At 37.5% G+C, this 64117-nt stretch overlaps 1 protein-coding gene across 1 annotated transcript; it reads right to left on the bottom strand.

Moving 5' to 3' along the window:
• Positions 1–4124: 4124 nt before the first annotated feature.
• On the bottom strand, positions 4125–56937 carry LOC114069800 (macrophage mannose receptor 1-like). The gene is made up of 30 exons (XM_027906839.1): positions 56475–56937; positions 52355–52756; positions 50810–50983; positions 46793–46954; positions 43508–43621; positions 42297–42443; positions 37687–37869; positions 33729–33886; positions 30224–30337; positions 28758–28873; positions 27282–27430; positions 26004–26203; positions 25409–25533; positions 24302–24389; positions 23231–23375; positions 22128–22169; positions 21839–22002; positions 20650–20717; positions 19264–19364; positions 18612–18754; positions 17779–17893; positions 16174–16343; positions 14213–14315; positions 13113–13342; positions 11926–12091; positions 11436–11588; positions 10456–10572; positions 8411–8578; positions 5086–5145; positions 4125–4703 (listed from the first exon to the last, which is right to left on the bottom strand). Exons 1-30 carry the CDS (start codon positions 56533–56535, stop codon positions 4453–4455), a joined length of 4389 nt encoding a protein of 1462 aa, XP_027762640.1. The 5' UTR covers positions 56536–56937; the 3' UTR covers positions 4125–4452.
• Between the last annotated feature and the right edge of the window lie 7180 nt (positions 56938–64117).

The following is a 64117-nucleotide window of genomic DNA, read 5'->3' as shown; positions in this document are numbered from 1 at the left end:
TCTCCATGATAGATAAAAGAGCTAGAAAAACAGAGTATAGGGAAGAGAAAAGGCAGTCCTGTGGGAGCTTTACATCCATTTTTGCTTATGGACTTCAAAGAATTTCATTTCCCCTATCTTTAGGAGAGGTTGATACCTTCCCCAGTATTGTATTTGCAGCAAAATTGCTGCTGTTGAAGGCAAGGGAAACCCTGGACACCCACATGAAGATGTGGGATCTTGCTTCTATTACTCAGATGCAGATGAATGACCCACTGGGTTTAAAAAGGTACACAGGGAATTGCAGCAGAACAAAACTATAATAGTGAGAGAGAATAGTGGGATCTGGAGGCCAGCAGGCACAGCTACACAAAAGGCATTCAAAGAATGGGAGCCTGAGAAGGATACTGAGACCTGAGGAAAGTGGGAGAAAAGAGAGGGCTGCTCCACAAAGCAGCAGATGGCCAGTTACTCAGTAAGATATGATGCATATGCAAGGATGGCTGCACTGAGTCTGAAGTCAAGTATTCTGGTACTTCCCAACGTAAGAACGCTCTACAACCTCAATATTCCAACTTTCCTTCTTCAGGAGCTCCAGATGTGCAGATGGAAAAAAATACTCAGATTTATTATTTAGATGGGAGAAATGTGTCTTATGGTTCTGCTGTATACAACATGTCAGGATCTCCAAAGCTGCTGGGTGGCAACAAGCACAATTGCAACAGGGAAAAAGAAACTATTTCTGTTCTGAAGAAAGATCAGTGTTCAGCGAAGGACTGGTATTGACAATCTATTGAGAGAAGCTGAGAAAGACTAAAACACACTACAGCTTTATCTCAGTATTTGCAGATTGCATCACAGTCCACAAAGTGGGAAAGAAAACCAGAGGACTGCAAAGATGCACTCCAGGATCTGTTCCTTGGCAGGGCACAACAGCCTGACGTTCTAGAAGTGGCAAGGAACAAAGATTGCTGGGGTTTGTGTTGAGTCAGCATTGTTCCTTTGGCAATCTCTGCTCAGGCAGGAAGTTACACTCACAGTGTGCAGATTCACCACCTTTCTTCTGAAGTCCTAACTTTTTGGGAGAAAAGGGGAAATGAGAATTAAACATAAGGGTATCAAGGAACGTAGAAATGTGCAAAGAGACAAAATTTTACATGCTATTGAATATTGCCATCAAGTCATTCCTCAGCTGCCCACAGAAATGCATGGCTGAGTCCACCCAAGTTCATAATTCATTTTCAAAAACACTTATATTAAAATCTAAAAGTAATTTTGCGATCAATTAGCCTTCTATAACCTGACATAAGATTTCAATCTGGAATCCTCACATGTAGCATAATCAGTTTCCAATATGATGTAAAGATCTTTTTTTAATATATATAAAAACATACTCTAAACTTCATTAGAAACATTTTAGCCTAAAAAAAACCCAGACAGTGAGCAACCTTTCCATTTCTTTAGACAGACTCAAAACATACTGAAAGAGAAGCATAAAGCACCTTGCACTTTCACACTATATTTTCATGCTACATAATGAATGGGGTTTTTTGCTTTCCTTTATCTAAACTACCTGATCAAACATAAGAAATACTGGCAGCATCAGATTGTGGATATGAATTATTAGTGATCAATCAAAAATTTCATTTGTTTTTTCTATCAATCACTTTATTTTGTTTATCAAGGAATTATTTTCTTTGTTTATACAGCAGGAACATTTCAGAAAAGCGAGAACTCATTTCCTCTGTCAATGTATATGGATGCACCATACAGCCTGAAATCTCCCCTCAGTAGTGGGAGACAAGAGATCACAAGAGCAAAAACTCAGTTCTAAGACAATGGATTCCCACTAGGAATAGCAGTCAGTAGTAAAAAATGGTTGAAAGATTTGGTGAAGAATCAGCATATATAAAGTATCAAACTGTATTGCATCCATGAATCATTTCCAGTAAGACATACTTCTTTTTTTCAGTCAAATAGAGCAACGTAATTTCCCCATCTCAGTTGCCAGGTAAAAGCCTTCCATTTAATCTTATATTAATTAAATATTGGTTAAAGTGTTCAAGGTTGTTTATTTCTCTACCTTCCACTCAAAAATTTCTGTTAGGGTTCATGTGTAAAGTACTCATCTTCTGCTTACTATATGGAACTATAATGATTTCCTATGCTGTAAATGACACTGCTTCCATGCTTTATCTTTTTAATGGGAAATTTGCTTCAATTCCATTGTATTGAAATAGGAAGGACAGTAAGCCATGCAGCTTAAATTTCCTCCTCTTCTGAAAATCTTTGTAGTCTTTTTCACTCACACTCTTTCTAAAGTGAGTGGGCTACATAGCTACATCTTCAGAGTAGAGCTTCTTATTTGCAATCTCCTCTATTTTTTCTGTACCTATTTGGATAGGAAAGCAGAAGTGACAAAGCATTTCACAGAAGCAGCTACACCAACTGCCAGCTGTTAACTAGCACGGCATTTTTAATTCTCTTCAACTCCAAGATCATGCCGGATTTTGGGCAGTATAAAGGGGTGGATGAGCTCAGGATTATCCAGGCTCCAGTAGCTGGATTCTCTCCCTGATACTTTTTTGCAATGTATCTGGTAAGTATGGCAAAGAACCAGAAATGAGACATCCCCTCAGTTTTTATCTTCTTTCCAACAATACCTTTGCATATATATGTGAGATGAAATGTTACCTGGAAGAATCACTTGGTGTGCAGTCCTTGAATAGGACTGAACTTCTTTTGGGTGGGGACTGCATTTCTTTGCTCAACAACTAGCAGAGTGAGGTTAGCATTACAGTCAGGGTCTCTCAGCCTTTCATTGTCCCTTTCACATACCATTCTACATGGCATCTCCATATAACTGAAACAACATTATCCTTAACATCATTAATCAGTCAGTCAGGAGCTTTCAGGCACACAAGCCACATCAGATAGCATAAAGAACCTTTAGAGGTTCTGCTCCTTGATTAAAGAACTGTGCATTGAAAATGGAAACAGCAATGGGAACAGAGCAAAGAAATAACTGTGAGAAAGGGAGCAGAGCCAGAGAAAAGGAGTTCCAGGACAAATTTTCCTGTCTTACCTACACACATATGTAACTTGAGATTTTTACTAAAGCACTCAACTCATATTTTGGTGATGTCTTTAGGCAGATAATCCTGGGAAAGATTCAGGAAAATATGGTTAAAATCATACTAGATCACAGGTTTTGATGGAATGTCTCCACAGTGGTATCTTCTTTTTCACTTTATCCCCTTACAGTGTTTTATACAGACAAAACTATAAAACAAAAAACTATTTAAAAATGGAAGCTAGTTACTGTTTATTTCACAGAACAAAACTTGAAACCACAAAATCAAACCTTGCAAACCTTTGTATGCAAGTGAGGAATCATGCATGATTAACATTTTACAGGATTTACAAAAATTAAGAATATAAACTCCACACTGGGGAATCTTAAGACTTCCATAAATAGAAGCTGATCTAGCCATTTTAGAGTAAATAAAATCAGTAGAAACTATTACATAAATAGTACATACATAAATTACATAAAGCTAAGTTGTTCTTGACTTGCTTACTCTTGCAGCACACACCTCAAAACCTACGCTGCTTTAGAAGCCCTAGGAGAGCAGTTCCAAATGCCATCACTACAAAAGCTATCCAGTGCTCCCAGAAACCTTCAGAATACATATAGGCAACATTCTTCCCCCTCCTCAGTAACTGTTGTGCTCATCAGAAGGAAGTTTTGCCACGACCTATATCACCTCTCACCAACAAATCCCACTTGTGGCCAGCCAAAACTCAGGCAGTTCACATCAACCACATTTTTCCATTCCAGAGGCCTGCCCCCAGATTTTACCTGATTAAATCCTAGAATCCATAAACTACAAGAACTACATACTTGGTTCTCTCTGTTGTGTGAAATTGTGGGAACTGAAATATCATAAAGGGGTTTTTTCGCACATAGTTCAAAGAGGATGTGCCCAAATAAGACTTGTCATCTAATAACTATACCTGTAGTTAAATCCCTAGGAACATCTGAAGGATGGTAGAATTAGAGAGATAGAGAGATGTTTGCTGAACAGTATTAAGCATCTGTTCTTTAGTGTGGTTTGAAATAAATCTGATGCAGAAATTTCAAATCTTGTCAACATTCCTCAAGTGGAAGTTTTACTTCCTTTATTGTATCCATTTCTATTGTTCCATTTAATTAGTCAACATTATCTCTTTTCTTAAGACCCACACTCACCAGTGTGATCATCAAATCCTGAGATATGAAATCTTACACTTTATACAATGTCTTACAAAAGAAAGTAATTCCATATATGACACCACATACACACTGAAACAGGCTACTACAGCAATTGCACATAAGAAATACCTTTGGCTTAATTCTAATTGCATAATTTTAGTAAAACAAGGCACATTTTATTTTATTACATTTTATATTACACATTACATTACATTACATTACAGTGTTGCATGTTCGTTTCGTTCTATGTTGGTCACAAGATCCTTTGTGTCACCAGTTCCAGGAAATCCATCACTATTAAAATACAAATTGTTCTCAAAGCTGTCATTTGTTGGCAAGCAATTCTTTCTTCTTTTGTAGAAGAGATAGCCTGCAAGGCCACTTCCAGCTAGGAGGAGGAGAACAGCAATAACTACAACTCCTGTTTTCCCGTGGTTCAGGGTAAGAGCCTTCTTATCCGTTGCCATAGCTGAAAACAAATACAAAAAAATCAAGAGGATGCTACATACTCTTTATCTGATTACTAGAAACAATTCCTTTATAATGCATGATATTTTAAGCAAAAGCATTTCATTTTTTCAAAATAGAAAGAGACAAAGATAGTAGCATAAAATAAATTGATTTTAAATTGCCAACATTGCATGCTATATCAAAAATTACTATTTTTTAAACCTTCATTTGCCATTGAATGGAGTATATTGTATAGTAGTGTATATACCACTAGGAAACAATATACTCCCAGGAATCAAGTATATCAGAAAATGTAAAAGACATAATACAGGATAGGATTTGTTCTGTTTATGATCTTATGTGGGACTAGTTTCTGTCTACTTGAATGATAATATTCTTACCCATTGTAGGCATTTCTGCTGGTGATATTTCAGTTGCTGGCAGCATTTCAGTTTCTGGCACTTGAAAATATTGAAAAAGCATTATCATTTTATATTATTATGTTATGTATTTCTACTCTTTTTTCTATATTTGGAACATACTAAAAATCATGTTGAGATAAACATATGGTAATACAAAGCACTAAATATTTAAAACACTTTGGTTTAGTTCATACAGAGTTATATAAACCTAAGACATAGAACAATGGTCTAGTGTATTCTGGTCTCACATGAAGTTTTTTACAGGAATTAGCAGAAAAGAAGAAACATCAAAAACTCCATGGAGACTGATCCAGACATCAGGGTAAAACCAAAAGAAAATGTATACAACATCTTCAGGATAGACATGGTCAAACATAATCCTCAATATACTTACAAATTCTTGCAGTACCTGTGCGACCTAAACACAGCAAGTGTAATAAATCTGGTTTGCCAAGAGACCTTAATGGCTTACCTACATAGACATTTGAAATCACTCATGAACTTCAAAGCGTCTTAGCAGATAACTAAACAACTAAATTAAAATGTTTGCAACTCATTTAAAATTTCATTTCTGGACCAAAAAATCTAGCTTGCTGGGAAAATTGAATGACTCTTTAAAATTAAGATATGTATTTTTCCATGTGGGCATAAAACCAATCTATAACTAAGTATTAAATGAATGCACCATGTTTCATTCTGAAAAAGGTGAGCTCAGGAATTCAAATAATTTTTACCACTTAAATCTTCTCTGTAGTGCTGCCCAATGACAGAAGAGAAGCACTGGGCACCAACTGAGACACAGGATGTTCCCTCTGAACATCAGGAAATGCCTTTTCATTATGAGAGTGACTGAACACTGGCACAGACTGCCCAGGGAGGTTGTGAATTTCTACATTTGGGTATATTCAAAACCCATTTGGACATAGTCCTAGGCCACTGGATATAGGTGTCCTGTTTGAGAAGGAGGTTGGACCAGATGACCTCCAGAAGTCCCTTCCAGCCTCAGCTGTTTTGTTGTTTTGGGATTTTGTGAAGATACCTTATGTCCGAAAGCACAGTGCAAAAAACAGTCTCAGAAATGCAAGAAGGAATAGGAGGAAAAAACTGACATTATGTAAACTTGGAAAATAATCCTTTGGCTGCATTGCTTCATTTAGTTGGATAATTTTTGGAATATAATAACATAGACACTTCTTCCTTGTTGTTCACCAAGAACTGTTGATTGACCAAGTTTTGTACAGCTTTGATAATGTATGTTCTGCACATTGCTCTTGGGTTTGATATGAGGCGACTGCATACTAAACCTACCTACGTGTTAAACAAGCAGTGTATTAAGGAATATGAATCTGCCATTCCCGAAAAATGAGAGTGAGATGCCGTGAACATAATAAAGAATCATGGAATGGTTTAGGTTGGAAACGACCTTGAAGATCTCCTAGTTCCAAACCCCCTACCATGGACAGGAACACCAGGGACATGCAAGGTTATTCAAAGCTCCATCCAAACAGGCTTTGAATGCTTCCAGGGATGCAGCATCCACAACCTATCTAGACAGCCTGATCCAGTGTCTCACCACCCTCAAAGTGAAGAATTCCTTCCTAATAGTTGATGTAAAGCTATTATCCCTTGTCCTGTCAATGCAGGCCGTTGTAAAAGTCCCTCTCCAGCTCTCTTGTGGGCCCCCTTTGGGTACTGGAAGGTGCTCTAAAGTCTCCCTAGAGCCTACTCTTCTCCAAGCTGAATAACTCCTCACTTACAAATAAAGATAGTTAGTTTATGGAATAAATCTCCTACAGAATTTCAAATTACTCTGTTAAAAATTATCTCAAGAAATGGAACAGAAAGTATCATCTATTCAATGGGAATACTTTATTCCTTATTTTGTGTTTTTCTCTTCAGAAAACAGCAAACATAACTAGCTATAGCAAGGGCAATTCAGTAAAACCATGCTTCTAACACCCCATAGTCTATAGCTATTTAATAATTTATTTAAATTCTGCAAATGTAACATTGTCACAGTTCTGCAAAACTGTGCCAAGAAAAGCTGCATATACGTGACAATGTAGGACTAGATTGTGGTTTGCTCTTGAGTGAATGGCTATGTAGTGCTTGCAGCGACACTGGCATTTGGCTGACTCCATGGCATTCCAGATCAGTAAGTTAGACTGGCTGAAGCTAATTCTAGAAAAAAATAATGAGTTTTCATCTGCTTCAGCATGAAATGGCTTAGCATCAAAACAGGTGAATGCCAGTACCAGCACAAACAGTTGAACTGAATGGTCAAAAAGGAGTGGTGGCCATTGACTTTAACACTTGTTACCTACATCTATGAATATTCTGAACAGAGAATGAAAATAAAGTGCCCAGATCTTGTCAATCACAGTGCAAAAAGACAGATAAGTAGGCTCTGAATGGGTGGTTATATTGGGTATTTTGCAGTATTTCCTGTAGAAGATACAGTCATCATTACAAGCATTTGAGTAAGTAAGAATAATTTTGCCTGAGAGCACATTTATAGAAAGGATAGCAGAATTTCTCTCATTTCCAGTACTGTAGAGGAAGTGGGTGTATTTCCTTGCATATTCACATGTATTTCACTCTTCTCAGTAAATATTAGTAAGAGATTTTGATATTTCAATATATGCTGAAAGAAATTATTATGATGCCTTTTAGGAATACATATGCACTAGCTGTCAAATTTGTATTCAGTTATATCAGGACATTTTCAGTTTAGCACATTCAAACTATGCTACTTGCTTTGTGTTATCCTGTTGTGAAAAGATGAATGAATGAAAAGCAGAAACAAAAGATCCCATGCTGTTTGTTAATTCACAGTTCATAATTATTCAGTTTGCAGAAACAGTGCTTCATACTCAGAAAATGCATGCATATGAGAGTGCATGCCAGAGGGAAATAAGCAAAATGTACTCGCTGGTTGGAGCAGAGGGAATACCCTGAGGAATGTGTTTTCATATGGATGAAACAAATTTGTGTATGCAAGGCACAATCCTTACACTGTGATTACTCAACCATTATCAATATAGAACATGCAAACTCATTAAGTGCGTACACTAGGTACAGTTAAAATACAAATGTGTTCTTTTAAAAGCAATTCTAAAGGGACTTGAGAACTGGGCAGAACTTCATCTTACTGACAAGGTTTACTCTTCTTGTTGGCATGCAAATGTGCATCCCTTGGCAAACCAGCCATCTAAAATGCATTGTGTGTAATGGACATGTATTAATACTAACATACAAGGAGCATACTCCATATATAAAACAAATTCATAAAGGCAGCACTTACTTTTTGGCTTTTTACAAACATAGCCTTTGTAGGAAGAGCAATAGATATTATTCCAGTACCCGGAGTCTGCGTACATTTCAACACAGTGTTCATTTTCTTGAGGAGAAGGTTCTCCTACATTCCAGTTGACAAAATTCACTGCAGTGCCATCTAGCCACAGCCATTCTCCTAATTAAAAAATATGGGGAAAAAATATTATTTTCCATATAGACATCTTCACATTCTCCACATTTATTGCCTTCCTAAAAAATTTACCTGTTGCCACTATTGGAGACAGGCCACTAGATCATTTACATTCTTGTTCTGACACATGTTGCCCCGAAGTTTTTATGCACATGATACAACATTAATTTTTTGAAAAGGCAGACCAATCTGGCTTATGATGTTACAAAACCAAGGCAGTTTAAAGAAGTATCTCCCACAATTTATTGAAACAGTGCGAGGTAAATTATTTATTCAGTTTATAGAAACAACTGATGTCAAAATACAACTTAGCTTCACCAGAATCTTCTTTATTTCAGTAATTTGTAGAGAAGATTTGCGTTACTCTTTTCAAAGCCTACACTGAAGTCTTTCTAAGTCCAATTTTATTCCATTTTCTTTTTAGTTTCTGCTCCTTTCCACAAGCTTTACACACACAATTTTCTTTTTTATAGATCTGCTTCAAAAATCTTGTGATCACTGTTGTTCAGCTATGTTGGGACTTTCTTCCTTCCTGTTCCTTTTTCTTTCTTTCTTTTAATAGGGATATTTATTTAGAATAAATGTGCCCCTTGTGACTCCAAATTGTACTCAAGCAAATTCTTAGACTCAGTATGAAAGCTGTATTCTGTTTTCTTACAAGATTCTACATATTTTGTGTTTGTTTGTTTGTTTTTAAATTCCTACCACTCTTTGTGTCATAATATGACATCTAGATACAATCTGGATACATACATGAAGATATGAAATTTAGTTATGCAGTTATGTTGAAATCACTATAATCATTATCTAGTGATATAATGAAGAGCTAAAGCAGCTCTTGTGTTTATGATTACTCTAAGAACTGTATTGCTCTGCACTGCTCTGGAAGCATTTTAAAAAACCTGTTTTGTGTCAATTAAACACATGAGTAAACCTCAGCTTTTCTTTGGGTGTCATGTATATAAATCACAACTTTCAAATTCTTTCTTCTACTGAAAACTTTCACTGGTTAAGATTCACTTAATGTACCTGAAGACTTGAATTTTCGCTAAGCAGTTTGTCATTGAAGTGCTAGAGTAGACAGTTGTTAAAATCCCCTCCAAAACTCAAGAAAACCCCACCTCAAGTCACCTGAAATATTCTGTAGCCCTGCCTCTGACAGTTATACTGGAAATTTTAGCCTGAACACTGCAGGACTGAAGTAGCTTTTACATCTACCATAAAGACAGAAATATCTATTTACTTGAATACTAATTGTATTAATGAAAATGCAATAATTGGCAAATTTAAGACTTAACTAAAGCAGCCTGTTTTCTATTCTGTCTTGCTTTACCCTCCTTAAAGTGAAGCAGAAAATAGAAACACTTGTGATACACAATTCCAAAGACATGAACAATTCCATCTTCAAAGTGAAGCTGTTCTGAGGGTCAGCTGTAACTAAGGTGAGAGACTAGTCTTTCCAGGATGGTGATTCCAAAGACTAGAGGTGATGTTAGCCCCATTATTCTGTAGTTCAAAAAATGAAGCATCACGATGAAAAGCACATGTTTGAGAGAAACCATGGCACAACTCCCAGTATGGTCCTGTCTGTACACTGCTATATGCTCCTTTGTGCCTTACTTTGTTATGAATTACTTTTCTTCCTATAAAATGAAGTTTCTGTGCCTGGTCTTTCTGATATATGTTATTGGTTACCACTTGACAGCAATTGGCTAGTTTTTCCTGTGAGGATAGTATATTACCTTTTCTAATTTCACTATTTACGTATTACAAAAGTATAATGTGGAAATGTCAACATTTATGTCAAACAGCTTGTGGTAATTATTCACTAAACAAAAAGATGTAAAAATTGAAGAAACTACCATCCACATTTCTGTACATTCCTGTCCAAAATGTTGATGTTTTCCCTTCAAGAGGTTCAATGCTGTAGGTCAGAAAGTTGGCTTCAGCTGAATCTTCAACTGAGACCAAAGAGGCACCTGGGAGACACAGGGAAAGAAAAATCTCTTTGAGATGACAGTTCCACAGTGAAAAGCATTCTTATTGTCCTGTCAACATACAAGCTCGTGAGAACCCAGGAGTGAACCTGAGTACCAGCAGAGAGGGAGAGTCTTCTTACCCAGCTCCAGGTGTCTATATTTGACGTGGGTTTCACTGGTAGGTTTACTATCAGTGAAGGCCTAGAGTGCAATTCACCTATCCTATGTCAAGATATACTTCCAGTGAAGATAAATCTATATTTTGTTCCACTGGCAAAGTGAACAAGATCTTTGCATAACCTAATGGGAGGTCAGACACCAAAGTCACATTGCCATCAATGCTATCGGCAACAATGCTACAGACATATGAAGCCCAGAAAAGGAAACCTGCATCCCTTTCCCAGAGAAAGAGGTTGGGAGAATGAAACTGTACAACAACCCTAGTTCACTAATAGATTATTCAGCCTAGAGAGCTATAGTTTTTATTACAGTGGCATAAAACTGCAATAATCACAGGGAAATTAGATCAAGAATAAAAAATATACAAGATTCCATTAAAATAAGCATTAGTGACTGCTATGAATGAGGCTGTCTACCTCCTATAAGGGTCAAAGTACAAATTTTCCACTTTCATGATCTCCATTCCAGGCCATAAAGCTCCTCACATGCCTGGTCCCACACACATGTCTTTGGTAGACTGCTATTTTCCATTACCTCCCAAATTAGGGCAATAATTGGATGCAACTTTCTTTTCCAACATTTGGACCATCCTTGAAATCACAAAAAACACATAGCACATTTTCAGCGTCCCACAGATAGGAAAAACAAGTCAGAAAGATGTGCTGGTTAAGCAGGATACTGACCTAGTCGAAGACATTCTAAAGATGCCTGGGCCCAATTTCTTGTAGATGAAGATTCAATGTAGTAGCAATGACCTCGGAAAGGGATCCAAGCCCTGTGCCCTTCTGATTCAGGGCATTTTCCTGGAAGCTGAGGGGGCTCTGTGGGAGCTTGGACTGTTTAAAAAAAGTTTAAAAAATATATGACTACTCCCTAACATTCATTGCCTTTTGATTTTTGAGGGTTTTTATTTGCATGCTTACTCAATAGCAGATTAATAGAAAAATTATCTTCAAAAAATAGATCTAAAATATATCTAATTATTGTCAGCAAGTGATAGCTGTTCACAGTCCCACTAGCCCTTCCTTAGTATGTGTTTGCCCTCATTTTACAGTAGCCTGCCCCATCCAATTTAAGTAAATTTTAATGGTTTCTATTTAACTGTTGAAATAAAACCCAGCATCTCTAAAGAGATACTGATTGCAATTACAATGGTCAGATTGAAGTTCTTACCATCAGATTTTTTGCAAACAGAGAAGTAACTTTCATTGCAGAATCCTGTCTTCCAGACTCCAGAAATGTCTAGATAGACACAGCCTATTTTCTGCTTTGGCTCCCCTTCAGCCCATTTGGTATACTTCATCCTCCAGTTATCAATCCACTTATAACTCCCATCAGTCTAAGAACAAAACACATTGATTGGAATGATTAAAGTCTAAGCATTAACCACTCTTTCATCAGTCAAATGTCTGTCTAAGTAGTACCTTGTGCCAGAAGGCTGGGGGTTTTTTTAGAAATCAAAAGCAAATACAAATGGCTCCATCTTTGAAACATTTGTTCTGACAAGCAGCTATTCATCGAGAAATATAGCAGTGTAACAAATTATTTTCAGCAAAATAATTCAGGAAATGCCGAGTAGGTAACATTGAGTTAATTTTGAACATAATACTTTTAATGTGGGACTAATAACAGTTTCATTTCAAATAATTTGTAGGAGCGAAATTCACATGACTAGTTTATGCACAATCTTTTTTCCCCACAAATTTTAAGACACATAGATTGTTTTAACTTGAAGTGCATTTAAAACTGTAATCTTTTCTCACCAAAGCTGGTGATCTCAGTGATTCATCCTGTTGATTAATGTTAGGGGAATCTTTGAGGGTTTAGGAAATGGTGTGTTATGCTCACTCATTTCTTTTTTTCATGTGCTCAGCCAAATGGAGTGAGTGTGGGACAAGGGTCTGCGCCAAGAAGAAACTGCGTTGTATTTTAACATGCAGAAAGTATCAAAATATCAAAGAACTGGGAGAGGGGAGACAAATAAAATTAGATTAGGCAGACCAATTAATTATTTGGCTAACTATCCTCAAAAATGTTTAAATAGTCATAGTAAGAGCACCTTCTTATGTTTCTGAAAATTAGGTACTTTTTAGAATAAACACTTTTCTATGTACATTTTAAAACATGTGGATTTTATATCAAATAGACCATATATACAAAGAGATATTTCAAGATCATGGCCTAAAATATCTCATTTGGAAGTGCACAGAGTGGAATATCACAGGAGAAAGTGTGGCAAGCTTGTGTAATATATACAATTTAATCAGATTAATAGAAGAGGATGAATTCTGACCTATAAATCTGACAGCACACAAAAGTATTTAGGACCAGTATGTAAACAATTAGTTTAATGTTCTTACCACATTACTGTTAAGACCAATCCACATAGGCACCCCATATTTTAATATCTTCAGCCACAGGAACGAATGACTGTAAGGGTCTAAGATGCTGGAAAGGTCAAACTGATTACGTTTGCAGTTTTTTCGAGCATCCTCCCATGTCATTTTGGTGTGGATGAACATATAACTGCTGTTACCATAAGGGACAATGTCGGATGGCGATGAGCTTGTAGAAGGCAGAAACTCAGCATCTGTAAAAAAAAAGGATAAAAAAAGATCCATTTACTTGTTTAAAAGGGGATTATGATTTCAGTGTGGTTGCCAACAGAATTAAACAAAGACCTTTCTTCTTGGTTTCATATTCCCTGACTTATACCCAGCATGGCTTAGATGCACTGTTCTTTAAGCCAGGAGTAGTAGTAAAAATCAATTACAAAGCTCAAGAAAGAAGAGGGGTTCTTAAAGCAACCACTTATGAGCAGGTAAGGAGCATTCTGCATAGTCCTCAAGAATAGGATTGCTGAAATGATTTAGGATTAGTTTTCATAACTTCTTTTAAAAAATATTTTTCATCAAACAAAATGTTTTCCAGAAACTGCGTTGTTTTCCAGGGATTTTTCTTTTTTTTTTTTTCCCAAGACATTAAAAGCTTCACACTAGACCTGTTCTTAAAAATCAATCATATATTTGGAGGTTTTCAGTGCTTTATAATCTCTTTTTTTTTGTTGATGGTTTCCCTCAAGTTCAGTGCAGATGAGTTAGTGTCATTCCAGACAGTTCACGCTACATGTACAAACCAGTATTTTCCAAAACATGTTTTCAATATTCAGAAAATTACAAAGTCATGGAACAAAAGTCATACCAAGGGTCATACTAAACACAAAGATGCAGATAGAAATTCCAGCTCAGGAAGATAGCGACACAGCAGTTGCCGGGAAGGGTCAGGTGAGAGCAGTGACTAACTGGACCTCTGACACATATGACCCTCGTGTGCCAGCCTGAAGAACAATTTGTGCATTTATCTTTATTGGAAGTGAAATGATGTTGAAATTCAGACATCTAAGCAATTCCCTGAAAAAAAATATAAGGTATGACTGTGTTTAAGCTAAAATGACAAGTACCTGCATCAATTTGGCATATAAATCCTCTGCTGTTATCACAACTCAGATCAGCCCACTTTCCTGCTTCCTTAATAGGACTGTTTCTCATGACAACACAATCAGCCTTGAAGCAAAAAGATACAAAATCATTTACGAACAGCTAGAAAAAGCAAATACAAAACTTTTTGTCTCCCTTTTACATCTTCAGATACAAATAATACTGTAGTTTTACATTCATATCTTTGTAACATCTAAGAGCATAAGTTTTATGATGTGGAAGTTCTATTCCTCTTACGCTTCACAGATTGCTTAATGTTGCTTTCTCTTGCACAACACTGGGGTGAGTAAGCAGACCAGAGGAAATGCAGTATTCTCAATCTCCAGGCATACAACATGGAGAGGAGTCACAAAGAGAAATGAGATCAATTATTATAGAAAAGACCCTCAATGAATGATGCATCATTTCAGACCTACCAGCCTCTTCAAATTTATTGTTGCAAGCTGTAATAGTACACACAGCAGTTAGAACTGCTCCAGCCCAAAGGCAACCATTTATCTGTCCACCTCACAAGGACATTTCAGCTTCTCTGACATGGACACGATACCTGAACCAAGGTTAGCACACATTAAACAAACTCTGATAAATGCAAAAGCCTGTGTGGATTCAAACAATTTTGTTTGAAGCATCCATATTTATTTTATTCTATTTACTTGTTTGCTCTTTTTCTGTCCAGAAGGAGATGCACCGATAAATACTGCACTTGCAATTGAAAAGCATTGAGATTTAAATCTTTCAAACTGAACAGTTGCGTAGTATTTTGTTAACTATAACATAACTTTGTGCTAAGATCAAGTAAACTTAAAAATAAATCTGAAATTTATAAAATAGAGACTTTATAAGTTTTCATGTAAGACTTCATAGAAATCCTACTGCTTTGCATAAAACCAGAAAAACATACATTTTTTCAGAAGTGACATTTTAAAGATATTTTCTTCTAAACTCCAAATTCTCCCTAATTTTCTCCTTCCTTTAGAGATAAGAAGTTCAGAGGTTATACTTTCAAAAACATCAAAATAAGATTTCTACACTGAAAATGGCAGTCGAGAGGAACAGAGGTAGTACTATAACATGCTGTAGTTCCAGAGTAGAGAACTATCTAAACATGTAAGATCAGAGAGAGAAATTCTGTGACCTATCAGATTGCTTTGTTTGACAGGGAAATAGGGGAAGTGACTTTCTAGTGGTTTTGTTTTTGTTTTTTTTTCTTGTAACAACTGAATGGCTGTCTTTTTATAGACTCATGCCCTTTCTGCAAATGTGACTGACAGAATGTGCTTATTTGCTTCTATGTAAGACACCCCTCTTTGAGAGAAAAGTTTGTAAATGCCCCCTTGCAAGTTACACGCCAACTGAGAAACCCGCAAAGTTCAGGCACAACTGTAGCCTTCAGGGACACAGAGAACTGAAAACTGAAGCAAGCCTTGCAACTCCACAGATCCTGTCACCAGCTAATACAGCAACTGCACAAGGGCTCAAAACTATTCACTCTACTTGGATTTATATCTGACATGCATAGAAGTATGAAAGTAGTGAGACAAGCAGGAACATGTCTGAAATCACAAAAAATGCATAAATGCAATCTGAAGCAAGGTGGGTGTTGGCCTCTTCTCCCTAGTAAACAAGTGATAGGACGAGAGGAAATGGCTCAAGTTGTGCACAGCTAGATTGGATATTAAGAAAAATTTCATTATCAAAGCAGTCGTCAAGCACTGGAACAGGCTTCCCAGAGAAAAGTGATTGAGTCACCATCCCTGGAGATATTTAAAAGATGTGTATATGTGGCACTTAAAGGCATTAGTGGTAGGCTGGCAGTGCTGGGTTAACAGATGGACTTAATGATCTTAGAAGTTTTTACAATCCTAAGTGATTCTATGATTCTATAAAATCAAATTTCAGTGAACAATTTGTAATTGTTATTTACCTGGCCATCATATGAGTATAAATCCCCACGTCCCGATGGGAAGCCTTTGGCCCAGTTTGTAAAGTAAACTCCTGTTCCATCTGTCCAGAGGAACCTCATTTCATGATTTATATCATTTAATCCAATCCATGTATCCATATCAAAATCTTTCAGATGAAAGGTGAGGAAAGCTAGAATAAAAAAAAAAGGCAAAGAGAAAGAGGAATGATTTTAATGAAGGTCAATTTAAAGGTTTGGCCTCAGTGAGATTAGTGATATTAAATACTTTTTCTGAAATACACAACATGCCATTGTTGACAACACAAACAGATAAGATGAAAAGGAAAACAGATATAGAATTGTGACTTTGGGCAAAATACTTCCGCTAAGTATCTAACCTGGTACTGGGACAGATCCCAGAAGCACAACAGAAATATTTTTTATAATGTTACAAGGCACTTTTGAATCCTGTTCCCACAACTGCTACAATCATTGTTATGAGGTTTTTTTCCCTCTGCAAAGAATAGATGAATTTCTGTCTGCTCTGCTAATCATTTGCCTTCCCTCAGTATTTTTAAATGTATGCAACTTACTCTTCCAGGAATGAAACCTGTAGATTTCTTTGCCATTGCCAGTTCTGCCAGAAACTGTAGTAGGAACTTAAGCCTTTATACCTTCACTTCCAGCAATGACAATACTTTTGTGCTAATATCTTTATTGCTCATTTCTCTTTTACCTAGAGTTCAAGTCCTGTGCATGAACTAACCACCTGAAATCTGTACTGCTGAAATGATGTTGGTTAAAAATTTAAGTACGTTTGAAAAATGAAAGTTTGCTTCTTCCTGTCTTCACAAGTGGAAAACATAAGTAGTACTAAGTTCATGATAGGTATTTAAATTTAAACTGTTTAATTGCTCAGATTACAACACAGACTTGTTTTAAAATGGTTGATTTTTAGTATGCTCATTTGAGTTCACAGATAGAATGTGTTGCCCAACATCTCTTTCTTATCACTGCAGTATAAAGGAGTATTTAAAAAAAAAAGGGGGGGGGGGGTTATTGACATCTATTAAGGTATTCCCATTTTTAATTTGAACATTTGTCATGTTTATTCAAGCATGATGTAACTTGCATGGATGGAGGCATGGATGCAGCTCCCATTTTAATAAAAATAAGCTTCTCCAGTGAAAAGGGTGGCACATCTATGTCCTGAGTTCTGGGTAGGTGTATGAGCAGTCAAACTTGTTCTAAGTGCCCAGAGACAAATTCTGATCTAAAGGTGTTCTGCTTGATTTAACAGGAAAGCCATGCAGTGAGTTAATGCCACCTAGTGAAACTACACTGTTCGGAATGGAAATTGCTAGGTCTAATTGGCATCGTGTAAGCAGAAAAAAACCCACTACTTTCACTGCCAGGACAATACACACACACACATATACATATAAAAGCCAACATTTGGTAGATTCAGGTGAAGACTTCATTGTAAATTTCTAAAAATTATGTTTTGGAACAGAAATCAGGTGTGAAATCATTATTCAGACCAGTTCATACCCACACAAATAAAACAGACAACCTGTAAAGATTAAATATCATCCCATTTAGTTGCTACAAAACTGTACATAGTACCTTGCACTTGTTCATTAGGGATAGTGGCCAGGTTTCCTCCTAAATTCATGCAAGCTGTTCGTGCAGCATGCCAAGTGACACGTTCCTCTTCTGCAGATCCAAATATTTTGTAACACTAAAATATAAACAAATTCTTTGTATATTTTCTGTATTCCAATATCCCTCACAATTGAAAATCACTGCTTTAAACAAAGCAGGATGGAGAAAAAGTAAAGAAATCTATTTATCTGAAAAAAACATATTCAGCTTAAAATGAGCTTTTTGTGTTGGTCCTGGTTCTTTATAAAATTAGAGGTCTCAATAAAGTCTTTTGCTCAACAAGACACACCCTAGATTTGATTTGAAATCCCCAGAAAATAAGTAAATCTTGAATCTTTTTATAAACACTCAGCTAATAGTGCTGTTATGCATGACTGATATTAGTCTGCCTGACTATTAATTCGACTCTACAAAGCACAGCAAGTAAGTAAAGGAAGACAAAATGTAGTCAATAAAAAGAACTATCAATTGGTTAAAAAACACCAAGACCAAGGCATCAGCACTTCAGGAATTCTAACTAAACTCTTTAGGAAATGCATATCAAAAGATTTGGAGAGCTGACTGGAGAACATCTTTCATCAACTGCAACTGAATATCCTTCGTCAGAAGCATTGAAAAAGCACCTTTTCTGCAAAACAGTGGATGGGCAAAGAAAGAAAAGCACACGTCAAACAGCTCTCTGCAAATAATAATAATATTTTATTCTAATAAGAGAGAATATCATTAAATAACTCCCTTCTTTTCTTTTTAATATTTTGCCAAACATCCAGCATGCAATGTATTTGTTATGGTACCTTATTACGAAAGGAAAGCCAAGTTGGACGACATCCTCTTGGAGTTGAAAATGTTGTTGGAGGAACAGTTGAATTAATGGAACTGTTGTGCCTTTCACATATGTAGGGATTTGGATAACCACAGTTGATATCATTCCAATATCCTGAGTGCAAGATAAATGGGAAACTGTATGACACCACACAGCTGGTTAAATGGAAATCAATTTCACTGATTCTCACCCAAAGTGCTTTTAGTTGAAAGATAAGATCAAATCTGAATCTCTCAGTCTATTATCTTTCGATATTAGTGTCTAGGAAAAATATGTCATTTTATACCCACTGTAATTACAGAATGTTGAAAGCTTTGTAGAATGAGGTACTACAAATATGAATTTTATAGGGCCCGTTAGGTCAATTTTAATAAAAAATATAAGCCAGCAATCACAACCACAGCCCTCTGTCAGAGCTTCTCTATGCCAGGCTGAAGGTAAGCAAAAGAGTGCAAGACTAGTAAGTCTTGAAAGTAATACTATGGTGTGCTGCTGTAACCTATTGCAGAAGAGCAAAAAAACAGGGGAGAGAGGGGGAATGGGGAGGCCTCTCAAATGAAAAAAAAATGTTGTGACACAAACACACAAATAACAAAATTCGTCAAAAAACGTATAAAACTCACCTAAATTCTTGTACATAACTACACAGTTTTCATCATTATTTGCAAAGTTAGGTTCATGTGGTGCCCATGCCAAATAATTCACTGGAGTGCCGTCCATCCACCTTAAGAAACACAGTCCAACAAAACACTTCTTTAACATACAAATAGAATTGCTCCCATGTTACAAAAATTAATTTCACAATAAGCTTAATATAGCTGTTCACAGCTTGAAGTGTACAAGGTTTTTTGACCAACTTGCCTCTTTGCTAATTGCACTAAACCCACTCTCTGCACAAAGATGTAGGTGTGTGTGTTTTGCTCACTCTTCATTTAAGCAATATGATGACACTGTTACAACTGACAGGACAGTACTCAAAATAACCATCTGGGCCAATAGCATTTCAGCATGAGAAAGCCCAGATGCTCACCATATCCCCCAAGGCAGACATTCCATGTGTTTACTGCAGAGATAGAAGCTATTATTTGTAGCACCAGTAAAGTGTTTGATCATTCCCCCATGCAGGGCAAAAGGGCATGACAAACCACCTGTGGGGAAATTCCTGTGACAATGTCCTCACCTCAAGGTGAAATACAAACACTAAAAAAGCTGTACATCTGCGCAGATTAGACAATGAAGAACAAAATCATAGCCAGGCAAATTATTAGGAGACATATTTCTATTTGTCTGCAAGTGACAGAGGTGCCCAGGTTCATCTTTCAGGCACATACACAAGCTACTTAAAAGAATATTCACCTGAGGGTCCCTACACAATCAGTGGAAAGGCAGAGATTCCTCAGTTTTAGAGGGTGACCTGGCTCACCTAACATCCTAATTATGCTCTGGAGGTTCCTCATTGTCACTATGGACTATAAGGAGAAGCAAAAACTACTAGGCATCTATGCAGGCATTTCAAAACACAAACTGAACTGAATCCAGGCCTGAATAAACATCACGTGTAAAAATCAATGTGGTGTTGCACACTGATGTTCAGAAAGGTTTGCAGAAAACCTGCTGGTCCTCAGCAGGTTTTGTTCCAGAAAAAGAAAATCTTTGTTCCAGAAAAAGGAAATAAATTGCATTTGTTCCTTTGTTGCAGTTTGTTGTCAACAGTTAAGGATGGGTGAAAAAAAGAATGTTTTTAGCTGCCAGAAGTCTTATATATTTACAGTTAGGGCATCTATTTATGTTTTCAGTATAAACCACAGGGTAAAAGAAACTACAATTCCTGAATAAAAATTCAAAATACATTAACTGCTGTGTAATTTTTCTGCTAGCTTTGGGTGAATTCTATTTAGGAAACATGAAGCATTTCTCCTGGATAATCTAGAGCTAAATTAGCATGTAATTAAACCCCTTGAGAAAACAACTGTGCTTAAATTAGGACTCAAAACTTAGATCATACCTACCTTGTACGTTGGTCAATACTCAGCTGTAAACCAATGAAATATGCATCTTTTCTGCCATTTTTCAATATCTAGAATACAAGGATTAAAACCATATAAATGTCCTCTTTTGTCATAGAAATCTGTTGTGTTAATAATTAGTAATATACCTCTGACTTACAAAGGATATAAACTGCTATATTTTCTAGCTACAACATTTAAGTTAAAGCAGCTCAAGCTGACAGTCCACAGTCAAACTTCACCACTGGCCAAAAGGTATGATCATTGTGTCAACATTTCTCACAATTCTACTTGAAAGCCACTAAAATCAGCACATCTTGCGAAGTCTCTGCAGTGGAAATCATCTGACAAATTTCTTTTAAGGGACAAGCTTTCCTAAATTTGGATATAAATTGATATAGACCCTTGTGTTGTCTCTCTGTCACTCTTCAGTGAGCTCAGGAAATGTTCTATGTAGCTTGAATATGACTTTTAAGCATATTTCTGATTAAAAAGAAATTGACTTCAAGACAGTATAACAGGCAACCAACTGCAGTTTCATAGCTCTTTCTCATAGTATAATCAATGCCTCATTTTGTTCTTTCTACACAATTATATTCTCCCAATAAGAAGAAGGCAGCAAAGGAGCAAACTTTAGGATCTGGATAGACTATAGATGGGCTGCTGGATAGACTATATCCCAGATATACAGACAAGATCTACAGTCAGTGTTCTGAGTGTTGAATGTAAGCCAGTTGCTGGTTTGATCCACTACTTACAATATCATGTGTTTACATCTGCTGATAAACTTTATCCTGGTTAACTCACCCACCTTATAGAATCATAGGTCACCAGGGCAATACTTTTTGCTAAAATGAAGCCACAGATCCCTTAAAAGTAAGCATTAGCATTTACCTCAGCACATTAAGAGCTGCAGTAGATATAACGTGGTGTAATCAGCACACTGAATAGGGAAAGCAGATGATTTATTTAACGCTTATTGTGCTCATTTCTATACAAAAAAAACCCCAAACTAAAACTGTCCTCATCTCAGCCATGAAAAATTTGACTTGAGTGTGTTCCTCATACTAATCTGGTTTAGTGTTACGGCAATTTCACTACCAAAACTTGTAGGGAGAACACCATGGTGAAGTGGATTTCTGCCCATGCTCCCTTGTCTTGGATATTCCATAGTATTAATGATTTTTCTTACATATCGCCAGAGGAACTTTCTTTCACTTTCAGTCTCGATGACAGCAAGGTCTCCAAAGTTCTTTTTGCAGAACTCCCGACCTTTTTCCATAGGAACAGTCTCATTGCTGAAGAAGTATTGCCTGTCTTCATGGACAATCCATCCATCCTCAGTAGTCTGGTATTCTGTAAGACAATTGCCAAGCTAACTGTATTGTTCCTGAGATACGAGACATACTCCTTAGTAAAATTTTTAAAGTACTTTTAACCACACACACACACACACAGATAGCAATACCAGTAACACCTACCGGGTGCAGGAGATTCTGTTGGTTCAGGCTTTACACTTGCCCCTGTAAGAAAAAAATATTTATTATGATTGTACAGTTTGTGCTGTAAGAGAAAATACTTCTTATGACAGATAGGCATGTTCCAATACATTTAATTGATTTTTATGGTTAGCAATGCACTTAACAGCAAAAAGTAAAGGAACTAAATAGCCTAAATCTCTTATTTTCAGTACACTAATCAGTTTTAAATACATAATCTTGTTCCCTGAGGTTATTCTTTATGTGCAAGGTATTATAAATATCTTGAACTTTATCTGAAATGAATATTTTTTTTAATTCATTTCATGCAGTAAACCTTATGCCCCAAAGCATTAACTCTGTTACAATAGTTGTATCTTCTGACTCCTGTTTTCTTATAAACTTAGGCAGATGCACTGCTGGGGCAACTCAAGATTTTTCTGAATTATAAACTTTTTCTTGATGTCTTCAGTAAATAAAAAGCATCCAAACCCACATCTCAAGAGAATTTAGCAATTAAATATATATATATTTTAATTTAAATATTATTTAATTATTTTATATGTTATATAATGTAATTTTATATTATATTTTACTGCATTCTTGTGCTGGGAAAGGAAGGAGCAAAATAAAGATGTTGCACTAGATTATTGACAATATAATATAAAATAAAATATAAAATATTGAGTATGTGAAGTGATTTGCGAACTATTTTCTAATACCTTGAAACTCAACTAAGGAAAAAAAATGCATAATAAGATTTGTTAGAAAAGGCACGAGCTTCTCTAAATGAAATATCAAATGTGAATCTGAATATTCAAAGTAACATTCCTTATTTTTGAAGCATCACATAACCCGTTCTGAATTCATAAAATTCACTGAGCAGTCCCAGCAGGGCACCAAAGGCTCTCCATCTCTAAATGCCTCAAAGACATGAAAATCCTTATACCATTTTGTTATTTCGCATTCCACAGAAGAGAATTCTTATGAAGAGAATTTATAAGAGAATCTTATGAAAATTTCTTTGAAGTTTTTTATTTCTTAAAAGTTAGGGGGAAAAAAAATCAACTGAGAATCTCTTTTGATTACACAGAAGTAAACCGTACCTTTTCTTATCTGGCAAATCCACCCGTACAGATAATCACAGTGCCTGTCATTCCAACGCATGCTGGAATCACCATTGATCTCTGTACAAAGTTCAATTCCTTGATAATTATTGGGTTCTCCAAAGCCCCAGTTTTCATACCTCACCTATGACAGAAAAATTTTTGTGAAGATTATGCTATATGGAGATAAAATAATAGACAGAGGGAGGAGACAGCATCAAAACACAGACCTACAGCTTGTTCCTACTGTCAGTTTTAAGACTTAAGACAAGAGGAAACCTTAGTCTCCCTGTGCAACTGCTAACATCCCAAACTTTTTTTCAGGTTGCAACTGGACTGTAGCTTAGATAATAACAATTGTTTCTGTTCACACTTGGAAGAATATTGACATTTTTTGGAGACCTAAATTCTGTAAAATTTATTTAATACCAATGATGGGGCACGCTATACGTAGATATTAAATTAACTAAATATGCAGTAAGAATAAAATAGTAGGATAGTATTCAGACACAACAAAAATATTGGCATTTTTCTCAGAAGAGTAACACTGCTCCTCTAATTTTCCTATGAAAAATCCAATTCCAGTTTTCTGTCTTGCAAATTTCCATCAATATACCCTGACCAGCCCTGCATGAATTACACCCAGATCCCCAAAATCACTTTTGTTTCAACAGTACTGTATCTTAGTTTAAAATACAATAAGTCACACTGCCATTAAAAAACTGCCTTCAGCTTCATGGAATGTAGGATGTTTCAGATAATTAGCACAGAAAAGAAATACTAAAGATAGACTATTTTACTCAAAAAATCCTTGCATTTATAAGAACATCCTTTTAGTTTACATTATTTAGTTTTCTTGTTGATTTAATGCATATTTTCTTATAAAAAAATCAGTATTTTAGGAAAAAAAAATCAAGCCATCAAATTTCTATTCAGTAGCTTTCCTAAAGAGAGCACGATACAGTAGAGGGTTATGATTAAGCATAAAATTACACAGAAACACATATACCACACACAACTGAGAAGCTTAGGGGATGCAGAATAACAGCTGTGGAAAATTAAAATACTCACTGGAGATCCATCACTCCAAGCAAAGCCATCATCAGGATTCAAGTAATATAAACCTATCCAGAAAGTCTTGTGGTAATAAGAATTTTTCCTTAAAATAAACACATTATAGTAATAAATGTCCCATTTATAAGAATGTTTAAACATAAGCACAATACTAATCAGGGAATTACAATATTTTTAATAATCTGTAATTTACAACAGTTAAGACAGCATCTCTAAAAATAGTCCTTAAGGCTGTTAGAAACAATAACGACCAGGGTTAAAATGCAACTACTTCTGGCTGTTATTTTTATACATTTACTCAGACAGATTGAAATATGGATCAAGGAAATTACCAGATCCAATCCAATTCCTGTAAATAAAGTGGCATAATACTTTTTCACAATTGCTTATTTCCTGCTGTTGACCAACTCTCCATTTTCTCTGTAATGGCACTTAAAAGTTTTCAAACAAAAAGTACACAGCTGGGATTCTGGTATGGTCACAGCATTTTGCAGGGACACCACATTTCAGGCTTGCTTCCTTTAGTCAGGGATGTACAAAATCACTGAGCCTGGTCTATTCAGGTTATATTGCAAGTGTTAGCTTTTTAGGAGTATATAATCTTATTCAGAAATGTCACACCTCCTTTTTGTAGTTAGGGTCTAATTAACCTTATTTACACTCCCTATGTAGAAAAAAAAATAATCTTAAGTTGCTTCTGCTTCCCGCTTAGTTCATAAAAAATTACCTAAAAAATCTGCATATTGTCCAGATTTATATTATGAATACTCCCATAACTGTACACGTATTTACATGAAAACAAACTGGCATCTGTGTTAATTTTATAACATCCCCAACTCTGCAGTAAATAATTTTATTTCAGATGATAAATGTTGCCTTAAATAGATATCTTCTCAGTCTCATTTCAGCATTAGCTTTTGAGGTGATTGTCACTAGTCATACAACTCCTGGGATTTCATTAGCTCTACTTTTTGCTATGTGGTTGATACAGACACAGACAATGAATCCAGACTGGCTTAAGCTGAAGTAAAAACATGCAGCTAAAATTAAGTATTTCAGAAAGGCTAATTAAAGTGAGCAGATGATCACACGACAGGTACTCACGCAATAGAACGCCATATCACATACTGCTCTTCTTTACCATTAATGGAGGCCAGATCTCCTCCTACAGCTCGACAAAACTCTTGTGATTCAAGCCATGTTTTTCTTTGCTCTGCTCTTAAAAAAGGCTGAAGAGAGCACTTTGCAGTCAGACAAAATAGACCATGTAGATCAAAAGATCAAGAAATATCAGCTACACAAAAAGAATTAATTTACAATTACCTTGTTCTGTGGGGATTACAGAAACTTTGAATATAGAGTTTAGGAGTGTTCACCTCTGTGAAACACAGGCTTAGAATGACTGTCTTTAAGCCAAGTTAGCAAATTGCACTGCTGACAGGAATATCTACTGCAAGACAACAACTAGGAGAAAGGTACTTTTAATCTTAAAAGAATGGAAAAATAAGAACAGAAGTTCAAACTCGAAGTTTGATCTTTAAGAGAATAGACAAAAACATGAGCACTTCAGTAGAAAGGAAGAAGGTTGCTACATGTAAATAGGATTATGAAACAATAGGACACATGTATACCAATTTTTATTGTGTGTATGTACAGCAAATAGAAACTACCTTAATGAAGAAGTAATCAACATACTTACTTTGAAACAAAAGCTAATACGACTGTTTGTGTCCCAGCCTTCTGGACACCGGGGAATAGGAGTTGTTGGAGGAGCAGGGGGTAGTGTCACTCCTTCTGCCCACACTTTACATAGGAACTTTGCCTTTTCTTCACATTTTATTACATCCCATAATCCACCTGCAATTCCAGTCCTCATGGTAACGCAGCCTGTTTTTCTTCCTGGTTGTAAACAAGAATGCACAAACCCAACATTTAGGCGGTCATAAGAATTTAGAAAATTTCATATTCTATTCTGAAAGAAATAAAGCCTTTGTACAGCATCAAAAATGTTTCTGATGTTAGAACAGGTCCGCAGGAGAGTCATGAAAATCATCAGAGAGCTAGAACACGTCTCCTATGAAGAGAGGCTTAAGGAGTGGGGTTGTTCAGCCTGGAAAGAGAAGGCTCCAGGGAGACATTAACATGGGTTAAGAAAGACTTCTTACCAGAGCCTGCAATGACAGAACAAGGGGCAACAATTTTAAAATTAAAGAAGGTAGGTTTTGATTGGGCAAAATGAAGGAATTTTTTATTGTGAATGTGGTGAGACACAGGAATAGGTTGCCCAGAGTTGTGGATTACCCATCCCTGGAAGTATCCAAGGCCAGGTTGAATAAGGCTTTGAGCAACCTGGTCTAGTGGAAGGTGTCTTTGACAGGGAGTGGGGACTAGGTGATCTTTAAATGTTTCTTCCAACACAAACCATTCTATGGGTCTATTTAATGAAGGGAAAAAAAAGACAAAGAAATATGTGATTCAACCATGTCTGAGATACAGAATTGTGCCTCACATCAAATCATGTCAGAGATTAAAGGCTCTCCCATCCCTATATTTTGGTCCTCTTGTATTTCCCTACAGTCCCATTTTCTCTAGGACCAGAAGTGCTTCATGTATGCTGTTATCTCAACACAACTCAGTGAGCAAATGCACTATGAGATATGGCTGAACAGGCAGGATTTGTAAGCAGGGTGCAATATGCATGCAGGGATTGTTCTTCCTGAGTAGTACAGACATAGACTTTCCCAGACCAAATGAGAAACTTGATTCCAATCAGAAGTTTCTTCCCAAGCTCATATTAAAAACTCATTTAAGCACTAAGCAGAAACTGAGCAACAACACTGGATTCTTGGAGAAAGCAGCCACACGTATTTGAAAGCAATTAATCATTATGCCAGCAAAAGGGCTAAGAATGAAGTAAAAAAATTCAAATAGTGAGCTATGTATTATGGGCACTTAAACAGTATAAAGCCATACCTACCAGGCATTTCAGAATTCCAGTGTGTAAATAAGACAGATTGACCATTAGTCCACTTGAATGTTCCCTTTTCTTCTACATCTGAAAGTCCAATCCAAAAGTATCTTTCTGTTCTCAGCCCAACCAAGCTAGTCAGATAGGCTTGCTCATATCTGTTAAAAATAAAACGATTGTTAAATTAATAAAATAAAATTTATTTTTAAAAGTTGTAAAAGGCTTGGGCTTTTCTCCAAATTACTTCTGTACCTTTTTAAAAGCATAGCTTGGACGGATTTACTTGAGCAAAGCATATAACAAAATCATTACATAATAGATATTTTGTCAGCTTCAATACCAATATTCTGCCTTCTCTTTGAATGTCCAATGAAGACGGTGGTATAATCATGGATTGACATGAAATCGGTGGGAAAGAAGAAACCTGACATGACTTAAGTGTTATACCACTGCATTTTTTGAGTTTCTAGTACTCTTGTATTTTAACAACTTCTTGCTTCAGGCGAATCCAAAACTGGAAAAGGAATCTCAGCATTAAAGAAAAAAAGTAGAGTAGAGTAGTATGAAACTAAATTATCAAACTAAGGAACACTGTAAATTAGATCCAATAATCACGCAAGAAAGGTTACATTTGGGCAACAAAACTATGCAGAGGTAAAGCTGTCATAGTTTATTATGTTGTTTAAACAAACAACTCTTAAGAAATCAAAGCAAATGAAAGTCTCCCCTAAACAAGGTGTAGTCTGAAGACCACATTAATGTCAAACCATTTTTATGGAAGCTGCAGTGCTATCTACACTTAGATATAACACTTGTTATTCGTGACAGTTGGAGCTTTCACACTAGAACATACCTATTTAAACTATTTAGAAACAAATAAGGAAATGCATAAAGCATCATCAAGTCAATTGCAAGGAAAATAAGCTCTTTCTTAACCCTTTCATTTTTCCAGTATTCCACATTCAATAGTGTGCACCAGTTGTTCAGAAATTCAGCACATACTGAGCCCCGGCTGAATTGTGATGGATTTTCAGGTACCAGGCACTTTCACCATCATTTGGTTTCTCATTTAATTGTTTAAAATTAGTTCAATTTTGAGAAGACCAGATAGCTAAAAATTACATCCCCTTGCTCATTTGAACTACCTTTTGAATGGAATTCAGAGCCATGTCTCTTCATTTATTAATTAAATTTAGATTCTGTATCCTTCATTCAAGTAAGCCACTACAATTAAGGAAGTAGAAAACATAATTCTACTTTTTCCTTGACATAACCATCTGTATCGATGCTGATTTCACAACCATGACCTACTTTTACTATAAACTGGATATCTGGATTTGAATATACATGCAAAAACTGTGAGAAGGTCTGTATCTACAGATAGCTGTCCTCTTAAGCTAGATTTTTGTCCAGATAAGTCTTTATTGTGATATGCAGGCGTTGAATTCTCATGTGATCCCCTCATACAAATAGTCTTTTACATACCTGTCTTCAATAGTTGCTAAAAAAGCCTGATGCCTTCCACAGGTCTGATTTGCTTCAGAAAATGATACAAATGTATTTCCAATGAAGTAACAATAAAAACCATGTCTTTTCCAGCCCTGTCAAAATAAATGTGAAGTGATCACGTATGCTGCAGGGAAAGCAAAGGAAAGGGGAAAGGAAACAAAGAAATGAAACCAACAAAATAAAAACGGATTCATACCACTGTTAGCTAACCATTAGACAAAGGAAAAATGGAACTGAAAAAATCAGAGTAGAAACAGGCAGGATCAAAGCTTTTTAAAATTTTGTTTCAAATAAGTTTTCACATCTAATGGATTAGTATATTCCACTAACAAATGCATGAGAGGCGTTGCTGTGCACATTTTGTGCTCAGTATGGGATTATAACTAGCACACAAGGCATTGTGCAATCATGAGCATAGTCTAGAGAAGCAAATTTAAGCTTGGCTTTTCAGAAAGAGAATGACACCTCAACAAGTTTGTTTATTGTTAACTAACATTTACAGTCTCTCCTAATGTTTTATCATTCCAATGTCATTTACTCAGGAATATGCTTTCAGAAGAGGAATTTGCTGTGACCAGCCACAATTCACACAAATTTTCTTCTGACAGTTTTCAACTTCTAAATTTTGAGAGACTTTTTTCTAAGAGTATGCACATAGTTCTATAGGTAAGAATAACATCCAGAAGCATTAGGAACCCTTTATCTTCTCCAATAGTTGAATATTTGTAAGGATTCCAGGTACTCTTTTACAAATACTGGGAATAATCGTCAAAGACTTTCTCTGCAACTATGCAGCAGAACTGGAGGAAAAGACAATTTCTTCAAGGAAGACAAAAACTCAGTAATATTTCCTATTACATAACAAATTACAGTAGTTTGTTTTTTTTTTAATTACTGAGTGTTATGTCCCCAGAAGGTGAGCATTGCCTAGTAAACAACAGATATGCTGGCAATTCAGAAGGAGCACAAAAAAATCATTTTACTTGGGAACTGCTAACAAATTCTCCAAAGTAGAGACCATTGCCAGAGACCACAGCAAAGCCTTGAGAACAATATCTGGACAAGGACACTCGTCCTGCTGTGAATAATTTTATAGAAAATTGGAGGCAGAGCTGAAGAGCAACTGCTGGTACAGGCAAACTCCTTAGGAAAGCCTGAATGCCAACCAAGGGAAGATGGTCTGCTGCAGGGACAACAGCTTGGAGATTTGATTTAAGTTCTGGAAAAAGAAAAGGAGTATCATGAGCCAAATGAAAGTCATCGACTAGATTTAGTCATATGTATCACCTACACCATCTGCCACAGAAATGAGGAGGCAAACTCTTAGGATGATGACGACACAGAACCCATTTTTCCTGTTTTATCTGTCACCTAGGTGACAGTTTCTCCTCTTTATCATTCCTAGAAGCCTATTCAAATCAGACAGATTTTTCTTCACTTACTCTCTGGCAGCCCATGTCAATGGATTCCTCTTCTGAAGGACCCTCTGACATGGGTTTCCTCTTACAGATGTAGCCAATTTTTTTTTCACAAGAATGGTCTGCCCAAAATCCATCCTGTACATAAGAACAGAACATCACAGTAAAGTGGGACCTAATCTTCAAAAAAGATACTCTATGCTTTTTAAGCATTTAATTATTTTGCCAATTTTAAAAGAAGTAAAATCCACACTTAGGTTCAGTTCCTAATTTCAACCTCATTTCAATTTCATTTCTGGAGCTGATTCACTACTGACTTACACTTTTTTTTATTATTTACCCTTCTCAAAAGCGAACCCTTGAAGGTGACAGCAATACACCATCTTTACAAAGACTACTGATTTAATAAGCATGCAAGAGGAAAGGGAGATATTATCTCTCTTCTCAGAAATAAAGCTGACAAAGAAAAATAAATAAATAAATAAATAAATAAATAAATAAATAAATAAACCAGAAGACTACATTCCTTAGCTAATACTTATATAAAACTATTGTCAAAGTTAGAATTGACATTGTTACTCCTCATAGTAGAAACTCTCAAAAGAAAAACTGGTATCCAGTGGGAGCCGTACAAAAAGTAAGAAACCTCACATCATGTCCCTAATACATTTTACATATATTTTGGTTGAACAAGTGAACTAAGGCACTGGGAGAGGAAGAGAAACCTGTGTGCAGAACACTCTCCCCTGTGCCTTAAAGACTCCACCTTAAAGGTAAAATCACAGCAGCTGGTGACTATTTCTCCCCCCACCACCTCTCTCCTGAAATGTAAAATAATACCACAATATGCTAAGTCTTCAAGAGCCTCAACAAACCCCACCTGCATTAAAGACTCTTCCAAAGCTCAAAACTACTGGCTAGAACAACAACAAAGCAGTGGATGTTCAGATGGTGTTTCTGTCTGTCCTGTGCTGACTGCAAGGTAAGTCCATTGGTGGCCATCTCATCGTCTCCTACCATGTCTTTCTGTCTCATTAAGCTGGTAGGCACTTCAAATAACCTCCCAAAACTATGACCTTCTCAGACTGAGAGAAATCAGCAGAACTTTCAAAACCTTTAGGCTTCCTCAGCGGAGGAGAATCTATTCTGAAGCTTGGACTCTCTAATTGCAGCAACATCTTTGCTGCCTTCCTGTAACTGCATCTTCACTGGGAAATTCATTCAGTAATTTCTAGAGACTTCTTACCAGGTCTTATGAGCTGCCTTTTGCAAATATATCTCTATTCCCTTACTTCCTCATCAACTAAACCCAAACACTTCCCTTAAAAAAAAAGGTGGTGGTGTAGACAGGGGCAGGCTTTGTTCCATAAAAATAAGAGATGGTTTCAGATTGCTTCAGCCAAGGAGTGATGAATCAAAAGATATCAGGAATGGAAACATATGTACTTAAGTAGACAAACCTCAACAAAAAACAGGGAAGATCAACTTATAGTTATGCATTTTTTGGTTGGCTGATGGCTGACTCCAAGAGATAATGACCTAGTACAACTTCCATGGAATCTCTTAAGCTAAAACTTACATCATGGTTTCTGTATTCTTTTGAGTGCTGATGCAAGTGAAAAGATGACAGCTCTTCTAAATAAGTAGAATGGAAGAGCAGGCTGCTACTTTTATTTATGGATACAGCCATAAATATATCTATTGTTGATGGAATTAAAAGGAGGATAGAGTCCTCCCTTCCCAAAGTCAAGGCCCAGCATCCTGAGCCTTTATTTTTCAGGTGGTTGTTGACCATAATATTAAGCATGCCAGTCTGCCATCAGAAACTGCTTCTGAGCAATGGTCCTGGGTTATCTGGCTGCACTGAACGCTGCACTTTCAGCATGGCACGTACAACATGACCAGTAAACCTGAATCTTAACACTTTGAGACCCTGGTCATTGAATTAATTAATTAATGCCTTTAACTTCCTCTCATATTTCCTGCACCAATACATTCCTGTGTAGTATCATAAACCCTAAAGTTCACACCAGCAGACGAAGGTAGCTAAAGGGCACAGGATGAGACAAAACCTCAAGTATGTACTCCTAGCTACTCACTGCCCACATGCACCAAGGCCAGCTACCTTACAAACCTCCCACGCCTGAGCAAGTTCTCCAGCCTTGACAAGTATAAAAGTCCTTGGAGCAACTGCATTTACAACCTCAGTTAAATGACCCTCACATTTCAGTACTCAGCTTCTTTCCACTGTGTGACCCTACTCTGTTAGACAAAACATCTACTACATCCTCAGCCACCACTGGCACAGCACAGACAACAGAGCACAAAAATCCTCACACCCTTAAAAGACTCTTGGTTCAATTACCATGTACACCACGGCCTGGTTGGCATGGAAGAAATATACGTTTGTACTTTTCTCTCCAGAGCACCCCCACTAACGCAATGGAGAAGAACTGTTAATAGATTATAACTTTATTCATGCTTCTGACTAGTGCACAATTTTTTCTCTGCTGTACCCTACACAGGCTTGCTTCTTCCATGGATAGTACTGCGGTTTTGCTCTCCCAAGGTTGCTGTTTTAATTTTCTTCCTCGTTCCTTCATGGAACTGATGATGTGGTCCCTTTTTCTTCTAGTTCTGCACCTGTTGCCTCTTCTATGTCCCCTACAACTTCCTCTTGTCTTCAATTTATAAGTGCACTCACCAAAAGTGTAGTAAGAGAACAGCTGTCAAGTTTTAATTTTTCAAAATAAGAAAATACCTTTGATATGAGTATATACTTTTTCCCTCCTGATAAAATAGGTAAAGCTGAAGGAGGTGTTAAGTTCAATATTTTTAATTATCACAAAAAGGAAAACTGCCATTTTGCAACATCAGACAGACTGACTTTTATACCATGTATTATCTCACTTTCTGTAATGGTCATCGATCATTCACAGATACAGCCACTCAGGAAAGGCTTTCACTAATGCCCCTGCTAACTACTCTTCTTACAGCTCTTCACATGCAGTGCAGATAAAAAGACAACAACGAAACCACCTAAACACAAGATTTATACCTTTGCCGAGAAAAAAAATTAAACAAAGGTTTTTGTTTTCTTCTAAAGATTATTTCTAGCATCAACAATACCAGTGCCATTTTTTAAGGTAAATCCCATATTCAATCAAAGCAGAAAAAATCCAAACATATCCAAAATGCCTTTGTAGCTTCCTTAAGAAAATCATTTACATGTTCATGTACTTCACAGTATAGTTAAAAGTTTCTTTAAAAAGCCCACATGCACAAACTGAAATCCAGAAATAGGGATCTTGGGGGGAATTTGCCATCACCTGCCTGCTTCTCACAGAAGGCAATGAAATTTTCTGTCAACCTTGAACAGGGATCCTTTTTCAAAAAAGTAATACCTTTAAGACTCTAAAACAGGCTGCTTCAAGCAGTAATATCCCTGTTTTTGTACACTTGCATAGGAAAAAACCCAAATGATAAATGAAATTATAAGCCAGTTAAGTGAATAGCTATATGACCTTACCTTTCCCTTCATAACAACACAGTCCTCTTGCCTCTTGTTTGCATGAGTGGGTTCTCCACGAAGCCACTTGGTGTAGGTGACAGGTGTCCCATCACTCCATTCAAAGTACATCTGAACCTTGAGGTCATTCAACCCAATCCATAGCTCATCAGTTGGTTCTAAAACATAGAATTAACAAGGCTAATAACAGTTCTTCTTTATGATATGAACTTTTACCTTCATGGAAGAGAAAATAATGTATTCTCAGGAAGTTTAAAAGGCAGTCACAGGAATTTAAGGCTCTTAGTTTCATAAAGATGTCAAACCATTCCTCATATATCCAGTCCAGTAATCAGGAAAGGTCACTCACCACAGTGGCAGTACAATAAGAGTGTTTAACTTTGCATAAAACAGCCTAAATGCTTTTCAGATTTCAATTTTCCAAAATTCAGCAATTCTTTGCTGAATTATACTGCAACACAACTAGGTTAATATTTTCCAACTCTAAACTCTTGTAACAAGATATAAATAAACACCCAAATAAAATTTTACCTCCCCTTCTCCTCCTACTTTTAGTGTAGTGAAGAAAGAAGTGTCCTATTTTCTAATGCTCAGACACCCAGCATTTTCTTTTAGAGCTGGAAATTTTCCCATTACATGTGTTCCTATATTTTATTTCATTTCAGAGGAAAATGAAATTCATGTAGTTGTTGCACTTTTTTCACTTTACAGTTAAAGGTGTTAGCTGCTGTTTTTTTGGCTGGAAGACAAGTGTGGGACTGATCAAGAATATTATTTCACAGCAGCTGTTTCTTAGAGGTTTATTTGTCTGTGTTTAAAATCATCCTCACTAACACATTGCTACTGTAATGTTCATACCTAGTTTTGTTCTGAATAAACTATTTGAATAAGGAGGATTAAAAATTTGGACATTTATAATCAGTCTGAACTCTGTCATCATCATTAAAGGGTATTCCTCTCTAGAAAAGATTTTGTTCAGTGCAATTGGCATCTTTTAAAATATCACTTTATTATTTATTTGTAGTCTGTTATCCAGCTTATACTAAAGGCAGCAGCTGCTTCCTTTTGTTCACAGCACTGTGACTCAGACCACACTGAGCAACTACATGCACAGTCCTTTCCTCAGATAGCAGTCTTTCCAAGCAAAGTATTAATTACTTGGTAGCTAGAATTCATTATTATAAATATTTTTCATAAAGGATATGGAGACTACTTCTTAAGAGTTTTTTCCATTGCTTATGACCTTGCATTTCTACAACTCATCTACAGCAAAGTTCTTGCATTCTTGCATATGTTTTCCTCTAACACACTCTATCCAGACTGACCACAGTCAACCTGACAATGAAATCACCCATGGAAATTAAAAACAGGAGCCCACCCAAAAGTCATCAGTTGCAGGAGCAGGTATCTCAATGGAACTGCAACCACTGCTTTTGTGTTGCTGCTGTCCCTAGCAACAGAAGTGGCAGTAAAAAAGCTAAAAGTCACTGTTCCCCGAGGCAATCCTTTCTGATTAACACATTTTAGATTGAGGTTTCCCTAGATACCCCTATAACCTAAAACTCCCCTCTGATTTCTCCCATCTGCTAGTTCTCAAACATGGAGGCTTCCCATTTTGATGAACCAAGCTGCTGCAAAGATCATGCTCCCAGCTTCTCGCTTTAAGGACAGAGTCAACTCTCCTTTCTCTTTCTCTCCCTTGCCTCTCCTGTCTTGCTTGCCCATAATGTTCCTGCCGTCTATCCTGCAGTAAGGAACACTAAGATTCACAGGCCATCAGGCTCCATTTTCAAACAGGCCCCTTTGCCTCCTCTTCCAGACTGTTCTTCATGTTCAGAAGTCCTCCAAAATTACAACTTAGTGCCCTCCTTTAACCTCTCCTCTGCTAACACAGTTGAAAGCTGTTCCAATTCCACTGCCCATCATGGTCTCAGTCCCTCCTTGTCTACTGCCTCCAAGCTCTCTAATTTATTTTTTGTTTAATTATCTCTTAAAATCTTTCTGTCTGCATTTATCGAGCACTTAGCACAGCAGAGGCCTCATCAATGCCCAGAACTCCTACTGTGATGGGCTCATACCAGGTAATACAAACAATAAACAGCAGTCTTTAGTGAAATACCTATATCAAAGTCATCTGAGTAAGTCATGCAAATCTGTGGTGTCTTTTCCTACATAGCATTTTTTCCTCACTAGAACTGCTGGTTTTTTGCAATCATGTCTACAGTTGGCTGACTAAACACCAAGATTTTTTTTTTCCAGCCGTTTGTAAAACTGCTTCCCATTCTCAGTCATGCACATCGCCACGTTTGTGCCATATCACATGCTGGACTTCCGTGTAAACATCCAGAATGCACTTCTTTATTCTTCATGTTCCTCTCTAAAGTTCTCCTTTGTGGGTGATGACAACAAAAGCTCAGCTACCATGACAATACTCATCTCAATGTGCCCCCTTCTTCCTTTGTTCTATGATGGGATTGTGAACTGTTTGGCCCAAAGATAGACTTCTGTTCTTTCTGTACAGCACTTATTGCAGCAAAGTTCTGATGCAGACAAGATTTTCCAGGCACTGCAATATGTGGTGTTCTCCCCTTAGTGCAAACAAGGGTTATCTGATACTGTCATAAACTACCGTAAAAGGCTTCAATTGTTCCAGTTTTACTCCTCTGAAAAGAATGCTTTCAGAATAGTCTGTTGCAGCTAGTGTGCCGTATGTGAGAAGCCTGGTTTCCTTCAGAACTATTTGCCTTTCAGAAACATTTACTTCCACAAGAACAGTGCAGCATAGTCAGTTCAGGAAAGGTCCTTCTGTAAAAAGCATTAAACTATGAAATAATCCGCTTCCAAGATGTAGTGTGAAAATACAACTAATTTCCTTTAGAACCTAATTTCTTTCAAATGTCCTAAGGTCTCATCAAGAGGCCCCACCTTTCCTAATAATCTCTTTTGAAAGAAAGTTTCATATTGTTCATTAAAGAACAACAAATCACTCTTTCAGGAATGTGAAGATAAGCACAGGTTGCCATGGAGTTGGCTAGGATACAAAAGTAAAGCACATCAGCTGTTTTAGGATTGCCAGTCCAAGACTGCTGTCGCACTGGAGCCCAAAGCAGATTGCTGCACCTTGAGTGAAGGATAAACTGAGTCACTCTTACCTGGCACTAAAAGCACACATAGGATCAGTTGTTGCAGAGAAGCATTCAAAGGTGTGAACATGCTCGTCCCCTCAAAAAGCAGTAACTGACCCTACGTGCAAAAGCAGGTTCATGCGAAGCAATAGCAAATATAAAAGTGCCTCAGTGTCAGCATGGTTGCATTTTCCCTAATGAACACATGGCATCTGTAGTCTAACTTGCCTTGCAACAGGTCAAATGTGTGCTTAGAAAGCAAGCACCTAAGTACTACTATTTAATGAGGGGCACATCTGAAAACACGTAGTGGGACACAAAGCTTCCTTTCTCAGAAGAAACACAAGCACCGTGACTTGAAAAGTAGGGACATGACAGTGCTGGTAATAAGACCCTGTTCTTCCCAAACTGTCTTTGACCAGGAGACTTTGCTTCCCCTCATTTATTTTTGCAGATCAATAGTAAAAATCCTTTCAGCTTCTGAAGAAGTTTAAAGTTTTTTTAATCTGTACAAAGAGAGGCAGAATCAGATGCTAAGAAATAGGAGTTTGGGGGTTATGCAAGTCACATCACTGACCACAGCTTTTCTGTGATGGTAAAGTCTGTTTGGGTTTTGTGCTCTTACTGTGTGTTTTTTCTTACAATGATTTTTTAAACTTAACTCCTTCTGCACCCTGTGATCAGGACAACTATTTTCTTTTAAACAGTCATTTTTTTTAAACATTCATTTTAATAACAGGTAAGACATATCCAAAATACTTTCTTTACTTAGTATAAATATCTATAGATACGTGTGTGTGTGTGTGTGTATGTTATTATGAAAAAATACTCACGGTACCCAAGCTGAGAAATAACAAAGCTGTATTCCTCAACATTATGGATGCTTGCCAGATCTCCATCCTCTTTTCTGCAAGATGTTAAGGCATCTTTCCATATTTTGGGGTCTCTATGAATTATGTAACAGTGACCAGCATATGACATCCATTGATCAGGACACCTAATAGGCACATTAGTCTCTGAAAAGGAAAATTGTCATGAAGAATTACAGAATTCTATTCTTAACTCAAGACTAAACATCATGTGAGGAAATAATTAACAAAAAAATTTAATCATATATTTTCTTTATGAACAACAGCAGAGACGACAAATATGTACAGGGATAATAATCTGCACGAATAATCAAAAATTGAAACTTCCAGATTGTTTTTAAAGAACACTACAGTTGCAAACAAGTACTTGTAACTTGCAAAAAGATATTTAAAGCAGTTTTGACTTTTATGTGCATGCATATAGTAATAGTAATAATAAATATATACATAAAATGTATATACATATTTACATAAAATGTAAGGTCTGCAGAGCAGTGCTTTATAATTTTTCTACATTCATGCCACCATCTCTCTTCAACCTCTATACTGTACACCTGTCTGTTAAAAACCTGGGCTTACAAAACATATTTATGAGGGTAATTTTTTCCCCCAAAACTTAGGTGTTTCATCGATTAGCCCCATTTGCTAGTCTACGAAACAAGAAATAACTGATTCTACAGAATCACAAGAGACCTTTTAAGAAGACTCATTGAGAAAATTATACTGTCAAAGTAAATGATTTATGCTTAAAACTTGCTTTTAGAAGTTCAGCAGAACAGCACCAGAGTATTGCCAACAAACACATGCTGTTCAGCAAACAATTCAGCCTTGGGAGGAGTGCCACCAGAACATATAATAAACAGAGTATTGCTGTTGTAGAAACAAATTCTGAGCCTTGCATCTCTTTACTTATACTCAGCAGATGGGTTTAGCAAAACACCAATATATAGAGTAGAACAAGGACAGCAAGTTTTCAAAAATTCTGCTGCCAAAAAAACTTATGTCAGAAGGAGAAGCAATATGTTTGTGTATAACAGGGGGAGTATATTCTGTAGAAATATTTAAATAGGAATCCAAGTCATGACCAGTCAGGGCCAGGTTACATGTACATATGCTGTTTCAACTGGAATATGCTGATGATTAATCAATACTTAGTGTCAAAACACACATTTCTAATAGAAACTCCGTCTGCTGTTTCACACCTGCCTCTAAAAAGTGCTAGTATGTTCTCACAAAGTTTAAGTAAAACCAAACTTTTTGTCCCCCAGGACAAAGGGCTCAGTGCTCTGGTCAAAGCCCTCAATTCTGCCAAAGGAGAGAAGGAAATGGAACAGAGAGTGAGGGTACCCCAGGAAAATGAACTGGATGTACATGGTGATGTTGGGAGAAACAAGAGAGCACAGAGGTGGCAAATGCTGTTGTAGAGGCTGGTCTGATGCTTCAGACAGCTGCCTAATTTGTCCTATGCCTGGTCTCAACTCTGAGCATATACATTTTATAGTGCTTTGCAATAAGTCAGAGAATATGCACCTCCCACACACTCAGCACAACCTCCTGCAAACTGCAAATGCTGGATAGGAGAAAAATCAGTGTTTCAGACATGGCTACAGAGAGTCACAGAGGTATTTATTCCTGAGGGATTCCTGAGCATCTCTCTTTCAAGACACTGGAGACTCTGAGAGTATTCCTGTAAACACTAAAGCAGCTATGGAAGGGCAGGAGAAAGCTTTTTCTTGTAGACCCAGTAACACCATGGAATTGGTTGCAGGCCAGAAAACAAGAAAAGCAGTTGATGGTCTCATTTCTGTGGTGTAAGTCTTATTGAATTACATTGCTGGGGATTTCTTAGTAAGAGAAACTCTTCAGTTCTTCATTTTTACTACTCAGCAAAAATTAACTCTGTTCTTCCCTATTCTACTTTTAAAGAAAATACATGATGTTTCAAAGCCTCACAGTCTACTTTTTCATCCTAATGCAAACAAGTATTACTCCCTGAATCTCATTTCCCTTAAGCAAAAGAAGCAATGCAAAATACAAAAAATAAGATGTAACAAATGAAATTACATTAATGTGTAAAAAATATTATTCCAAATGTCAAGTTGATGAATTAATTATTCCATAAGTGTAGAATGGTTATTCCTCAAATAGAGAGAAAATACTTTTGTAAAGTATAACCTTGACTTTCTGAGGTCTGAAAATCTCAATGATTGACCTGGGTGTCTAAAAGGGTGAAAGCACTAGCTGAAGTTTGTCTCATGATTCAGACATTCAAACTTCTTTCTCAGACCCATCCTCTGTGGACTGATAAGACAGAGCTCAAACAGCAGTCACAAAATGAACAGTAAGAGAATTTATTTCCTCTAATTGAATGTTTAATTAAACATTTTGAAACAATACTTTAAGATCACTACACCTTGTCTCGGAATGAAATCTATTTTTGCAGTCACTTCGTGGACGCAGACAGACAGAAAGCCTTTCCTTAGAAAATAAAGTTTAAAAAAAACCATGTTTTGCAGTTGAAATTACTGTTTAATATTATTATTACTATTAGTAGTTCTTATTAATCTAGTTTGCTGTGTTACAGGGCAAATGTTTTGTAGCCCTAAGATTCTACATCACTTTAATGTATAAAATGATGTGGCCCCCTGCTGGAAAAAATACTTTTGCTGCAAAGAAAAAAAAAAATGAAGCTGTTGGCTTTGTGAAAATACTTCTGTAATGGAAAAAAAAATGTTCTGTAAAAATTTTTTTTAATTTTTTTTTTTGAACACAAGCAAGACTATATTCTGTTGTAAAGTATTTCTCTGTCCCACAGACCTCATATACTGCCCTGTCAGACTCAATTGTAACTTCTAGGGTTAAAATTTCAAAGGATTGACTCTGTGTTCATTGTCAAGTGAACAACTAAGCATGTATGAATTTGCAATTAATTCATTTCCTGACCCAGGAGTCGTGGTCAGGAAAACATAATCCGACATGGGTTTTCCTTTACATTTTTGGAAGCTAAGGGCACTTAACATCTTGCATGATCCCATGCTTACTCCTTTTATGACTTCCCCCCGTGGGATATTCTGGAAAATATTTTATGAAGTAAACCACTGCCAATGTCTGCTTAATCTGTCACTATGTTTGCTCAGCAATTTCTGTTCAATTGAAAAGTTCTGTCTCTTCCTCCAAATTACTGGCAAACTGCAGGGTGGAGACAGGAGGAGAATCAAAAGCCAATGTAAAAGAAAGGCCATTAGACCCTCTCCAAAACTAAATTTAAATCTAAATAATATAGCAGCCAGTACTGAATTGATAGTACATTTATAGGCATTAGTGTTTAAGAACTGATGTATGAAACCTGAAAAAACAAGCAGTAGGCAGTTGAACGACTTAAGACAACCTATATAAATTAAACTATTTTGGTATCACTTGTATAAAAATCCTGGACTAAACTTTACACCTTAATTTCAAAAGTAATTAAAATATGCATTGAAGTCTTTCTCAGCTAAGGCAAAAAATATGCTTAATTTCAATACTGAAGTATTAATTTATTTTTAAATAGCTATTTCAGTATTTAATTAACAAGACAATATCTCAATCTTGTTGGTTTTCCTCTTATCAATAAAGCAAAACAAATTAGGCAGAATCCTCTTTCCTAAGTGTTTTTGAGTGGACTGGTTCTGTATTGACATAAGCAGGAAAAATATTTTAAAAACATCTGTTTTGCCAATAATGATGCATATTAATAAATGAACTGGAAATCTAATAATGTTTTAGCTTTCTGCTTCTAAACCCCATGCAAAATAATATCAGTGGATCTAAGACAGATAGAAAAAGAAAGAAACTTGAAAAGAACAGAAAAAAGGAGTGACGAAACAAAAGAATAAGTTACGAGGGGTTTATAGTACACAAAGAGATAATAAGGAAATGCATTTATAAATCTTATCCCTGTTCTGTCTTTCCTATGTACATTAGGCACTTGTCAGAATTACATTTTTCTGAAAAAGTGTTTGTACATATACCATTTAAATAATTTCATAAAGAATTTTAAAAATTTTGTATGTGTACAAATAAATATTTCTATATAAATATTTCTCTCTATCTCTATTTTAAGATATATAGATATATTAAATCAATGTAACTCTCAAAAGAATTTTAAAGAATTTCTTTAGTCCACTACTGGCTTGCACTGACAAACTTACTTTCACAAGCAGTAAAAATTAGCGGAAGAAGAACTGGATTTGTTTTATTGTGTACATTTGGCTTCAGATAATTCCACTGCTTTTAAAAATATTATTTTTTTTTTAATTTATACACAAAATCTGACAGTTCTGCTTCATTTTGGAAAAGAGAATTCCACAATTTTGCAATTTGGAACTCAAGACTTTTGAAGAAAGATTACCTAGGAAATAGGTAGGACAGAGTAAAAAGAAAGTACACACTGTTCACTTTTACAGAAAATTTTGATCAAACCACAGTCCACAGAGTCCTTTGCTTAGTTTACCACATGCAATAACACCTATTTTGATTACAGGTAAAAAACACTGGTCATTAATAATTTGTTGATGGTTTATTACCAAACCTACCTGTGGGAATAATGAAAGACTCTAAAGTAGCATTTCCTCGTTTACAAATATAGCCAAGTTTCCGATCACATTCCCAGTTCTCCCACTTAGCACCTTTCCCCGGATTTAATGCACCACAGATTCTTCCAGGTTCTGGAGAAGGATGGCCTTAAAAAAAACGAAACCAACAACACAAATCTCAATAACAACGAAAAAGTATAAGCAAAGCACGGTTACCCTCCCAACACTCACATTTATTCTAGTCCAGGCTTTAAATGTAAGATACATTAACAACTGTGATTCTCCATAGACTGAAGGGGGAATTTCATTCCCTTAAGAGAATTTTTTCGCATCAACCACAAGCTACAAATTCACAATTTAACAGCCTCTTCACATGTCCAAAGCCTTGATGAAAGGTATTACATCAAGTGGATGGATTTATTTTCTTTGTGTTTTTTTTTTTCCATTTCTAAATGAAGAATACCTAAACTCCAGAGGACAGTCTTTAGGTGAAAAAACTGTTCAGTAAGCTAGTCAAATTCTGCACTTGGTATAAGAAAAATAATAAGTAATTATTTTGCTAACGTGAACTTCTTGACCACTTGTCTAAACAATTTAACAGTGGCAGGATATTTGGATATTTTCAGTTGAAGATTAGCCTTAGCACTAACACAAACATCTTGAAGAAAAGTAGAACCTGTATAACAGAACAAATTTCTGCAATAAATCAGACGAACTTTTCAAGATCTAACCTAATATTATTAAACATAACATGTTTTTTCTTTCACTTCTGAGAACTTGTGCCTATACGGCATAAAAAAGGATCAGAAGTACTCAGCAATAAACTCAGTAAAACAAATTGGAGAAGAATTTAAAGAAAACCAAACAAACAAACAAAAGCCACCATGATCAGTCTAGTCTCATGAGTCTATGTCTCATGTAATCTATAGCATCAGATTTATTCTGTATTTGTATAGAAACACAGTAAATTAAGAAGATATACAATTGAAGTGTCAATAGATGACATTTAAAATTTTCTTCTAGGTTATGAGGATGCTATTTCCAACAGGAACAATAAATTAGGCCCAGTGTACATCCCTAGCATAAGGGCCATTATGCACATTTCAACATCGAAACAAGCTCAATAATTAGAGGAGAACAGAGTGCTAGAAAAGAAATATGGTACAAAATGACCAAATCTGTAAACTGAGTAACAACATATTTAACCTTACCTGGAACCCAATTTAAGTATCGAAAAGGAGCACCACCAACCCATTGCCATCCACTGTTGAAATTCAAACTGTTAAGACCAAACCAGAGAGCTGAACTCAGAGTGCGAGTCAAACCTAAGTAACAGAGACAGAGAGAGATACTAAAAGTCCACAGCAGGAATAAACACTTTCTCAATATTTGAGAGCTGAATTTTAGTTAAACCATCTGCTTCTCCTCTTCTCCAGTACAAGTTTTAACAACTTCTAACATTTTAGTTAAGGTGGCTTTGCTAAACCTGTAAAATATGTCAGCTCACAAAAGTCACTTTTGTTTTAGAGTTTTCACATTTTGAAGTTTGGAGGATTTTATTAAAACAGAAAACAAAATGACTTTTCTACATATTCCTTTTAAACTAATGATCACAAACATGAATTTTTCCAGAATTATAGAATATTAAATTGATAAAGTTTCATAAAATTACCAAGTGTGAGTTTCAAGTATACAAAAAAAAGTGTTTGCATTTTATCAAAAAAAAAAATTAAAATGCAATCATTGCAAACATCATCTTTTTAACAGCATATCTTGTGCACTTTTCAGAGTGATCCAGTTTCAGTTCTATAGCTAATAATAAGTCAGGCATCAAAAACCAGTTCAAAAATTTTGCCCTAGTTTTGAAAAGCATTTAGAAATGTCATAGTTCTGTATTGGCCCTGCTGAATTCTCTAACATTATTCATAGTCATTTATTATTCAGTTGTCTGTCTTTCATATAAGACTTGGAAGCCCAATTGGAGGACTGCTGATTTTTCTAAATCAAATGTGTTTCTTCATAGCTCACAGAAAATCATTACGCAATATGTATTATTTGTTTCTGCTTCTACTGATCATGCCAAGATGTTGCAATTTTTAGTTGTCTTTGACACCATGATTATGGGCTTAAAAGGAGAGGTAGTTAAGTACTGGAAAGCATTGGAATGTCATATGAAAGCCTGGTTGGTGCCAAGACATTAACGTGTTCTAGTACTTCTGTGCAAGTAAGTTGTGGTTCAGACAATCAAGAACTGAGCATGACAGGAAAACCTGGTACTGCCAGAGTAGATGCATAATGAAAAACTGATCTTCACATACATTTGGCAGCCATATCTATTAGTTTGCTATTAAAACACACCTACTATATAAAACACACTAACACTCCTGTGTTAGTGCCAGTTTGTTCCCTTGAGAGTTAATTTCAACAATAATTTCATCACACTCAAAAAAAAAGACCCATGTTTTGACCAAATCCTTAAATTGAAAACAAAAGTTTAGAAAGAACAGACTGTTCATAGCATTAAAAGCATGTTTGTCATTCCTCTAAATTGGAGAAATACGGATTTGATTGATGGACTATTACATGGATAAGGAATTGGCTGGATGTTTGCATCCAGAGAGTTATAGTCAATGTCCAGATGTCTAGATGGAAAATGGTAACAAGTGATCTGTATTGGGACAGGTATGATTGAATATCTTCATTAGTCACACAGACAGTGGGGTTGGGTACACCCTTGGCAAGATGACACCAATCTGAGTGGTGCATTTGATTCACTTGAGGGAAGGGGTGGCAACCAGAGTGTCTCTAACAGGCTTGAGCAGTGGGCACATGTGAACCTCAATTTCAACAAGGTCAAGCACCTGTCCTCTAGCTGGGTCATGGAAATTCACAACATCATTATGAACTAAGGAGAACAGCCCTGCAGGGAAGGACTTGGGAGTACTGATGGAGGAAAAGCTGAACATGAGCCTTCAGTGGGCACTCACAGCCCAGAAGGGCAAACCCATGACACCAGGGTACAATTGCCCACTGCTCAAGGGGCAATGGTTTAAAAATGAAAGAGCACAGACTTAGATTGGATATAATGAGAAACTTTTTACAAATAGGATGATGAGGCACTGGAACATGTTGTCCAGGGCAATTGATCCCAATCATTGGAAGTGTTCAAGGTCAGGTTAGAGAGGACTTTGAGCAGCCTAGTCTAATGCATGATGTCCCATCCTATGGCAGAGAGGTTAGACTAGATGATCTTTAACTGTTCCTGCAAACCCAAACCATTCTTTAATACTCTGACATAAATTTACAGACAAACATGGCATGGAATAGTTTCCCTTTCAACTGATGCGACACATTCAGGAAGGATCTTGAGGTGCTGGAACGGGTCCAGAGAAGAGCAACCAGGCTGGTGAAGGGACTTGAGCACAAGTCCTATGAGGAGAGGCTGAGGGAGCTGGGGTTGTTTAGTCTGGAGAAGAGAAGGCTTAGAGGTGACTTCATCACTCTCTTCAACTACCTGAAGGGAGGTTATAGCCAGGTGGGGGTTGGTCTCTTCTCCCAGGCAACCAACAACAGGACAAGGGGACATGGGCTCAAGCTCTGCCAGGGGAGGTTTAGGTTAGATGTTAGGAAGAAATTCTTTACGGAGAGGGTAATCAGGCTTTGGAACGGCCTACCCAGAGAGGTGGTGGATTCACCATCCCTGGAGGTTTTTAAGCAGAGATTGGATGTGGCCCTTAGTGCCATGATATAGTAATTGGAGTTGGAACAGGGGTTGGACTTGATGATCTTGGAGGTCTTTTCCAACCCAATCTATTCTATGATTCTATGATATTCAAAATATTTTCTAATCTAATTAATAGATTAATTAGTGGGCTATTTCATAGATACAGAGGCTAAGGAGGCAATAAAGTGGAGAATCATTGTGAAATGTAAATATATTCAAGTACAAATACAGAATTTTCTCACAGGACAAGTTTGAAAATTCCTTCAAAAAACACTACAGGAGATTGAAACTAGAAGAGACTATTTATGAGTCCTTGTGTTCATTAGTTCTTTTTGCTTTCTTTTCATATTTCAGCACATAGTAATGATGCAATGGCTTTAGTGAGATAGTCCAAAAATGCTGACTAGTAGACACAACAAAAAGAATGCAAAAAAGATACAATCTTGGTACCTGCATCTTTGGTTTACAAACTATTTTGCATTTTCCTGCATTGCAACATTCATTCTTTATTGCTTGCATTACTTAATTATTGTATTTTTTATGCTACTGTAAGTTTATGGAAATATTTAATCAGGATATTATAAATAATAATAAATAATAAATAAATATTATCTGTCTTATATTCCCAGCTGAATCATTCAAGATAACAATTTATATATACTAATTACAAGATTTGAACAAACATACATTTTCAAGATAGAACACACTGCATGAGTGCCACTGTTACAATAACACACTTTTTAAAAATAACTGCTTGATAATATTACCCTACCTGTCAAGTATGTTTGTTCGTGTAATTCTGTGATGCTTAATAACTCTGCCTTCTGTTGTTGACAGCTTTTTCTTGCCTGGTGCCATGTCAGAGCTGCCTCAGAGTTTATCTGGTACTGGACATTTGTTATAGAATCTGTGTTCCACAGACTAATGCTATTAACTGTAGGGAGAAAAAGAAATGCTGTGACTCGCCATGAAGATGAAGCCAGACACAATACAGAAAAAACTGCATAGCAAAAATACACAAAACATAAACAGAGCTATAGACAACATTTTTAAAAGGAATTAAAAGTTTAAAAGCTCTCTCAGGTGTTAGTAGACCCAGGGCAGAGTTAAACCATGACAGCAATGTTGGGCAGTACACAGGGAATGAAACAAGGTCACCATTTTCTCTGCTGTAACAAAGCTGCTGCTTAAGGTAAACGAGTGGCCAAAGTCATGCTAAAATAGTTGATTTGTCAACGTGGAGAAAAAGACTGATGCTAGATCATGTGTATATCAAGCTGACCACTTTTCTGAAAGAAACCCCAATTTTTTTCTTTTACTGATTTGGGGTACTATGTAGAGTGGCAATGGATTTTCTTACTGTGACAGAGATGATCAGACCAAGAACTGAATGCAAAGCTGATGTTATCAGCAACCATCTCACACGTCTCTGCAATTTCTGATTTCTTATGCATGTGTCTGACATACCATGACTGTATTCTCTGTCAAATAGCCTAACTGTGACCTCCTTGAATATTTGCACTTGGAACATTTAGGCAATGCCAAAGCAGTGAAAGCATCATCCAAAAGGGCCCAACATTAGACGTGGCCCCAGAAGATACCCCACTCCTCCACTGCTGCAGTCTCTCTTGGCTTATCTCAACTGAATCTCCACAACCCAAGCAACAGAAAAGACCATGATCTTACTCTGCCAAAAATGGAACCTACAGGAGGCCTCAGCACTGAACTAACTATCACATAAAGAGAATAATGTTGTATGACAAAAGCAGAAGACCACAGAGGTCACTGTATGTTCGATGACAATGAGAAAACTACTGAAATTCCTGTAGCCTCTATCACTTTCTCAAGTTGCAATCTGTGAATAATCTGAGAGAAAGAGGTCTTTTCCTTTTCTGAATTTAGAGAGCTCAGAAAACTGAAGTGAGCAAGTAGAGGGAAACAGTACAATAAACAAAATTCAAGACAAAGGATTATATATGTTAAATGTCAGCAGGTCAGCAACCAGTTCCACTTTTTCCTGTATTGAATCTGATAGTCTATAGGTAATGTGAAGCGCTTCTTTTCAAATTATCTTTATTAAGAAAAAGCCAGATAAAACCTACTGCAGTAATGACATCTCACTAAAAATGGAAACTTTCATCCCTTTATCGCTATCCACAAACCAACTTCAGTCCAAAATATTTTATGGCTATCAAAATCAGAACTTCTTTGCCATGCTATGTTCTACAAGACCATAAATCTCTGAGCCTAAGCGCAAGCCTGGGACAAAATTAATATTGTAAAAATAGTAAAATCTATAAATCAATAAAGAAAATTGCCTCTGACTTGACAGAAAGGGGTTTATAAATCCTGTACAATTATTATAGAAGAAGTAAAGTTATTACAATTATTACACAAGTCGTGGGCATTCACTCAACCTTCCAGCTCACTCCCCCAGTCTCATAATTTACAGCTGATTTTCATACCGTACTCTCCTGTACAACTTTCGCCTTTCATAAAAATAAAACTTACTTCTGTACCTTGGAAAATTCATTTTAAGACATTTGAGTTTTGAGAGGTCAAATGCATTTGCAGAGCAAGATTTTGGAAAATCTAGATGCTATTTTTTAAAGCTTAGTACCCCCAGAGAAACCAAAAGATTAATCACTTTTCTGGAATAATATATTTTAGCGTCTAAGCTAAATTAATGTTAAACCACACCTGTCTTTAGTACATAAGTAGAAAATTAGTAAAAAAGCCTAACTCTATCCCTACACAGATGAATTCAGCATGTCTTTTTTCTCTGCACTTTCTGTTTCTGTTCTAGTCAGCTGCAAGTTTTATGCATCAGACTTTCTAAATCCTTCAATAGCTACTAGCTCTTTCATCTGTCAAGAGGCCTCAATGGACTTCTGGCCACTGGAATACAGCTAAAGGCACACATTGACTCGCTCTCCTAATGGTCTTACACTGTGCAATCTCTTTTCTTCCCCAACTCCTACTTCGAAGTACAACATACAGCTCAAAAACCCCATAGTGTAACTTATAAAGAAGCAGCATTTCCTAAGGTACTAAAAATTGTGTGCTGTAACAACACTTCTCAGTTCCTTTCTCTGGGATTTAAGTTTCCACTGCCACTGTATCAGCATCTCTTTCTAAATCCACAAGTAGTGGGTCATACTTACAATTATGTCACTTCCATTGATCAAATTTCTGTATCTCTGTTAAGTATAGTAAGTGTTATAACTGTGGTCTTATGTCCTCTTCATTTTGGAGAACACTTGAGCTGATTTTGCTCACATTGAAAAGTGACTGGTTCAGCCATAGTAATATCTCTCTAAGTTCAGACCCCAGTATGAACAGCTGCAATAGTTTGCATCACATATTTTCATACTGGCCCCTTTGCTCCCCCAGTTTAACAAACAACAAAAATTTTAATCCTATTAAGTAAAATTTAACATACACAGACTTAAACATTCTACTTCTAAAGTAATCATTAAAGCTTATCAACTTACTACTCATATCTCACTCATTCCTTTCACAGGGATAACTCAAACTTCTGTTACCGTGGCCTGTCTCTCATTAAAATATATGACTCAAACCTGAATATTTTATAGTCAGTACTGAAGAATCAGGAAGGAAACATGCAAGCAATCAGCATAAAGCAGCTTTTTCCAAAAACAATCACAGCCTTCAGAATGGATTTCCTTGAATTATGCCAAAGAATTAAACAAAAGTTAATGATGCCTCCTATTTGCTGTACTCAAATAATGCCAGACAGGTAGCATTATTAAGTCAATCTTGCTTTATTAATGGGATTGATATTCCTAACATGATTTTATTGTCTTGAAAAAAATACTGGCATAGGAAAAAAAGGTGTAATTTTTATTCATTTGAATTTCTGACTGTGACATTCATGGAAGTCAGGCAAGCACACTAACACTTCATCATCAAACCACTTAAGATTGACCCAAACTGTCTTCTCCACATAAAAGGAAAGGCATATTTTTCTCCTTAGCTCTGACTCGGTCAGCTGGAGCTTTACAGCAAAACACAATAATAAAGAAGAAGGGAGGGGGAAGTGCTACCCTTCTCAGCATGACAGAAGCAGCAACTTGCAGACAAAACATGTATTACATATTTTACAGAAGTTCAGAGAAACTTCATTTAAATTTAAAAGAATTCAAATGCATGCAGTCACAAATTACTCCAATTTACCTTGAGTATTATCAACATTTCTAAAAAAAGTTCTGTATATTCATAATACTGCATTTTAAACTCTAAATACACTGAAACCAGGGAAATTACATTAATAAATACTTCTAATTGAGTTAAAACAGAGAACTACAACACAACAAACAGTTTTGGGAAACACTGGGATGTTGTCAAAAGTTCATGTAAGCTCCTTCATGTCTAAAGGGCAACTCATTATACAAAGTAATTTTAATTTTCAATTATGTTGTATTCTACCTTCCAGTTCCACTGCACAAATTTCTGCATGGCCATTGGCATATACTACACATACTAATGTAACATCTTTATATCTAATTAACTTTCTGTTTAAGTAGATGGGGTATGTACTGATTCCAACATATGATTAACACACATCCACCTGGATATAATTGATCAATGCTTTTTATGCTGGGCCCTATATTTGCATATTTCAGTATTCCTAGAAGGATAGCAGGCTAAATGGAAATGGAAAAATGCACCATTTCAAACGGTATTCTGTATGGTAAAGCACACATTATGGACATATTTCCAGGCAGATGAATAACAGCACAGCAGAATCTCGAACACAAAAGCTTACATTTCATTGGGCAAAATCCATACTTCTTGTCAACATCATAGTCTGAAGTGGTTCCACACCAGAACCAGCCATCTGATCTGCCAGCATCTGTGCAGTCAGCATACCATTTACCACCATACTTAAAAGGGAATACACACGGTGCTCCATTGTCATTTCCTTTCACTGTGTAGGTATCTAAGGAGACACAACATTTAAAAATGTATAAACTTTAATAAGCATGGGATATATGAGTTTATGATCCTATTATAGAATGTTATAGCAAGGATCACTTGCTAGCTTAGTATACAAACTGTACTAGAAATGGGACATTGATCATTTAACTCTCTAGGTCTAGGCTGATACTCACATCCACAGTGAGACAGGAGACTACAACTGACTGAGCCAAGACATGTTAAATTTTACATACGATACAATCAAAAGTATAAAATCCACACAGTTAAGCAATTTTCTTTTTAAGTGCAAATAACTTTAGACTCTTCTATCAATAACCCACTCAATTGCTGATCATTTTAGACAGGGAAGAGCATGTACATACAAGCTTGAAACATATGTGCCAGGGAGTGACTCCCCTATGCTATGTACAAATAAGATTTCCATTTGCATCTAACTTATCGAAGCAACTGAAGCAGCTTTCTGTGTGTGCTCATACAATGTATGTACACTGATGGGAGGCCATACAGAGGAACAGTTCTTGAAGGAGCTGCTAGAGAGGGGACATACCAAGGTCACTGTCTCACAGAGCTGCTAGAAAACAAGGGAGGAAGGAATAGCAGGACATCATTCCGTCTCCCCCTGCCTCGTTTCACACAATTTGCTTTTCTAGTATTCTTCTATTTTGGCTTCAGGTCAAGGACTAGTACTGTAATCAGACATGGTGTAAACTGCAGAAACTGCATCCTTACCTCCCTTTTTGATCATTTCTGTTCATCAAAGAATACTAAATGGGAAGTCACACATATTCCCAAATACTTATCATGAATATATGCATGTGTGTGTTATACATAACTTTTACAAATTTAACTATTTAAAATATCTTATTTCTTCGTCTAACATTTCAGCACCAACTCTGAGACTCCCTTCAAAGACTAGGAAGACATCTTCAATATATTAAAGCTCGAGATATCAAGAGTTACCTGATTCCTCACAGCATAATTAATATTTGCTTCCCAAGGAAAAAAAATATAACCAGCAGACTATATACTTACACTACACCTTCTTGTGCATGTGCAAATAGTAAAAGCTATCATCAAGTGCTGTGTAGTAGACATACACTTTTTGAACAACCGTAGATTTTTTTGTCCTCTCCAAATGAATCCCGACCATGCACTGTTAAACATCTATCAGGACTTTGACAAGTTTGACAAAAAAGCAAAATGAACTTCTCAAAAAATGAAAAGCACACACTCAAGTACTGCTCATTTCACCAGAAGTCACACTCACTGATCATTAATGAGAGGAAGGAAACTATCCTACACTTATAAATATCTTAGTTAGCTACACATAAAAATGAGTTTGAAATACAGAAATTAATTTACAGAACTTTACCTTCATAGCCTCGAGAACACAGATCATCTGTGGTTCCGTAGACTTTCCACCTACTCCATAAACCAGATCCCTTGTACAGCATAACATTCCTTTCCTGTCTGTTTCCATAGTTGAAAAACAAATCTTCCCCTTGGATTGCAAAGAGAGTCTCATTTCTGCATTCCCATCGTTGAAGTTCACTAGCCTTGTCACAAGGATACAGAGTGATCGGAACCCAGTCTTTCTTCGAAGGCACTCCCAAGCACAATTTGAATGCTATGCTCATAAGCTGGTGATCTGAGACCCACCTGAATTTTTGTGACTCATTTTCTTGAACACAAGGAGCAATAGTCACTGAATTAGAACTTTGAGCCAGTATACAGCGCTTGTGTTCTTCATTATATATTAAGAAGGTGCTGGTATCTGTAAGGCAAATAACAGTGGAATCATTTGGGTTGAAGCAATCTAAGTTACTATCTAAGTGGACTATTAATCTGGACAGTGCTCTTGGTGTTAAAATCTTGTCATCTGCTCAGCAAAAGGTGCAGCATTCCTGTGGCCTACACCTGTTAAAGTGACAGCACAATGCAACTCGTTCAGATGCGAGGACATTCCAACTACTTTGTGTCAATGAAAGCATCTACATGCGAAAGTGCAAGGCAGCAGAGGTGCAAGATCCAGTGTCTCCTGTAGGTTTAAAGCATGGGTTAAACTGAAGAGAGAAAACACACTTATAGTATTAGTCCAAGCTGCACCCATGGGAGTTACTGAAACAAGGGAGCACACACACTGTAGACTGCAGATGCTGACTTTAAACACTCCAGCAGCACTGGCTCCCTGATCCTGGTTCCAAGGCACGAGGAGTCAACAACAGTCTCTAAGTTCTTCAGGCTCCATTTCCTCACAGTGAGGAGGTCTGTTCTCAAAAACCCTGCTAAAATCCTAAAGTATTAATTGAGGGGAAGGATATGTTTCTAAGCTTTATACAAAAGCTGCTTGTAGAGCATTTATTTTTCACTCTGCTTTAGTCATCAGTGACTTCTTTCTTACATCTCTCCATTATGAATGATATACCAGCAACAGGTACACCTCTTCATGATTTATGAAAATATACAAAGATATTTGTAGGTCCCCAGGCTATTTTTCCCTCTTCAAAAGTAGTGCTTCACAGTATGCATAATCATGTATTCAAAGTTTATATCAAAATTGCAGCCACTTGAAAAGTTCTTCTCATCTGTTACACTTGGGTGTGCTATGGAGTGTAACATTTCTGAACTGTTCTTGCCCAATGACTAAGAATTTCTCCTCTCTGATCCCCCTAAGATCTGATCCTAGATCTCATAAAGTAAAAGGATGCACAAGGTCTTAAAGCTGTATTTTAACTGGGCTATGAGCTAGGAAAGAGAAATATCAATTTGTGGAGATTGAAACTAATTAAAACATTAGTTCTTTATTGTATGATTACCAAATAAAACAAATTCTATAATGGTGAAATATTTAAAGGGGAAAACAGATTAACCACTGACAATTTTCCTCTCTCTTTGCTGAGGCTCCAATGTGGAAATGATCAGACTTTTCTGCAGAAGAACAACCTGGTAACAAATAATATCTCTCTCAGAAAAAGAGCTGACCTAAACTTATCTCATCCATAGTTCAGCTTCCTTCTCCTGTCCTTTGGCTTCCAACTCACTGGGAAAGTAATGTAAAACTGATGAGTACTGGAGACAAAAGTTGTTGTCCTTTGCCAATCTTTTTTACTCACAGACAATACAAGGAAATGTACAATTATCACTACTGGTGACAACTTTTTTTTTATTCCTCTTTTCCACAACATTTAGCACAATGTTATTGTAAACCGATATATGCAATGCTTGCAACTCTCCTTTTCCTGACATCATATTTAAAGTTTCTGGACAACAGAAATATCAGACACTTTCTCAGGTGTGGAAAACACTGCCTGGTTTTTCAAACTGCTAAAACTGTATTTCTGGTCTTTAATAACATTCCTTGCTTTATGCTACTTATGGTGCTGAAAAGAGAATGCTATGTACAAGAAAAAGTTACCCCAAAATCAAAAGTCTGTATTTCTGCAAGCAAGAAGGGATGCAGAGTTTTGGCTTCAGAAACAGGGTTAGAAAGCTAAACAAAGAGGTCTGGCCAGTGGGGGTGGAAAAGGGGACAAAACTTTGGCCCTTTACTATTCTGACTGCGCCTCTGCACCTTTACAAAGCATTATCAATGTGTAAATGCAACACATCTGCTTATACAAGGGCCCCAGTGCACATTCCCAGTACAGGGAATAGTACAGATGTAAGCAGCTAAAAGGCCAACACAGCCAATCAAGCATTGAAAGTAAGTTGACACCAACAAATGAGAACATGAGATAGCAGTATACAGGAGTAACCGTAGCTAAGACTGCAGCTGCAAGATTTCCTTTCCCTTAGTGTTGCTCCTGTCTCATCCATGACCATGCAGCAGATTTCTGACATGGCACTGTATTGTCCTAGTTTACAGCTTTATTTCTGTGTTTGTTCTGCCTGCTTGGTCACTGAAGGGGATTCCCATACAACAGTTTCCATGAGTATTAGAAGAAACAGGACAGATATTTGTGCAGCACTTTCTATGCCCTCTCTGTAAACACTTAATTCCATTCCTGTCAACATGGTGAGTTGTATCTGTAAAATAGGCTGAGCAGAATTACAAATATAACCATTAGCTGTGTTTCACATTTGTTACAGAGTTCCATAACAGGTGCCATTCTTCACTATAAATGAGCTGTAAGTGGCACACTTTAGGGTCCACCACAGCAGACATGAGTACTGCAGTGTTGGTACTTTGACCTGATTGTACCTATTCCTAATAGTAATTGATCTGTTGAAACTTACTCCTAGAAGGAAGCTCTTTAAAATGCTTAAGAATATATCAGGCATAGGAAACAATTTACTTCACCATTATAAGCCATTCAGGGAGATCTTGCATCATTTTCCTCAATCTCTAGAGTAGATCCCAATAGAGTTTTTCTCAAAGGCTTTGATTTTTTTTCACCCATTAACCATTTGCCTGTCTCTGGGCCCAGCTCATATCTTAAGAATTGCGCTGAGTACAGTAAAATCCCACCAGCCAGTATCGTTTCCACAGCAGAAATTTCCAGTATGCCAAACTAGCGTCACGCACTGCAGCATTTGCAAACTATCACAGATTATGCAGGTGTAAATCAAGAAGTAACTTGTGAAGCCACTGAAGTGCTACCAGTGCTGAACGCTAGAGGAAAGCACCTCAAGAGCACACCAAATGCAAGAGAGGGGGGAGCAAGGAGACAGCAAATAGGTTGGACAACTGTCTTCTCTACGAAGACTCCTGCTTACCAGATGGCCTGCAATGATTGCTGCTAATTACACAAGGCAAGAAAGGTTACAAGGCAGTGTTACGAAGTTTTGCTTCGATAGATCTCCTTCTGGGGAGCAGAGGATGCTGAGAGGTTTTCAAGAAGGACAGATGAAAAAAAATTCACTGAAAAATAGTTGTGCATTGGAAATAGTGATAAATCTCAGAACAAGTGGGTGCAAATTCTAGGTATAACCAAGCAACACAGCTTTCCCGTTTTCACACTTCTGTCCATACCAGCACTTCAGCTACCTTAACACCACTCCATGAAATCCATCTGCCAAAAGCAGGTCCCTGGGTCCACTGAAGACCAGAGGACTGGAGGACTGGCAAACCCCCCCCACAAGGCACTTCTGCAGACCTTGGTGGTGGTGGTTTCTCTGAGGCAAAGCTGGGTGACGTTATTAATTCAATCAGGGACTGGTCGGAGTGGTGGGGGAAACTGAGGCACGGCAGGTGACAGCCCTGTCCGGCGCCCACAATGTCATGGGCATCTAAAAGGTCTCCCTGCCGGGCAGTTGCGCCCACCGGATACCTCGGGATGCGAGGGAGGAGGGGGAGGTCCCGAGGGGAGGCTACCGCCTCCATCAGCTGCACGCCCGCAGCACCGAGGGGGTTAAAATGGTCGTGGGCTTCACCTGCGGGGATGGCCCCTTCTTAAACCCCCCGCCAGCCCAGGTCAGGCTGGGCTTTGTGCCCGCAGTGACCCCTCGTTTCTCGGCTCGTCTCATCCCGCACAGCCCCTGCGGGGACTTACCCAGTAGCGGAAAAACGCGGGGGAGAAGTCCGAGGAGCAGCAGGAGCAGCGAGGGAGCCATCGCGGCGGCTCCGGCCGCGGCGCCCCGAGGCTGGGAGGAGAGGGAGGGCGTCCCGCCGGGCAGGTCCGCCGCACTTGTGAAGGGATGGTGGACGGGGGAAAGCTCTGGGCTCCAAATGATAAGGAAATATCCTGTCACATGGGGCGGTTTGAAATAACAGGAATTCGCTGTTCAAACTTTGCTTTCCTAAGCTGATTTTTTTTTTTCCTCTTAGCGGAGGGAAGAGCGTCCTTCCAGGCACACGCAGGTGATAAGGCAGTGATAGCTGAGAGGAGGGCTGCTTTTTTTGTTATTGTCGTTGTGTGTGGAGTTTGCTTTTTTTCTTTTATCCCCTTTGCGACCCTGTCAGCGTTGCATGTGGGGCAGCGGTTTGTTTTCCAAGAAAATTAGCCAACCCCGCGCTGAGGGAAGAGGACACCCCTCTCCTTTCTTTCTGAGGTGAACCCAAGTCTCCAATAAAATCCCCTCTCGAACGACTGGGTTTGCTCCTGGGAGCGCGGACTGCAGAAAAAGCAGAGACCTACTTTTGGGAGCCCGGGATCTGGGCTGCGCCCCCGTCCCCATCACTCCTCCTCCAGGCACGAGCAGGTCGCTCCGCAGGGACCAGAGCGCGGGGGCGCCCGGGGCGCAGCCGGGTCTGGGCTGCCAGGGAGGAGCAGAGGGGACACGAGGGCTTAAAGTCACTACGAAGCATTCTCTGAGCTCCAATAAATAAACTCCAACCAATTTGTTTTGGTTTTTTTTAATTCTTATTATTTATTCTACTGGCTCTCTCTGCTGTTAACATGACTTAAATCTTGCTTCTGAATGAGTGTGAGAAAAACAGAACTTTGCCTGATAGCTGGGTTTTCACAAGCTGAAGCATCTGCATGGAATTAAATGATCTCTCCAAAAAGGTTCCTTTAGAGCACAACTTTCCCTGAAGTTTTTACGGCTTCTTGCTGTGCTAGATAGGAGACCTTCCCTGTATGCATTTTTTTGTGAAGAGCATCAGTATCAATATATGGTGTGAAGGGTTCCAAATGGGTTGAAAACATCAGTCTTACTGTTGTTTTATACAGAGAGGCTTTTGTAACATATGGGACTTACTGAGTATTGTGATAGGGCATAGATGAGGCCTAGGGGGCACCTTATTGCTCTCTAAAACTACCTGAAAGGATGTTGGAGTGGGGATGGGGGGGGGGGGAATGTTGGTCCCTTCTCACAGGTAACAAGTCACAGGACAAGAGGAAATGACTTTAAGTTGCACCAAGGGAGGTTTAGATAGGATATTGGGGAAAATTTCTTCGCTGAAAGGGGGTCAAGCACTGTAACAGACTGCCCAGTGAAGTGGTGGAATCACCATACCTGAAAGTGTTTAAAAATGTGTAGATATGGTATTTATGTGTTTTAGTGGTGGTCTTGGCAGTGCTGGGTTAATGGTTGGACTCAATAATCTTAGAGGTTTTTTTCCAACCTTAAAGATTCTATGAATTAGCAAAGCATCAAACCTACCGTGTGTGAGAAGCATATTGTGCAATGGCTCTCCCTGTACTGTCGTGCGCTCTTAAATCTCTGGTAAGTATTGAAAATCTTCAAAAGCCTCCCTGCTGGAAGTTCTGGGTGGTAAAGTACAGCACATCCAGGGAAACAGCAATATGAGATAGTATGGAAAGAGGCGGGGAGGAGTGAAAAGGTACTTTGGCACTATTATAAGAGGAGAAGACACGACAGAGATGAAGACCAAACACATTTAAGTCAATTAAACTACTGTTAGCATTGGAAAGGATTCCAGCCAGGCACTTCAGCTATGCTGGGCCCTACTGGACTACGTGAGGGGAGGGAAGAGGACGTGGTTCATAATTTTTCTGGACAGCTGTAGACCCATGTAAAGGACAGGAACAGCCTGGCCCAAGGACAGGAGGTGGGAAGTACTTCAACCATAATCAGCAATGTTCTGTACTGTTATGCTGATGAATAATCATCTGGGAAACCTAATCCCTTACTGTAGTGTATGACAGATATGTATTTTTCCCTATTTTCAATAGTCTTTATGCTGAGCAACAAAAGATCCAAGAACTTGCATTGAGACTGTAGCTAACTCAATCATAGTAATGCAGAACTTAGAATTCCTCTATATTCTAGCAGTACCACCTTCAAAAGACTCAGGCATTCAAAGCATGTATGATAAGGGTTTTTAGAGGTGGAAGAAAAAATATTGTCCTTAGTCACCTTAGTATTTGTTTATATATTTATTTTACTAGCAGTTAGCAAAACTTGGAGGCCTAGGAAAGCATGTAGTGCTAAAAGGACCAAGTCAGAAGTGTGAGGACAGTGCAGCGCTGCTGCCCTAATACAATACTGTTATTTGTAAGACTGTCACTAAAATTTGGGAATTTGTGGTATTCTTCTGGCTCAAGATAAACACAGAAGGGAGACACTGTGAAAAGTTCATTCTCAATGTAAGAAAGTAAAACTGCCACAAAAATCTTTACATTAAACCCCTATAGCTATATGCAGCAAAGGGGGCTGCACATAACTGAAGGGCATATGTGTGTCACACAACTGGGCAGAAAATGGAATTAAGTAGATGAATAGTTATATCTATTGGGTCATCAGCGGCTGTACTTAGAATGAACTATACTCTGAAGTGGCAGAAGGAATTGTATTAGGCCATTCTTGGAGATTCTCAAAACTAAACTGGACAAGGACCTCAGTGGCCTGATCTAAATTTCAAGTTAGCTCTGCTTTGGAGAGAAGGTCATACTAAATGAATTCCTGAGGTCCCTTCCAACCAAAATGAGACTTCGGCAGAGCAACTTACAAGAGAAATATTCCAAGACTCCCTTCATGATCTGAAAACTGCCTTTTTTCTCATTGTCCCCTCACCCTCATTGGAAATACTGGAGATACTGCCAGTTCAAAGATGTTCTGACACAAACATATGTGATACATATATATGTGTCTGTATGTGTATATACATATACCTACACATGCCCTCTACCTAGAGCAGCACTAGTCTTGACGAGCTTATTCACGTAGGCTCTGTGTCTCATCTGGAGCATACTCCTCAATAATTATGTCTGGATCTGGTTTCTTCTTTGGGAAACATTGTACAAATACCTGAATCATTCTGATCTGATATAGTCAAAGGGAAAGATTTTCTCTCCTTTGAGACAAAAGCATTCAGCAAAGTCTCAGGCCATAGTGATTTGTAGGAAAATAGTTACCAGAAGCCCAATCTGCTGAATAACTAATGACAGGGTACATGTCCTAGATAGACACATGTTTTCATCTCTCCCCATTGGTAGGAAGCCAGCTGCCATTTACCTTTGGAACAGAAAGGCCTAAATTCCTCTGTCAGACCCCCTCTTCTTTTGGCACATCCAACACTTGCAGCTGATGACTCTTCTTGCAAAATACCTTGAAATCCTGAAGTCACAGTAGTTGACTTTGATAGTCAACATGAAGATATAAAGTTCAGTCTAAATGAAGTCATATCCAGAACTGAATCATAATATGCCTATTTTGTTTATGTGGAAGAAAAACAACTGGATTATTATCCATACTTTCACATTTGCACCCAGGATGTTTTTTTGGCGTTTCATTTGGGAACTGTATCTCTCAGGTAGTCTCTCTCTTCAATAGTTTTCCCAGCATTTCTAATGTTTGCATGGGTGCTGTAGTGGATTACCTGCAATGGAAGCCTATGAACATTACAGCATTTCATTAGTCATCCAAGAGTGTTTAAATAACATTCTCACACTAATAAATGATTTTGAAGACATAGCTTCCTAGAAGATTGTATTATTATAAAGAGCTGACTAAAGTTAGACCCTGTACTGGTTCTGACTGGGATGGAGTTAGTTTTCTTTGTAGCAGCTCGGACGGTTCTATGTTTTGGATTTATGACCAAAACAGTGTTGATAACACAGTGATGTCTTAGTTATTGATGAACAAGTTTTTCGCAGCCTCAAAGCCTTTTCTGCTTCTCATGTTGCCCCATCAGCAAAATGGCTGGGGTGGGCAAGAAGCTGGGAGGGCACACAGCCAGGGCATCGATACCAATGGACCAAAGGGAGATTCTACACTGTGTGATGTCATGCTCAGCCATGAAAGTTGGGGGAAGGGACTGCCATTTCTCTTTCATCGAGGTGCCATAAGTCTTTTGATAAGCCTACTTCTCTACTAACAAAATGAATAAACATCTTTAATCCCCCTCACGAGTTTAAGGGTACACCAGTGGTCTCTAAGCTTCTCCATGCATAATAATCCCACAGAATCGCACAAAATTATCAAGATTGGAAGAGACCGTCAAGATCATAGAGTCCAACCATCAACCTAGCACCAGCATAATCACCCCTAAACCATATCCCCAGGTGCCACATCCATATGCTTCCTTAACTCTTCTGGAGATGGTGACTCAATCACCTCTTGGCCAATTTATTACAATGCCTAACTGTTCATTCAGGGGGGGGAAAATATCTGAACTCTCCCTAGCAAAATTTAAGACCATTTCCTCTTGCTCTTTCACTTGAGACATGGCAGAAGAGATCAACTCCCACCTCGCTTCAACTTCCTTTCAGGTAGTTGTAAAGAACAATGAGGTCCTCCCTGAACCTCCTCTTCTCCAGACAAAACAACCCTAGCTCCCTCAGCCTCTCCTCATAGGATGTGTTTTCTAGACCCTTCACCAGCTTCATTGCCTTTCTCTGGACATGCTCCAGCACCTCAATGTCCTTCCTGAAGGGAGGGGCCCAGAACTGGACACAGGATTTGAGGTGAGGCCTCACCACTGCCAAGTGCAGCAGGACAATCAATTAACTGTGTGGATATTATTGTAGAGTCAAAGGTTAGCAAAATTTGGAACTCAGCGGGAGTCAAGCAGAGCACACTTGAAATTAATGCATTACCATGATGTGCTTGTAAGAGTTACTACCTTTGAGCTGTACAATCATTCACAGTTGTTTATCATGGTTAAAAAGAGATGCAGGAGAAATATGGAAGTTCACAGATTAAAGAGGCCCTTCAAGAACTATCATCCTTTATGAAAGAAATAATCCAGTAGGAGAAAGCACTTAAGAAGAAACTTCCAAGGAGGAGGTTAGGGGATCGATCAGGTAAAGAGTTTGGGTTGGCTTTGTTTGCAGAGAAGAGAGTTATTTAAAGGTTTGTTTGCTAGTTTAACTTTACTTCAAATAATGAAACTTTGGATAAAATCATAGGCCACACTCCTCAATCACAGATTTGATCCTGTCTCACTAGAATTGAAATATTATGGCACTCCTATAAGTATTAAAAGGATACCTGAGAAATCTTTAAATCATTCTATTGGCAACTATTCTCTTGAGCAGCATATATATTGGGTATATAACTGCTCAGTATACTCTCAACTGTATATTGAGCAGTTGAGAAATGTTGCAATACGCTTTATTGCAAATAAAAGTCTGCATCAATGAACAGTATGCCACTAAGTCTGTGCCATCATGGCTATTCATTCATGCTGGCTACAGTAGCAAAATACCACATATATGTGACATAAGGGTTTTATTTAAAGAAAGGAAACAGATCTCAGTGAAATCTCCCAAAGAAATATGAAATTAAACAATAATAGGAGTATAAAAAGAATGTATTTTTAAAAGAAATTATACTATCCCTAAAGTCAGTCAGATTACTGTTGCAGGTTACTCCTAGCCGCAATTTTATGAGATGTTACCCATAGTAAAGGGTTTATCCATTTGCAGAATATTAGATTTTTGAAAGGAATTATACCTGATTTCGCTGAAGGCACTGAGAATTGCAGTATATGATTTAATGTCTTACTCAAAAATTCCTTAGGCCTGTGCTGTCTGCATTTCCTTCCATCATTTTTGCAGAATATAACATTTTTTTTAAAATATTTTAAAATATTTTTCTTCAGAAAACTAACTCAGTAAAAACTGAAATATTATGAAGTATTATGTAAACTAAATACTCACTGAGTACAAATTACTGCAGTTTCAATATAGTAGGGTGGGAAATTGAATCTTTTTTTCACAGAATACATTTATATTTCATTCTAATATTTTCTTCAGAACAGAACAAAATTTCCACACCTCAGTTCTGTCTGTGCCATTAAAGACTGAGCATCCCTCTCAGGGACTTCCCCTTAGGTCAGCACCAGCATCCCGAGATGGCTTCCTGTTCACTACAGCTCACCCTCCGTTTTGCTCATAAACGTGCTGGGTTTGCCTCTCCTGAGAATGACCAAGACTGCCAGTGATGTTTTTATTTGACATTGTTTAGTCAACAAATAGTGTCATTTTGTTTAGTCCAAAACTGTGTATGCATTCTGATGCAGTTCACCAAATTTGTTTTGAAAGTGTGTGTCATGCTGGATTCGCAAGATGGGATGACTCATTAGACCACAGCAGGCTGCATTAGATCTGGGCACATGCACAGTGACAGATGCCTCCCACAGTGGATTCTGGACCTGCAGCACATGTTCTGTCATCCAGGAATATCACCAGTCCTGGTGAACACACGCAGTTGTCCATAAAGCCAGTCCTAGGCAGCTGTCCTAGGTAGCTAACCCCATGTTTCACTTACCCTTAAAATAATATAGTTACTTCGTCCCTCAGCTTACTAGAGGAGCAAATAGAATGATATCTATATTGAGTACTGAATTTAGTGACATTTGTGAGTCAAAAGCAACTGAGAGAGTCTCAAAACTATTCTACCCTCCAGCCTATTTCCAATGCAATTAAAACCATGTAACAATTTTGTATATTGTAGCCTGAAGATGTATGGGTGAAGGAGGATGACCTGTGAGATAGGGGCAGAAGGAGGGAAGCTCCCTCTCTCTTGGTGTGTGGGAGAGAGCAGGCCTACTAGGAGGTGAGGAGAGGCTGGGGTGTTTCTGCTGTGGGAAGGCATGTGCTGAAACATGAACTTGGGACTGGTGTAAAGGATACCTCGGGGCTTAATCCTTCCCTAGGATCCCAGGAGCCTGCTGGAGTTGCAGTAATGAGCCTTTTCACTTTTTCCTCCATCTGCTCATCTACAGCTGTACTTCAGGTCAGTGCAGCTCCAAGAGATAAACAGCTTACCACCTCCTCTCGATGCAGTGTCTCCTGCACAAGGTCTTAGTGGGAGAAAGATAAAGACAAGAGAAAAGTTTAAATTACTCTCTTTCTCTTCTGAAGTTTTGATAGCTTAGAAGGAGAGAGTCTGAGTCTGTAGATCATAATTTCTAGGAAATTCAACAGCTTTGCCTTGAATGTTAGGAAGTTTGGCAAGAGGTCCAAAGGTAATAACAAATGTAGCAATATGTTAAATACATGAAAAGCACTACATCACCCCCAAGAACCTGCCACTTGAAAACTTGCTGGGTGAGACAGTAGTGAAATGGCTCAGGCCAGAAGCACCCTCACGTGGGGGACTCTGATCCTGTTTTTCGGCGTGGTTATTGTATGTGGCACAGTCACCACGAGCCTCATTTCTCCGGTTTAAGGCACGTTGACATAGAGTACTGAGTAGGTCAACCTATACTTGTAAAACGATGACCACTCATACGTGAGATAGCAATGTTACTCATGTCAGAACTTGTTTGCAGACCAAGGGA

The sequence above is a fragment of the Empidonax traillii genome, unplaced genomic scaffold (assembly GCF_003031625.1).
Source record: "Empidonax traillii isolate 1590-97213 ecotype Southwest subspecies unplaced genomic scaffold, ASM303162v1 scaffold1364:size121726, whole genome shotgun sequence".
NCBI classification, from domain to species: Eukaryota; Metazoa; Chordata; class Aves; order Passeriformes; family Tyrannidae; genus Empidonax; species Empidonax traillii.
The sequence above is the reverse complement of the archived record's forward strand: the minus strand, read 5'-3'. Positions and strand labels throughout refer to the sequence as shown.

Excerpts from the sequence above, each read along its gene's own strand:
- LOC114069800 (XM_027906839.1), bottom strand. The coding sequence starts at position 56,535 with ATGGCTCCCTCGCTGCTCCTGCTGCTCCTCGGACTTCTCCCCCGCGTT. Across the intron at positions 10,573-11,435 it reads TTTAGAATGTCTTCGACTAG|GTGCCTCTTTGGTCTCAGTT; the intron begins GTCAGTATCCTG and ends TGTGTCTCCCAG. Across the intron at positions 8,579-10,455 it reads AATGTACAGAAATGTGGATG|GAGAATGGCTGTGGCTAGAT; the intron begins GTAGTTTCTTCA and ends TTTTTTAATTAG.